The sequence below is a fragment of the Panthera leo genome, chromosome A2 (genome assembly GCF_018350215.1).
Source record: "Panthera leo isolate Ple1 chromosome A2, P.leo_Ple1_pat1.1, whole genome shotgun sequence".
In the NCBI taxonomy this organism is placed as follows: domain Eukaryota; kingdom Metazoa; phylum Chordata; class Mammalia; order Carnivora; family Felidae; genus Panthera; species Panthera leo.
The window spans coordinates 155,588,692-155,660,780 of NC_056680.1; the positions used below are offsets into that span (position 1 = coordinate 155,588,692).

Sequence of the window (72,089 nt, forward strand, 5' to 3'; positions counted from 1 at the left end):
GAGAGGGCTCCAGAGCATCACTGTAGCATTCTGCCTCTGGGTTTTCCCTTGGATCCTGTTCCCCATTCAACCCAGAATCTTTGTCATTCTCCTTCCCTTGAGTCAGATACATCCCAAGTCCTATGGAAGCAAACTTCAAGGAACTGTCCTTTCACAGAACTATTCCTAAGCTCTTTCTGAACTTCCTTGGGTCATGTTCAAAACTGCAAACAATAAAATTCCAGCACTGAAGAGAAACAGTACCTTTTGTGAATACAGTATAATTGCCCAAGCGTGCAAAGGTTTCCACATCAATGCCCTCTGTACCCACTCCCAAGTTCGTTGTAAAACAGTTGTGTCCTGTGAGTTCAGTGAGTGCATTATCCTTCAGAGGACACTTACAAATTCCCCCTGAGAGACCTGGATCTGTTTTGTGAAAATATCCAGGACCATTCTCCAGAGTCATTCATTAATTCCATCTCCCTGTGCTTTCATTGCCCATGTAACATGCCATTTTTATGTCTACATTATTTTACATATCGGCTGCTTCTCTCTGGAATTCACATTTCCCCTCCTCAGACTGTGAAGTGGCTCTTCATACTTCAAAGCTCAACTCAGATAATACCATGTTTGAGAATACTTTCAATTTAACCAAGGAAAATCAGGCACCCCCTCCCTGTATTTCCAGGGTGCTTTGCATATCTTAGTAACTAACTACATAGTTTTGTTTTCCCACACAAAATTCTGAGCTCCTTAAGTTAGGTCCCATTTCTTACATGCCTTTGTATCTCCTATGCCTAGGACACAGATGTTCAATAAATGCTAGCTGTCTTTGGGAACAAGGTTTGCAGATGAATTTGGAATATGAGTAGACACTGTAACACTGAGGGAGGGGAGGGTAGGTGATGGGCATTGAAGAGGGCATCTTTTGGGATGAGCACTGGGTGTTGTATGGAAACTAATTTGACAATAAATTTCATATAATAATTAAAAGAAAGAAGTAAACAACACATAAGAAGAACTTATCCCACTGCACTCTATCCAGTTAGCAGTCTATCCTAGTGCCACAACCAGTTCCAAGACCCACTTAACAACAGGGACCAGAGGAAGCAATGTGGACAGCGGGTGAGAGGTCTAGAAATAGTTCAATGGCTGGACATAAGGTTTCATCTTAAAACTGAGACCGCTATAGCAAAGACAGGGGCTGCCTCGCAGCTGGGAGTGCGCCATGCCTAGACTTGGCTCCAGCAGGTCTCCTTGCTGACCTGCGAAGTGTCCCACAGCGGGGAGGCCTGCAGTGAGAGGAGGTGTGCCTGGATGGCCCACACACTGCCTTGCAATTCCAAGAGGCAATGATTTAGTCACATCGTGACTCTAAACCTGGGGAGACTTGCATACACCCACTTTGCCCTAGAACTGGTGTCCTTAGATTCCTTCCAGCAAGATGGAAAAGTCTGTTATCAGTATTTCTTGGCTTAAGTCTAACCAGGCTTATGTCTTATCTGATATTGTGCACACTGAGAGTCCCTGTCACATTAAGACAAATGTATGGAACCAAAACATCTCTAGGTCAAGGCCACACAGAATTCTAACAGCAAATCACAGGCTGGACCATTGGCCTAAGTTTCTCAAGAAATTTAAAGTCATGGGGCACTTGGGTGGCTCAGTTGGTTAAGCATCCTTCTCTTGATTTCGGCGCAGGTCATGATCACACAGTTCAGTTCATGACGTTGAGCCACGCCACAGGCTCTGCACTGACAGCACGGGGCCTGCTTGGGATTCTCTCTCTCCCTCTCCTTCTTTCCCTCCCTCACGCACATGAGTTCGAGCTTGAGCTCTTTCAAAGAAGAAGGAGAAAGAGGAGGAGGAAGTGGAGGAGGAGGACGAAGAGGAAGAATAAAAGGAGAAGAAGTAGTTTAAAGTCAGACCAGAATAAAAGTCTCAGGGCTTAAATCCTGGTTACCATCTCCAGAAATAGGCCCTGGGATAAAAGTCCTGAAGGGAGGATGGCTCCGGTAATCGCAAGCACATGCCCCCTTCCAGTGCCTTTCACAGTATTGCCACCAAGACAAGGACTTTCGTACACAATTTCCTGATTGAAACTTCCACCAACAGATTGTCTAGATCAGTGCTCCTCAAATATTAGGGTGCATATAAATCATCCAGGGGGTCTGTTAAAATGCAGATCTGTGGGGTGCCTGGGTGGCTCAGTCAGTTGAGCATCTGATTCTTGGTCAGGTCTGACTCTCAGCTCAGGTCATGATCTCACAACTCGTGAGTTTAAGCTCCACATCAGGCTCTGTGCTGACAGTGCAGAACCTGCTTGAGATTCTCTCTCCCTCTCTCTACCCCTCCCCCCCCAAAATAAATAAATAAATAAACTTTAAAAAAATGCAGATTCTGTTTCAGCAGGTCTAGAGTGGGGCCCGAGGTTCAGCATTCTGTATTAAGGGAGAGGACAGTGCTGTTCCAAGCATCACACAGGTAATTTTGTTGGGAATGTCATTGATGAAGTTTTGGGGTGATGGGGGTTTCGTAGGGACTGGAGTCAAAGGCCAAGAAAGAATTCTTGGAGATGTCTTTGGTGCAAAAAGGTGATTTTATTAAAGCATGGGGACAGGACCCATGGGCAGGAAGAGCTGCACTGGGGTCATGATGGGTAACTCACTATATACTCTCAGGTTGGGAAGGCGTCAGGGATAGAGTATGTCTCTAAGGAATTTTGGAAGCAAGGTCTCCAGGACCTTGAGAGGCTAGCTGTTGCTAGGGAAATGCCATTTATTACCATTTAATACAACCTCGGTCATGAGACCCTTCAGATATATATCAGGGGGCCATAAGCTTGGAGTGTGATTGCCAGCATATATCTTGGGACAGTTGAGATAAAGGAAACTGACTTACAGGATCCTTGATGTTGGGATAATGTTAAGCTAAGGTTCTCTTTTCCCCCCAGCAAAGTGTCATCCTTGAGGCAGCTGAGCTCCTACAGGGAGGTCACTCTGCCGGTTTCAAGGACTTGTCAATGGGCTATAGGCAGTAAGGGAATTTAATTTTTCATTTGTCTTAGTTTCCGGCATTACCACAGCAAGCATTTAAACCCCTTTCCTTTGTTCCTTTGTTCTTGGGTAGCCAGGAGTGTCTGAGGAATATCACAAATATTCTACCTGAGGGGGTGGGGGGCAGGGTGCTAGCCTGTATTTTGCCCTCAGCTTGCCCCAAGCTCCCTCATCATCATGACTGTGTGATGCTGTATGAGGGGGTGATTACTGTGGAGCCCCAAGGCAAGCTATACCCTCCCAATCTGACCAGTCAGATATCTCACTGCTAAGATCACACCATGAAAAAGAGGCAATAGATGGCTGTAGACTGTTGATTATTTTTAATTTTTTAAGGGAATGTGCAGAAATGAGAGAGTAGCAGCAGGAAGGAATCTCTCAGGAGGCAAATCTGAGCGGATTTGTGTGCTGATTACTTTAGGAGGAAAAGCTGAAGGAAAGTGTTTGCATATCAGAAGGAGATAATTGCTTCCCATTTAGTTCTTAAGTTTTTTCACCAAGTTTGCAAAGAGAGTAAGCAATTAGTCCCTTGAGAGGTGGAGGAGAGAAAGTTCTAAGGATGAAAAACTGTTTTCCCTGCTGCCCTTTACCACAGAATCAAAAGTATCTGCCCCCTTTTGGAGAGACCCACAAATGGTAATTTGTCCTATGGTAGTTAAAAAAAGAGCTTAATTGGATGTCAAGCTCCCCAGTAATAACCAGAGACTCATGCCTCTGGGTGGGGGCCCCCAGACGTGTTCCCCTCCACCACCCCTTTCTCCACAGCTGTGGCTCTACAGCGTGGCCCCTCTGTGGGCCTATCCATGCTACACATTAGGACTACGACCTCTCCTATAGGTATCCTGTGGGCATGATGACGTTTTGGGGTGGTAGTGGGGTTCGGAGTTGATGGCCAAGAAAGAATTCTTGAGATGTCTTTGGTGCAAAAAGGTGATTTTATTAAAGCACGGAGACAGGGCCCGTGGGCAGAAAGAGCTGCACTGGGGTCGTGAAGAGTGACTGGTTACATACTATGGATTTGGGGAGGTAAAGGCAAATGAGAAGTTTCCAAGGAGATTTGCATATGTTAAAGAAGACTCACAGGATGCTGGAGGCCAAGCTATGGTCAAGCTAAAATTGTTTTCCCTCTAGCAAAGCATTAACATTAAGACAGTGGGAGTTCCTGGAAGAATGTTTTCCTCTGCCTGCCTCAAGTATTTGTCAATGGGCTGTAGGTTATAAGGAAATCTAATTTTTCCTTCTTGCCTTTGTTCCCCATATCACTATGGAGGGGTGACGGTTGGGGTTCCAGGAAACTGAGTCCACAGGTTTCTGCAGATTAGGCTATTGATAAGATTGCCTTTTTCTTGTCATTTAATAAGATATTTGTAAACAGATGGAGACCCATGTCCTCTATGATGTGATCTCTACCAGTTAACCATATGTTTTCTTTCCTTTCCTTTGCTCATAGGCAGCCAGGAGTGCCTGAGGAATATCACACATATCCCACCTACACCTGGTGTGTGTATGTGTGTGTGCGCGCGTGCGCACGCGTCCGCACGCATACGCACACTCTAGCTTGTACTTTGCCTGCAGCCTGCATTATGCTCCCTCATCAGGCAGAACTAGCTTCAGAAGTAGGAAGAAGTTTGCATCTACTCTTTGTCCTGTTCTGCAAATCCCAGCCCAAGTACAGATTCACCCTGATACGAGAAATCAGACACTAGAGCTACTCCCACTCCCACATCTCCCCCGACTTCCTAAACCATTCCCAAACTGCCAGGGAAAGCCTTCCCCCGCCTTGCCCTACCCCCCTGTTATTCATAACCCCAATACCACCCCATTTCTTCCCTCTCAACTGGCTTGCACTATCTTTGCTTTACCACCAGGGCCCTGGTGACCTCCTGTCCGGGCTGCTTCCGGGAAAGCCAAACACAGAGGGCCCTCGCTCTGGGACATGGACCTAAGATTCTGTCAGAGAAGACAGTTGCTAATGCATGTGAAGGAGAAAGCTGCCAGCGTGGGAGCAATGGTCCAGCTTCCCTTTCTTTCTTGAGTGCATAAAAAGGATAAAGTCTAGGCCTGGAGCCCTCAGGACCTCTCTGTGGAAGGTGCTGAGAAAGTGGCCCCTAGAGAGTCATTTCTATTTAAAAACAAGGGATTTTGAGGGGCTGGACAGAAGTGGGCCTCCTGGGTATAAGTAGTGCTTCTGCTTCAGGAATAATCCCCAAAGAAACGGTCCTAACGAGAGGCATGGAGTTTCTTCTCTTTGGGGGATGCCAGGCCACTCTGCTCTTCTCAGAGAAACTCCCATTTTCAGAACCCTATCCTACACTCTGAAGCCAGTTCATGAGAAAGAAATACACCCCCCAAAGAATTTGCAGACAAAGAAATGTAAAGGAATGTAAACAAAACCATACAGCCAGACTGGGAAGGAGAGATTTTAATAGCACATTTTTATAATAATAGCCACATCTACAGAGTTTTTACTATGTACCAGACCCAGGACTGAGGGTTTTATTTGGATACTCTCTTTTAGTTGACATTATCATACTGTTTTCACTCCACAGCTCCCTCAAAATCATCTCCTCCTTGTTTATCTCAGGCTCACATATACTTGCCTTGGAATCATTCAGATGATGTAAGCTCATTAGTTCTCTGTAGTGAGTGAGTGGGGGATAAAGGGAGCAGGAGAGATGAAGAAGGAGACTGAGGAGCTCCAGCATGGGTGCCCAGGTGCCCACCTGCAGTGGAGGATCCTTACTCCTGTGATTTGACAGGTGTTCTCTGGCCTTCTCATCCACAGGCTGCTGGGTCTCTGAGGAGGAGACTTTTGGTCATATCTCCAATGACCTCCTTGACCTTCTCATTCCGGAAGGTGAAGATGAGGGGATTCAGGAAAGGGGTCACCACTGCAGTCATCAGAGCCACCACTTTGTTGAAGTGTGTGGAGTGGCCCTTGCCTGGCCTCACATAGATGAAGATGGCACTACCATAGCCCAGAACCACCACAGTGAGGTGGGAGGCACAGGTGGAGAAGGCTTTCTGGTGCCTAGAGAAAGAGGGGATGTGTAGCACTGCAGCCACAATGAGGATGTAGGACACTATGAACAGCAGCATGGTGGCCAGCATGAAGAGCAAGGACAGGAAGAAATCCATGCACTCAACGTGGCAGGCGTCAGAGCAGGAAAGCTTGAGAAGTGGGGCAGAGTCACAAAAGTGGTGGTCGATGACATTAGGGCCACAGAACCAGAGCCGTGTTTTCTGCAGGATCAGGGAGATGATGGAGACAAAGCCAACCACCCAGCAGACTGCCGCCAGCTTCGTACACACTGGACCATTCATGATGGTTGGGTAGTGTTGAGGGTGGCAGATGGCCATATAGTGATCAAAGGCCATGACTGTGAGAATCAGAAAGTTAGTGGAACCCAAGGAGAAGTAAAAGAGAGACTGGATCAGGCATTCAGCCAGGGAAATGGTCTTCTGAGGGACAGCAGGTCTGCCAGCATCCTAGGAACCACAGTGGAGGTGACCAGCATCTCCATAAGGGAGAAGTTACAGAGGAAGAAGTACATGGGTGAGTGGAGGCAGGAGTCAAGTCATGTGAGGGTAATAATGGCCAGGTTCTCCAGCACTGTCAGCACACACATCAAAAGGATGAATGCAAACAGTAGGACCTGGAACTCATGGAGGTGTGACAATCCCAGCAGTAAAAATCCCCTAACCACACAGAAGTTACTCATCGCACTTGATGCCAGTTCTCTGTACTACCTATGAGAAGCCAGGAAATCTTAGTGGGAAGTCACCATCAACACCTGTCTTGACTATGCTCTCTGATGGCTGGCCTGGCCCCTCAAGCATACTAACCAGCATGCATGGTTAATCTCAGAGTCCAGAAGATATATTCCCAAAGGGCAAGAACTAACAAGTTCTGATTAACCTGTCCAGGAGTTGGACAGGTGTTATCAAACTCCTACACTCTTTTTCTATTGTATTCCATCAGTCATCATTCCATTCAACACATTTGTTAAACTCCAACTCTGTGTAAGAATTTTGGTGGGTCTTGTAAACACTCCCTAACTACCATATTTAACAGCAACATGCAGAAGAATGAAACTAGACCACTTTCTTACACCATACACAAAAATAACTCAAAATGGATGAAAGACCTGAATGTGAGACAGGAAACCATCAAAACCCTGGAGGAGAAAGCGGGAAAAAAAACCTCTCTGACCTCATCCGCAGCAATTTCTCACTTGACACATCTCCAAAGGCAAGGGAATTAAAAGCTAAAATGAACTATTGGGACCTCGTGAAGATAAAAAGCTTCTGCACTGCAAAGGAAACAATCAACAAAACTAAAAGGCAACCAATGGAATGGGAAAAGATATTTGCAAATGACATATCAGACAAAGGGCCAGTATCAAAAATCTATAAAGAACTCACCAAACTCCACACCCGAAAAACAAATAATCCAGTGAAGAAATGGGCAGAAGACATGAATAGACACTTCTCTAAAGAAGACATCCAGATGGCAAACAGGCACATGAAAAGATGTTCAACATCACTCCTCACCAGGGAAATACAAATCAAAACCACACTAAGATATCACGCCAGTCAGAGTGGCTAAAATGAACAAATCAGGAGACTATAGATGCTAGAGAGGATGTGGAGAAACGGGAACCCTCTTGCACTGTTGGTGGGAATGCAAACTGGTGCAGCCGCTCTGGAAAACAGTGTGGAGGTTCCTCAAAAAATTAACAATAGATCTACCCCATGACCCAGCAAAAGCACTGCTAGGAATTTACCCAAGGGATACAGGAGTACTGATGCATAGGGGCACTTGTGCCCCAATGTTTAGAGCAGCACTTTCAACAATAGCCAAATTATGGAAAGAGCCTACATGTCCATCAACTGATGAATGGATAAAGAAGTTGTGGTTTATATATACAATGGAATACTACTTGGCAATGAGAAAGAATGAAATATGGCTTTTTGTAGAAACGTGGATGGAACTGGAGAGTGTTATGCTAAGTGAAATAAGTCATATAGAGAAAGGCAGATACCATATGTTTTCACTCTTATGTGGATCTTGAGAAACTTAACAGAAGACCAAGGGGGAGGGGAACGGGGAAAAAAAATTACAGAGAGGGAAGGAGGCAAACCATAAGAGACTCTTAAAAACTGAGAATAACCTGAGGGTTGATGGAGAGCTGGGAGGGAGGGGAAAGTGGGTAATGGGCATTGAGGGGGGCACCTGTTGGGAAGAGCACTGGGTGTTATATAGAAACCAATTTGACAATAAATTTCATATAAAAGAAACCCAAAAAACAAAAAATAAAATAAAATAATTTATCAATTTAAAAAAAACTACCATATTTAATGGTCATTTCCTTGTAATAATACTTGCTGTGAGTGAAGTTCTTTCCATGTGCTTGGAACTGTGCTAGGAACCTTATATTTGACTTCTTTTCATCTTTTGTGCTCAATCTCATCTTTCTTGTGGTCTCTGTGACATTTCAGGCTATGAATAACCCATTTTTGAAACTACTTCCACCCTTGACTACAAGGACTGCCCACTCCAAGTGCTCTTTGTGTTCTTCTCTCAACTATTTCCTCCTTCAGAAATCTCTCTTCTTCCTTAACTATAACAATCTAGAAAATATAAATGAATCTCAAATCAGCATTCTTATTCTCAACCCACATCTCTGATTGTCTGCTAACTACCACAATATACTCACCATGTATAAAAATACACACATAATCCTCCCCTTCCCCAAAGCCCAGATCATGTTCATCATTCCGCAATCCCCCAGTCATCCAGGCTTGTCATCTGGAAGGGATCTCTGGTTTTCCCTACCTTCTTCTAACCCACTTGAACTGCCATCCTTAGAAATATTTTTTTAGGGGCGCCTGGGTGGCGCAGTCGGTTAAGCGTCCGACTTCAGCCAGGTCACGATCTCCCGGTCTGTGAGTTCGAGCCCCGCGTCAGGCTCTGGGCTGATGGCTCGGAGCCTGGAGCCTGTTTCCGATTCTGTGTCTCCCTCTCTCTCTGCCCCTCCCCCGTTCATGCTCTGTCTCTCTCTGTCCCAAAAATAAATAAAAAACGTTGAAAAAAAAAATTAAAAAAAAAAAAAAAGAAATATTTTTTTAATCTGCACTCCCCCTTTCTTTTTCCCGTAGCCCCCAAGTTCAAGAACTTGTTTCCTCTTAATCACTGCAACAGCATTCTTAATGGATTCCCCTTTTTTTAATGTTTATTTATGTATTGTGAGAGAGACCGCACGCACAGGTTGGGGAGGGACAGAGAGGGAGAGAGAGAATCCCAAGCAGGCTTTGCACTGTCAGCACAGAGACCAACACAGGACTCACTCTCATGAACTGTGAGATCATGACCAGAGCCAAAATCAAGAGTCAGACACAACTGATGTGAGCCACCCAGGCGCCCCATGACTTTCTCATTTATAGATTTCTCTGTATCTGATCTACCCACATACTACTGTTATATTTATGTTTCTAAGGTATTATGTCCACAGGCTCTTTTTGTAACAATCTAAGGCAATGTGATTTCATTTATACATTACTCTCAAGATCAATTAATCAAACTAGTTAGCCATCTACCTTGTATCCATACAGTAAAAGGCTAGAAGGATGTATTTTAAATCACTAATGGGCGATCTTGGGTGTGGATTATAGACAGTTCAATGTGTATCTATATCTATACCAATCTTTATCTTGTTTGTTTTCCAAATTCTTTTCCTTTAGATGCATATTACTTCAGTGATCAGAAGAAACTTTTTTAAAACCAACAACAACATCTATTCCTTCTCTTGTCTGCTAAATCAGGCACATACTCCCCCTGGCTATCCTAGCCTTACACAGCTCTACCCACCTACCCTTCCAACCTCACCCTTACCTCTTTCTTGCCACACACTTCACGCTATCACCAGACTGGACCACTGGCTATTCTCCAAATGTTAACTCCAACCTGCTTTTACAAACTCTTCCTTATTGTTCTCTATGCTTGGAATACCCTGTCCTGCCATTATTGCCTGACAAATTCTTGTGTTAGTTAAAGAATGAAGTCCCCTTCAGGGACTGTCTCAAATATCCCTCCTTTATGAAGTTTCATCCCCCATTCAGATGTGAACTCACTCTTCCTGGAATTCCCACCTGTGGAAGTTAGCCTGTCTCCCTTGCATTATAGTTATTCTTGTGCCAGCCTTCTTTCAAACACCTGTTTCTCAGTGGCAGCGCTCTCTTGTCATCTTCATAGTCCTCCCAATACCCGGCAACATGTCTTACACAATGTATGTTCTTAGTACATCTTAGCTAAACAAATCAATGAGTACCTCTATCGAGTTTTCATTCCAAATCCTGAGAAGAAAAGTTTGACAAATGGAAATGCATGTTCTTTAATGATCACTCGTGCGTGTGCATTGTGGGCTTTAACAGACAAGCAATGAGGCAATCATGACCTGCCAATTTCTTATCAGAAAAAGGAAAATGTGACCAGGTGTGTTTCAGAATCCACTCCCAGAGGGTCTAGGCAGCACCCTGTGACCAAATACTGTACAATACTATTTCTCCAGCAAAATACATAAATATTCACACCTAACAGAAGAGATAGAGGCTACAAAGAGCCTCAAGTTGGTAAGTTCAGATCAATGATCAGGAAAAACTCTTTTAAACACCACCAACAACACCTACTCCTTCTCTTATCTTCTAAGGCAAGCATATACACAAAATTAGAAAGAACTTTCAGTTGTCAAAGCATTTTGATACAGAATTGTGGACATGGAGTGGTGAATGGGGAGACCCCACTCACTGAGTGCCACCATGCACTGGTTTCTGTGCTGCGACCAAGCTGTGAGATGGTGACTATCTCCGCATCACAGGTGATAAAAACTGAGGCTCAGGATGTTTAAGGACCTCAATCCCAAGTCATGCAGTTAATAAATGTACATCTGGGATTTGAATCCAGGGTTTTCTGACTCAAGTACCTATTTGTTTAATCACAATGTCAAATACACAGAATCTACAAAATTTATGAACACAGTGCCCTATCAATTTCTGGACACAGAATCCAAAGCCTATTACTTACATTTGCAAATGGAAAAAGTATTTAGTAAATGGTAAATTAAGCAATATATTAAAGAGTAAGTTCCCATGATCAGCTGTTGACTAGCAGTGATGAGTAGGAGACAGGGAGGGTGTCCTTTCCCCGCAGAAAGGATCGAACGTGATCTCTAATGCTACCACAGGACCAGTCAGAGGTTCAGCCCTCAATACTCCATCTCTCATTGAGAGACAGGGGGCTTGGGCCCCCAGGAGGCTGCTTCTCCACAACCTTCCTGATTGTGATCTCTCCCTACGCACTCCCATATTGACATGGCTCATACTCTGCAGGTGTTATAAATGCCTGAGCAAGAATGAGAAATTCAACCCATGGGCCTATTATGGTTTATTCACCATCACTGCCACCTGAAGGGCAACATATTTCTTACCTGACAGGTGTCTGTGACAAAGCATCCTGCAGTTCCACAGTCTAAAACATTTGAAGTCCTGCAATCAGGGATGAAAACGTTGATTCAGAGGTGACTCTGAAGTCAGGAACACTCCGTTCAGTGCAGTGTCCTTCACAAACAGGCCTCCAGCACAGCCCCCATTACTACACCCTCCTCCAAACCCCTCTTGCCTTCCTCCCACCAACCCCTCTCCAGCCTACTGGACATTTCACCTCAGACTTTTCCCTTCCTATTCAAGACCTTGCCTCCCCGCTCAGCTTGGATAACTTGGTACCCTCCCCTTTGTCCATGATGGACTACCATCTTCCTCATGTTGCTTCCAGACTCTGAGCCACCATTCCCCCCCAAGTCCAACTCAGCCATCTGGCCCACAGCTCAGGACATGCCCCCCGGAGCATGTTTTAGGACCTGATGTACTTATTGAATAATGTTACATCTCAAGTTCTTATTTGTCAAAACTGATTGTTTAACACAGGCAAAACTGACATAAGCAAGGTTCAACTTGAACATAGAACTAGCTTTCCTCTGCATCAGTGTCTGCTGCAAGCAGATTTTCCTCAGTGCAGCTTCTGCGATACCCCTTGGAGCATCCCGCTCCCTCCCTTGCTACAGAATACATCTTTTCTCAGGCCCAGGGGTCCCACATCCTCCTGGTTTCTCCAATCAGAAGACAATGCAGTGTCCCATCAAAGCAGGCCAATGGCAGCTTTAACCTTCACAAAGTAGGCTGGCGAAGGCTTTTGTTGGCTATGCAGCACATGCTTTCGTCTAGGCCACACATTACCTGTACTCGAACGTCTGGACTCCCTGGTATGTTCTCAGTTTCCCTCACACATTTCTGGTAAAGATTCTCTCAGGTAAGAGATCCTGTTCATCCCTATCCAAATTCTTTGTGCTGTAGATTTTGCTGTTCAGATTTCTGTTACAGTGTCACCTAGTAGAGAGCTCACCTGTCTGTGTATATTAACCCCCCAGAGACATGGCACCTGTTTGAAATCCCCCCTGCCTTGTTATGCATCTTACTGTCTCTCCACATCAACCCTCTCAATTCTTCTGACTGAATTATTCTTATGCTTTTTGACTTTTTAAATATTTGTTTGTTTGTTTGTTTGTTTGTTTGTTTTTGAGGGAGGGCGAGAGAGAGGCAGGGAGAGAGGGAGACAAGAGAATCCCAAGCAAGTGCCACACTGTCAGCACAGAGACTGACATGGGGCTTGAACTCATGAACCATGAGATTATGACCTGAGCTGAAATCAAGAGTGGGATGCTTAATCGACTGAGCCACCCAGGTGCCCCATGCTTTTTGACTTTTGAAACAACTTTCTCACCCTGGAAATAACTCTTTCTTTAACAACTTGGAATTCAGAGCGGTTAGCATACCATCACCATGATTATTTGTACCAGTGGTTTTGGTCACCAGTGTCATGGGACATGCCGAGCTTCTGGAGGGAATGAAAGAGCAGGGGTGAGGAATGGGACAGAGGGGCAAGCAGAGAAAGTCACTGAATATCACCTTATGGTTCACAGGCTTTTGCAAGGGCAGGTGACAGAGGGAGGACACAGAGTAAACAGCACACTGGGGCCAGCAGACTGGATGGCAACAAGAATTAAAGCCTCAAAAAGAAGACAGAGATGCATCAAGAAGGAACCTAGACAGAGCTTCCCTTGAACCCGGGTCTCTTAGGGTGGGGCAGAAGGAGTGGGGCTGGAAGAAGACCCCTAGGTCTTCCCCAAGAGAGAGAACAGAATGAGGCCAAGGCAGGGAGTGGGGTCCTGTCATGGGATTCATTGCTGCACTGAAATCAGCAATAGCCCAGTGTGCAAGAGGACACAGGAAACTCAAATCATTCATTCATGCACTCATTCAGTCAGAAAAATATGATTGACTGTGTCAGATACTGTTGGTGTTCAAGGGATATGGTGGTGAACAAAATAGTTCCAGGCCTTACAGCCAAGTTGAAAAAAACAGACAATAAATAAGTTTTAAATGACAACCCGTGACAAATGCTGTGATGGCAATGAAAGGAGCATGAAAGAGGCTGAGGGGAAGGTAGGGGACTTACCAGTGGTAGGTCTCATCCTGCCACCCAGGTCCAGACGCAAGATTCAGCAGTGGTGGGTGGCACACAGGGGACAACAAGGCAAGTGAAATGGGTTGAATGGAGCCAAGAGGTCCTCCTCAAACTCTCTATAGGCACAGTTTCCAAACCTAGGATCTCTGGGGCAGTCTGCAGTAAATGAAGATAACACAACACCAGGACGGAAACACTCCACCTTACCTGGGACCCTTTCTCCATATCCCCTTCCTCCTGCTCTTTAGGCACTACTGGTGTTAGATCTGAAACCAAAAGGCACTGGGAAAGGTGGAAGCCTCCAGCCCTTCTCACACACGCTGATGGTGTGCTCCTACAGGGTTGAATAGGAGCACGATAGTGGTTCCCAAGGAGCAGCTGTCTCCACTGGACACTTGGGCACATCCCAGCATTATACTCAGTTTGGGAAACGTGAGCTCAAGGAAAAAGGCAGACTACTGTGAGTCCACAGGGGCCTCCTGGGGAACCCTGACTATTCTCTCTCACTCTCTCCTGTCTCCTGTGGGCATAGAGCTCAGTGTGCCCCAATAGTCCTAGGATCTGGGCTCTGCAGGGGGGGTGGGGTGAGGAGAAGAGAGAGTGAGGACAAGGAGCTGGGCACCAGATGTTTTAGACACAGACAGTAGAGGAGCAAAAACAGTGGGCTAAGAGATCTCCCTGTCTCTGGTCACCCTGGAGGGAAAAACAGGGTCCAAAACAGAGAAATCCTGAAGTAGTAAAAACATTTCTTTTAAAAAATAGGAATCACCAGGACCTGAGCATCAAGATATTGAGTGGGGTTCACTCTCATGCTTAAGAATAATCTTCAGAGCATCTTCTCTCAGGGCCTCAGTTTGCCCACATATAACAGGGGACTCAAAATCTAAACGTACATTCCTGAGCGGGAGGGGGACCCACCAATGAAGGAATCATGGCCATGGTCACTAGAGAAAGATATTAACTGAAACCAAAATGAAACACTGAGGACCTGTTTACAGTTATGAAATAGTAATTATACATATGCACGTACACATAGTATTTGTAATTTTGTATATTACATAAATTTATGAAGAAATGAAAAACTATGGCAAAGAAACACTAATAGAGTTATGATTCCATTGTCATGAATACCAAAGCCAAAGGTATTTTATATCTCTTTATCAGCAAGACCAGCTTCCCTGGCTTTTCCACTCAGCCAAGGACATGCATCACTTCCAGTGCCTAAGGAATCAGGAAATTACATAGTCCTTCTTCCTTGTCCCTTGTTCTCTCTCATATAGCAATAATACCTTTACCACGTTCTTCCCACAGGCATTGTCTCATTTGATTCTTTAAACAACCCTGTGAATAGCTGTTTCTGAGGTTTTCATTTCTCTGCTGATGGTACAGAGGAAGCCCTTACTCTAGGACACACACCTACTTCGTGGTACCTGGGTTTGAACCCCAAACTGCAAAGAACAGATGATCTTTGATTTGTGTACTTTAGACTTTTGTAGTACACGACCTTGTGCACATTCTATGCTGGCATACCTAATTCACCTTTCACACTGCTGAATTCATATATCTGCTCATCTATGAACATTTCAAGTATCACATATGGCATCCCCTGCCACCTAAATATTCAGTTTTGTCTGTGCTATTATTTAAGTATTTTGCTGAAAAATAATAAAAAGTGAAAATTGAAAATGAAAAGTAATGATGCCTGTGTTTTTTTTAAGTATAAGTCTCAGGGGCACCTGGGTGCCTCTGTCAGTTGAGTGTCTGACTCTTGATTTCAGCTCAGGTCATGATCTCACTGTTCATGGGATAAAGCCCCACATCAGTTTCCACGTTGGTAGCATGGAGCCTGCTTGGATTCTCTTTCTCTCCCTCTCGTTCTGCCCTCCCCACTCATATTCACACTCTCTCTTTCTCTCTGAAAATAAATAAACTTAAAAAAAAAAGCGTAAGTCTCATAAATGTAATCAAACAAAACAAAGTTGGTTATCATTAGGTATGGTAAGAATGGGGCATCTTTTAGCCTCAATCCACAGTTCACTGAACCTAAGTTGGTTGATTGTATGCTCAAATGAGAAAAAAGAACAAAATTAAATAATATTTTTTGAAATCTTGGGATACATTATCTGAACAGGGATAAATCAGCTAGAAATAGCTTGAGAGCAGAGAGTATCTCTTGGGTGGATTCATCAATAGAGGTAGAAAGGGAGAAAGATGTCACACTAAAGATGTGCTGAGATGAACATAGGAAAAGCCAAAACCGTGAGTTTTATTGGAGATATATACTGTTGGGGGGTGGGAGGGGTATGCCTGGGTGCCTCAGTCAGTTAAGCATCTGACTCTTGATTTAGGTTCAGGTCATGATCCCAGGATTGTGGGATCAGGCCCTGTGTGGAGCTCTGCACTGAGTTTGGAGGCTGCTTAAGAGTCCTTCTCTCCCTCTGCCCCTCTCCACTCCCACCCTCTCGTGCGCATGCTCTAAAAAAATAAATAAAATAAAATCATACTGTATGTGTATATGTTTTTAAATCTGGAATCAAAGGACATACTAAGTAAAAAAAGGACCTCCTAGAACCTTGGTAAAGAGTAGCCAGGTGCTTTTCTTCCTTTAATAAAGAGTTATCAAATGTCAACCATGTACCAGGTGCTATTTTAGGTACCCAACATAGAGCAGTGAACAAGACAAATTCTTCCCTGCATGGAGCTAACAATATAATGAAGGTCACAGGTAATAAGTAACCAAATATATAATAAATTTAAAGTAATGATAAGAGGTGAAAAGAAAATAAAACCAAATAAGGGGAAAGAGTGATGTAGGTTGTCAGGGAGAAGATAACTCAACAGAGAGCTGAATGAGGGATAGTGTCAGTCTTGGGAAGATGGCAGATGAGAGTGATTGGAATCACAAAAGCTTTAACCACTGAACTCTGAGGCAAGTCTAATTGGATTCAATGGCTAAGCTAAGCTTACTCTTTGTCCCCAGATCTCTTCTTCTGTCATCAGAGCAGTTTATTAACTTCTATTATTTGAATTAACTGCTATGAAGATGGAGCCCAACAATAATAAACACTGTGGCCCAGGTTGCAGCTTTTGAAAAGAATGTCCCACATACTTCTTACCTTCCCAGGGGTTAGAAATCAGGAGCATAACTAAGGAGAAGCAGGAGAGTACACTTCCCCGAACCACACAACAAAAGGGGAATCTAATAACATTTTTTTAATTTTTTTTTAATGTTTATTTATTTTTGAGACAGAGAGAGACAGAGCGTGAATGGGGGTAGGGTCAGAGAGAGAGGGAGACACAGAATCGGAAGCAGGCTCCAGGCTCCGAGCTGTCAGCACAGAGCCCGACATGGGGCTCGAACTCGTGAACCACGAGATCATGACCTAGGCCGAAGTTGGACACTTAACCGACTGAGCCACCCAGGCGCCCCTCTAATAACATTTTTAAGAAGGAAATGTGTAGACATGATGCTGTTAAGGCCATGATGTTAAGAGGACATACAGTGCAGGAAGCGAAGGCAAGATCACGATATATGCCCATGGGAAGGCTTCTCTATGCTTGCTACACCCCAACCAAAGACTGTAGACCACCCTCAACCCCACCCTAAGAATTGGGGATAACCACTGAGAAGTCATTTATGGATGTCCTCCTCCATTTCATCAGAAGAACAGAGTAGGTTTTCTTTTTTTTTTTTTTCTTTTTTTTTTTTTTTTTTAAGTAAACTCTACACCCAACATGAAGCCTGAACTGATGACCCTGAGAACAAGAGGCACATACCCTACCCACTAAGCCAGTCAGGTGTTCTCCAGTGTAGCTTTTCAATCCTGGTATTTAACAGCTACTAGAGACTTAACATTTTCTCTTTCTCCAACTTTTCTCAAATTCTTCCTTGTTGATACAGTTCTCTTATTCCAGATCTCTTTGGACTTTCTTGGCAGAATCAAAGAGGAACTTCCAATTTTTCCATTATTAAGTTTTACATATATCCAGAAGATACAGAACGGTTGCACCTAGATATCACCTTCTATACACATACAATGACATGGCTTTGGAGTGCAGGTAATAATACACTCACTGATTTTTCACTAGGAATCCTACTTTGGGGTGTACTGTCGATAATCAGAATTCCCTGCCAGGCTTCCCATGCTCCTTGCCTTTTCTTCTTCATTCTCCATCCTCTTTTCCTTTTCCTATTTTGTTTCTCTTCTCTCGGTCCCCTCTTCATCCTTTTTGCTCTTTTAACTCCCCATCACCTGATATAGATCTTCCCATCCAAAGATCTGTTTTACAGAATATGTTCCCCATTTATCTGTAAGGCAAATATCCCAAGCTTGGTGAACTTCTATTTGCATAGTGAATTTACACAAGAATTTTTTGGGAAAAAATATACAGTACATCTATCTCAAAGACTGATCCCAGGATAAAGTCCTATGTACAAGTCTCTAAGCTCTGAAAGAAAGGATATGAAGGTAGAATTTAAAGGAAATATGACAGGGGTGCCTGACTGGCTCAGTCAGAGGAGCATGAGACTCTTGATCTTGGGGATTGTGAATTGGGGGCCCACTTTGGGGGTAGAGATTACTTAAATAAATAATTTTTAAAAAATAAAGGAGGTATGACAGTCATGTTTCTGTGAGATATCTGTTGCTCTCTTTTTCTAGACTTCTCATCCTTTTCCCCAATCTGTGGGGAAAGTAAGTTTATTTTGTGATGGAGTTGCAAATACCTGGTTAAGTTCATGTTAAATATGGTGACAGGCACAACCAACAAAACTTTAATGTTCAAATGATAAAGTGTAGCAAAAATGGAGAAGGGTTTTGAATTTCCAAATCACTTATAAGCAGTTTTATAACATATTTGTATTTCGAAGCTGTCAGTGATCCTTCTGAGACCAAGGGAATAGTGGTAGAGACAGATTGAGGTAAGGTGGAGACACTGGGGGCTTGGAGACTGTTTTTAAAGGAACTAGATTTAGAAAGTCATCACAAAGAACACCGAAAGAGCTGAGTGAAGTGGATGTACTGTGCTAATCATCCTGTAAGAAAAACACCAAACACGGAATGATAGAAGAAATGGAGAAAACCCACCAGAGAGATTCTGGTGTGTGGTGACTCAGATAGGGTACTTGGCAACAGAACATAAATAACTGCTCAGAGTGCCCAGAATCTGATGAGACACTGCTCAAAAGTCTGAGGAAACATCTCAGGGCAGAGCTCATGGATGTATTTGCAACTCTGGCGGGAAACACTTTTTTTCTCATTGATTTGGGAGGAGGTGACGGCTGGGCAAAGAGTGAAAGCAATAGAGAGAATACATGAACAGGTAAAGCAACTCTTCTGAGTGTGAGGGTGAGATGTCCTAACCAGAAAAATGAATGACCCCAGAGCTGCTAAAGGGAGAATGAAATCGGGAGAGTCCACCAGGGACTGTCTACCTCTGCAAGCTTGTACTTAGTAAACAGGAGGCACCTGTAATTTATCCCACCTGTATGTAAACTCTTCCTATATTTTCCTTCTGCTGTTTTCCCTGTGAGCAGATTCTGAGTTTGTTGCACTTCCTGGGGGTTGGTAGATGGTTGGATAACCTGTAGAGAAGAGAAATGGAGAATTGCAGGACATTGTTTTAGGAAAAGAAAATCACCCTTCTGATGTCTTTCCCCTTTCTATTGTATAGGCAATAGAAAATATCCCAAGCCAATAGGGTGAAAAATCTGCCTGGAAGAGAATCTTGGATTTAGGGCTATTTGGGTATGGTTTGGTCAATCTCTGGCCTCCTTTGAGGGGAATACTTGGTAGTCAGGTGAACGTCATGGTAATGCTACCTCAGGAACTTCAGAGAACCGGGAATGGTGGAGATAGGCGCATGAATGGGTGCAGTTTTTATGCTCTGATTCTCATGGTGCTAATTACTCTACATTCTGGAGGATTTAGAGCCTAAAGAAGTAGCTGGAAGTAATGATCTTCTCTGAGATGGAACATACCTTTCTATATTCCCCCCTTTTGAAATAACAGTCTTGCCCAATGACCACTCTTCCATCTGTGCATCTGTGTGTACACACACACACACACACACACACACACACACTCACACACACACGATACTAACTTCCCCTTTGGACCCTAAATCTTTCACCTACAATGGTTGGTTTGACCCCAAGTAACACAGCAGCATCACCATCTCAAAACTGATTTAGGTTCCATATTAGCCCCCGATCAAATTCACAAACCTCACAGTGGCAGAAGCTCTGTTATACCTGCCTCTTTAACACCCCCTGATTCAACAACATCCGTCATCCGTGCTCCCATTCCACACACCAGCAGAATCTTTCTTGTTACTCAAGCAAATTATTTACCCTTTGTATCATGACAGCCTCTCTCTCCTTGGACCTGCTACTTAGTCATTTGCTCCCCCCAGGAATGGTGCACCCCGTCTTCCCACACCTCACATCCGACCACACATAAAACAACTCACCAGTCTCTCTCCATTATCATGAAATCCTAACTGCTAATATCACTTCATTTTGATCTTCCATTTAGCATTTAGGACTTAGATTCCACATGAATCAAGCCCACTTTATTTTTTTTAAGGAGTTCATTTTTTTTTTCAGTGTTTCAGAAACTATTTATTAGATTATCTTGATTGCACGATGTGATCCGATAAGTTTGTTTTATCATCCACTTGGATTTCCTTTTTGCATTAGCTTCCATGACAGTAATTCTCAACTGATGTAACAATTATTGTTAAGACATTAGGACTATTGAAGTTTGATGTTAAAATAGAATCAAATTATGAAGGCAAATAGGCAAGACTTCTAATTCCCTTTCATTGTAAAGAACTTGATGTGTTTTGAAGATAAAAAGCTTAACCATCCAAATTGATCTACATACAAATTTTCCTCTTCTTTCCTCTGTTTCTCTCCCACCATTTGAAATATTGTCTTTGTTGAGGCCTACACATCATTCTTGCCTGATATAACTCTTGATAGGAATACAGACCACTCTCATAGTCTCCATGAATACAAAAGTTAGGCAACTTAGGATCTGTACAAACCAAGTACTGATTATGAACTCTGAGGGCTGAAATGGTCTGAAATATGGAACTTTGTACTATTAGGTATTTATCCAAAGGATACAAAAATGCTGATTCAAAGGAGCACATGCACCCCAATGTTTATAGCAGCACTATCAACAATAGCCAAATGATGGAAAAAGCCCAAATGTCCATTGGCTGATGAATGGATAAAGAAGATGTGGTATATTTATATGATGGAATACTACTCGGTATGAAAAAGAATAAAATCTTGCCATTTGCAACAACATGGATGGAACTAGAGTCTATTACGCTAAGTGAAATAAGTCAGAGAAAGACAGATATAATATGATTTCACTCGTGGAATTTGAGAAACACAACACATGAACATAGGGGAAAGGAAGGAAAAATAAAATAAAAACAGAGATGGAGGCAAACCACAGGAGTTCTTTTTTTGTTTGCTTATTTAATTTATTTATTTTGAGAAAGAGAGAGACAGAGATCATGTGCAAGCAGGGGAGGGGCAGAGAGAAAAGGAAGAGAGAGAGAATCCCAAGCAGGCGTCACTCTCTCAGCATAGAGCCCAACACAGGGCTCAATCCCATGAACTGTGAGGTCATGACCTGAGCCAAAGTCAAGAGTTGGATGCTTAAACGACTGAGTCACCCAGGTGCCCAAGTCAAACTCACTTTAATATAGACTGGGAAGAAAAAAGAAAATACAACTAGAAGGAAATTATAAATCGATGAGAATTAACAAAGGAGTTGGTATGCTGTTGTTCTTAGATATCCAACATTACCCTGTAATGAGAATAAAGTGCTCATTAAACATTTACTCATCCTAAGCAATCCATAGAACCTCCTAAAGAGGCAGACCTCGGCAGCTCTGCACTCTGCTCTCAGGGATCGGCCCCTGGTACCATTTCTAAAGGAGTGAAGCATCATTATCACCATATATTATAGCCTTGCAGCAAAATTGCTGTAGCACCCTTTCCCAAAAGGGTGCTAAACACTTATCACAGCAAAATTCTGTGTGTCTGACTGTAGCTTCCTAGCAAATAATTGAACATTATGTAGGAAATACACTTAGAAATAAATGGGAAGTTCAGGAATTGAAGGCAATAGCAGCTTTAGTTCAGGATATTTAGGTTCAAACCATACATAAAAGTACAAGCTATGGATAAGAAGACCATGATTGTGAGCAAAATTCACAAATGTCTTATAAATATAAAGGGCCCGTTGATACTCTACCTCCCTAACACATCCACGCTCCTCATGTAGGAGTGGAAATAAAAAATTATCTGACAGTTACCTTTCCAGCCACCTATTTTCTCCTTGCACAGAGGAGCTATGTGTGAACCATTGCCTCCCACCTGCCTACCTCCTCTCTCACCACTTATAGAATTTAGGCATTTTTTGTCACACTCACATGTGAGTCTTTTACCCCAAGCTTCTGAGTTCTTTTTTTTTTTTTTTTTAATATATGAAATTTACTGTCAAATTGGTTTCCATACAACACCCAGTGCTCATCCCAAAAGGTGCCCTCCTCAATACCCATCACCCACCCTGCCCTCCCTCCCACCCTGCCCTCCCTCCCACCCCCCATCAACCCTCAGTTTGTTCTCAGTTTTTAACAGTCTCTTATGCTTTGGCTCTCTCCCACTCTAACCTCTTTTTTTTTTTTTTTTCCTTCCCCTCCCCCATGGGTTTCTGTTATGTTTCTCAAGATCCACATAAGAGTGAAACCATATGGTATCTGTCTTTCTCTGTATGGCTTATTTCACTTAGCATCACACTCTCCAGTTCCATCCATGTTGCTACAAAAGGCCATATTTCATTTTTTCTCATTGCCACGTAGTATTCCATTGTGTATATAAACCACAATTTCTTTATCCATTCATCAGTTGATGGACATTTAGGCTCTTTCCATAATTTGGCTATTGTTGAGAGTGCCGCTATAAACATTGGGGTACAGGTGTCCCTATGCATCAGTACTCCTGTATCCCTTGGATAAATTCCTAGCAGTGCTATTGCTGGGTCATAGGGTAGGTCTATTTTTAATTTTCTGAGGAACCTCCACACTGCTTTCCAGAGCGGCTGCACCAATTTGCATTCCCACCAACAGTGCAAGAGGGTTCCCGTTTCTCCACATCCTCTCCAGCATCTATAGTCTCCTGATTTCTTCATTTTGGCCACTCTGACTGGCGTGAGGTGGTATCTGAGTGTGGTTTTGATTTGTATTTCCCTGATAAGGAGCGACGTTGAACATCTTTTCATGTGCCTGTTGGCCATCCGGATGTCTTCTTTAGAGAAGTGTCTATTCATGTTTTCTGCCCATTTCTTCACTGGGTTATTTGTTTTTCGGGTGTGGAGTTTGATGAGCTCTTTATAGATTTTGGATACTAGCCCTTTGTCCGATGTGTCATTTGCAAATATCTTTTCCCATTCCGTTGGTTGCCTTTTAGTTTTGTTGGTTGTTTCCTTTGCTGTGCAGAAGCTTTTTATCTTCATAAGGTCCCAGTAATTCACTTTTGCTTTTAATTCCCTTGCCTTTGGGGATGTGCCGAGTAAGAGATTGCTACGGCTGAGGTCAGAGAGGTCTTTTCCTGCTTTCTCCTCTAAGGTTTTGATGGTTTCCTGTCTCACATTCAGGTCCTTTATCCATTTTGAGTTTATTTTTGTGAATGGTGTGAGAAAGTGGTCTAGTTTCAACCTTCTGCATGTTGCTGTCCAGTTCTCCCAGCACCATTTGTTAAAGAGACTGTCTTTTTTCCATTGGATGTTCTTTCCTGCTTTGTCAAAGATGAGTTGGCCATACGTTTGTGGGTCTAGTTCTGGGGTTTCTATTCTATTCCATTGGTCTATGTGTCTGTTTTTATGCCAATACCATGCTGTCTTGATGATGACAGCTTTGTAGTAGAGGCTAAAGTCTGGGATTGTGATGCCTCCTGCTTTGGTCTTCTTCTTCAAAATTACTTTGGCTATTCGGGGCCTTTTGTGGTTCCATATGAATTTTAGGATTGCTTGTTCTAGTTTCGAGAAGAATGCTGGTGCAATTTTGATTGGGATTGCATTGAATGTGTAGATAGCTTTGGGTAGTATTGACATTTTGACAATATTCTTCCAATCCATGAGCAGGGAATGTCTTTCCATTTCTTTATATCTTCTTCAATTACCTGCATAAGCTTTCTATAGTTTTCAGCATACAGATCTTTTACATCTTTGGTTAGATTTATTCCTAGGTATTTTATGCTTCTTGGTGCAATTGTGAATGGGATCAGTTTCTTCATTTGTCTTTCTGTTGCTTCATTGTTAGTGTATAAGAATGCAACTGATTTCTGCACATTGATTTTGTATCCTGCAACTTTGCTGAATTCATGTATCAGTTCTAGCAGACTTTTGGTGGAGTCTATCGGATTTTCCATGTATAATATCATGTCATCTGCAAAAAGCGAAAGCTTGACTTCATCTTTGCCAATTTTGATGCCTTTGATTTCCTTTTGTTGTCTGATTGCTGATGCTAGAACTTCCAGCACTATATTAAACAACAGCGGTGACAGTGGGCATCCCTGTCGTGTTCCTGATCTCAGGGAAAAAGCTCTCAGTTTTTCCCCGTTGAGGATGATGTTAGCTGTGGGCTTTTCATAAATGGCCTTTATGATCTTTAAGTATGTTCCTTCTATCCCGACTTTCTCAAGGGTTTTTATTAAGAAAGGGTGCTGGATTTTGTCAAAGGCCTTTTCTGCATCGATTGACAGGATCATATGGTTCTTCTCTTTTTTTTTGTTAATGTGATGTATCACGTTGATCGATTTGCGAATGTTGAACCAGCCCTGCATCCCAGGAATGAATCCCACTTGATCATGGTGAATAATTCTTTTTATATGCTGTTGAATTCGATTTGCTAGTATCTTATTAAGAATTTTTGCATCCATATTCATCAGGGATATTGGCCTGTAGTTCTCTTTTTTTACTGGGTCTCTGTCTGGTTTAGGAATCAAAGTAATACTGGCTTCATAGAATGAGTCTGGAAGTTTTCCTTCCCTTTCTATTTCTTGGAATAGCTTGAGAAGGATAGGTATTATCTCTGCTTTAAATGTCTGGTAGAACTCCCCTGGGAAGCCATCTGGTCCTGGACTCTTATTTGTTGGGAGATTTTTGATAACCGATTCAATTTCTTCGCTGGTTATGGGTCTGTTCAAGCTTTCTATTTCCTCCTGATTGAGTTTTGGAAGAGTGTGGGTGTTTAGAAATTTGTCCATTTCTTCCAGGTTGTCCAATTTGCTGGCATATAATTTTTCATAGTATTCCCTGATAATTGTTTGTATCTCTGAGGGATTGGTTGTAATCATTCCATTTTCATTCATGATTTTATCTATTTGGGTCATCTCCCTTTTCTTTTTGAGAAGCCTGGCTAGAGGTTTGTCAATTTTGTTTATTTTTTCAAAAAACCAACTCTTGGTTTCGTTGATCTGCTCTACAGTTTTTTTAGATTCTATATTGTTTATTTCTGCTCTGATCTTTATTATTTCTCTTCTTCTGCTGGGTTTAGGCTGCCTTTGCTGTTCTGCTTCTATTTCCTTTAGGTGTGCTGTTAGATTTTGTATTTGGGATTTTTCTTGTTTCTGGAGATAGGCCTGGATTGCAATGTATTTTCCTCTCAGGACTGCCTTCGCTGCATCCCAAAGCGTTTGGATTGTTGTATTTTCATTTTCGTTTGTTTCCATATATATTTTAATTTCTTCTCTAATTGCCTGGTTGACCCACTCATTCGTTAGTAGGGTGTTCTTTAACCTCCATGCTTTTGGAGGTTTTCCAGACTTTTTCCTGTGGTTGATTTCAAGCTTCATAGCATTGTGGTCTGAAAGTATGCATGGTATAATTTCAATTCTTGTAAACTTATGAAGGGCTGTTTTGTGACCCAGTATATGATCTATCTTGGAGAATGTTCCATGTGCACTCGAGAAGAAAGTATATTCTGTTGCTTTGGGATGCAGAGTTCTAAATATATCTGTCAAGTCCATCTGATCCAATGTATCATTCAGGGCCCTTGTTTCTTTATTGACTGTGTGCCTAGATGATCTATCCATTTCTGTAAGTGGGGTGTTAAAGTCCCCTGCAATGACCACATTCTTATCAATAAGGTTGCTTATGTTTATGAGTAATTGTTTTATATATCTGGGGGCTCGGGTATTTGGCGCATAGACATTTATAATAGTTAGCTCTTCCTGGTGGATAGACCCTGTGATTATTATATACTGCCCTTCTTCATCTCTTGTTACAGCCTTTAATTTAAAGTCTAGTTTGTCTGCTATAAGTATGGCTACTCCAGCTTTCTTTTGGCTTCCAGGAGCATGATAAATAGTTCTCCATCCCCTCACTCTCAATCTAAAGGTGTCCTCAGATCTAAAATGAGTCTCTTGTAGACAGCAAATAGATGGGTCTTGTTTTTTTATCCATTCTGATACCCTATGTCTTTTAGTTGGCGCATTTAATCCATTTACATTCAGTGTTATTATAGAAAGATATGGGTTTAGAGTCATTGTGATGTCTGTATGTTTTATGCTTGTAGTGATGTCTCTGGTACTTTGTCTCACAGGATCCCCCTTAGGATCTCTTGTAGGGCTGGTTTCGTGGTGACAAATTCCTTCAGTTTTTGTTTGTTTGGGAAGACCTTTATCTCTCCTTCTATTCTAAATGACAGACTTGCTGGATAAAGGATTCTCGGCTGCATATTTTTTCTGTTTAGCACACTGTAGATATCGTGCCAAGCCTTTCTGGCCTGCCAAGTTTCAAAGGAGAGATCAGTCACGAGTCTTATAGGTCTCCCTTTATATGTGAGGGCACGTTTATCCCTTGCTGCTTTCAGAATTTTCTCTTTATCCTTGTATTTTGCCAGTTTCACTATGATATGTCGTGCAGAAGATCGATTCAAGTTACGTCTGAAGGGAGTTCTCTGTGCCTCTTGGATTTCAATGCCTTTTTCCTTCCCCAGTTCAGGGAAGTTCTCAGCTATAATTTGTTCAAGTACCCCTTCAGCACCCTTCCCTCTCTCTTCCTCCTCTGGGATACCAATTATGCGTATATTATTTTTTTTTTAGTGTATCACTTAGTTCTCTAATTTTCCCCTCATACTCCTGGATTTTTTTATCTCTCTTTCTTTCAGCTTCCTCTTTCTCCATAACTTTATCTTCTAGTTCACCTATTCTCTCCTCTGCCTCTTCAAGCCGAGCCATCGTGGTTTCCATTTTGTTTTGCATTTCGTTTAAAGCGTTTTTCAACTCCTCGTGACTGTTCCTTAGTCCCTCGATCTTTGTGGCAAGAGATTCTCTGCTGTCCTGTATACTGTTTTCAAGCCCAGCGATTAATTTTATGACTATTATTCTAAATTCACTTTCTGTTATATTATTTAAATCCTTTTTGATCAGTTCATTAGCTGTTGTTATTTCCTGGAGATTCTTCTGAGGGGAATTCTTCCGTTTGGTCATTTTGGAGAGTCCCTGGCGTGGTGAGGACCTGCAGGGCACTTCCCCTGTGCTGTGGTGTATAACTGGAGTTAGTGGGCGGGGCCGCAGTCCGACCCGATGTCTGCCCCCAGCCCACTGCTGGGGCCACAGTCAGACTGGTGTGTGCCTTCTCTTCCCCTCTCCTAGGGGCGGGATTCACTGTGGGGTGGCGTGGCCCGTCTGGGCTACTTGCACACTGCCAGGCGTGTGTTGCTGGGGATCTGGCGTATTAGCTGGGGTGGGTAGGCAAGGTGCACGGGGGATGGAGGGGCAGGCTTAGCTCGCTTCTCCTTAGGTGATCCGCTTCAGGAGGAGCCCTGTGGCAGCGGGAGGGAGTCAGATCCGCTGCCGGAGGTTTGGCTCCGCAGAAGCACAGAGTTGGGTGTTTGCGCGGAGCGAGCAAGTTCCCTGGCAGGAACTGGTTCCCTTTGGGATTTTGGCTGGGGGATGGGCGGGGGAGATGGCGCTGGCGCCTTTGTTCCCCGCCAAGCTGAGCTCTGCCATCCGGGGGCTCAGCAGCTCTCCCTCCCTTTGTCCTCCAGCCTTCCCGCTTTCCGAGCAGAGCTGTTAACTTATGACCTCCCAGACGCTAAGTCGCGCTTGCTGTCGGAACACAGTCCGTCCGGCCCCTCCGCTTTTGCCAGCCAGACTCGGGGGCTCTGCATGGCCGGCGAGCCGCCCCCCACCCCGGCTCCCTCCCGCCAGTCCGTGGAGCGCGCACCGCCTCGCCGCCCTTCCTACCCTCTTCCGTGGGCCTCTAGTCTGCGCTTGACTCTGGAGACTCCCTTCTGCTAATCCTCTGGCGGTTTTCTGGGTTCTTTAGGCAGGTGTAGGTGGAATCTAAGTGATCGGCAGGACGCGCTGTGAGCCCCGCGTCCTCCTACGCCGCCATCTTCCGGAACCTCCCCAAGCTTCTGAGTTCTGATAGCACTTCTCTTCTCTATCCCCTTTCTATTTGTCTAAAACCACCGAAGTCAAGACCAAGATGTCTACGACTAATGGTAGTTAACATGTTAACAAGAAAAAAGAAAATTTCTTTTAGAAATAATTTGTGCTTTTTCTGATTACCAGAAGATAGAAGTAAATATGATGTTATACATCTTCCCAAAGAAAATGACAGTTACCGTTTTGGAAAATCATTGGTTTAAAAAAAAAATTTTTTTTTAATGTTTATTTATTTTTGAGAGAGAGAGAGAGAGAGAGAGACAGCATGAGCAGGGGAGGGTTAGAGAGAGGGAGACACAGAATCTGAAGCAGACTCCAGGCTCTGAGATGTCAGCACAGATCCCGACAAGGGGCTCGAACCCACAGACTGTGAGATCATGACCTGAGCCAAAGTTCGATGTTTAATCGACTGAGACACCCAGGTGCCTGCCCCAGGTGTTGATTCCAATTAGAAATGACAAAGAACCTGAGGACTTATCCCCTAGCCCCTTGGACATGTGCAGAAGATGCCTGCAGAGAACCAGGAAATTTCCCATCTCTGCCCTCATTCTCTATTTATTAATCTACTCTTTTCAAAGCATCAGCTTTCAACATGGAAAACTTTTTTCCTAGATTCAATGATTATTCTTCAGTTTTGTTTAATTACAAATGTCATATTAAAAATAGGGGCGCCTGGGTGGGTCAGTTAAGCATCCAACTTCAGCTCATGTCATGATCTCACGGTTTGTGAGTTCAAGCCCCGCATCGGGCTCTGCACTGACAACTCAGAGTGTGGTGCCTGCTTCAGATTCTGTGTTTCCCTCTCTTTCTGCTCCTCCCCCACTAATGCTCTGTCTCTCTGTCTCTCAAAAATAAATAACCATTAAAAAAAACTTTTAAATAGAATATGCTTTCAGTTCAGTTCTAGGTTCACTTAGCAGCTGAGACAGTATGGGGAACTTCACCCCATTCTTCTCTAGGGAGGTGTGGTCTAAATTTTAAAAACACAATTTGTGCTGCCTGTTTATTATTGCTCATCCTTTGATAATTTATTATACATTCCTTTGCCATTTTAACTAGCCAGAGCAAAAACCATTTAAGGTTGGACTTAGGTAAGCAACTCAGAAGATTATAGTGTAAAGAAGTGAAACTGAGGGGCGCCAGGATAGCTCAGTCAGTTAAGCTGTCAACTCTTTATTTCAGCTCAGGTCATGATCTCATGGTTCATGAGTTTGAGCCCCACATTGGGCTCTGTGCTCACAGCACGGAATCTGCTTCAGATCCTCTGTCTCCCTCTTTCTTCTCCTCCCCCCCCAAAATAAATAAACGTTAAAAAAAAGAGCTGAAATCAAAACTACCACAGCCCCTACAGTTCACAGATTATATTCCTCATCAACTCCCTCATCTTTCTTGCTTGCAGTATCTAAATAAATGTATGCTTCTGTAGGGGCCACACCCTCAAGCTTCAGCCTTCCTCATAAACCCCTCTGTCCTTCTGCCCCACAGGTACCTGTTTAGAATAATAAATTGGGGGTTCAAAAAAAAAGGTAGAAGAGGACAGGATCCGAATGGCCAGCTAACTGGCAGCAGGATTAGAATGGTAAATTATACAGACTTGAATCTATAAGTTGAATATCCACCTTTCTGAATACGTAATGACAACAGAGGAAGCAAGTCATTGGAGGGGAGTTTAGGTAGAAGCAAACAGAGTTGCGATCAAGAGAGGCCAAGATGTTTAATGGATTATCGACGCAGACATAGAAGTTACCTGGAATGATGGACGACATAAGCGAGGGTGAAAGAGATAATTCTCAGCTGGACGCCAAAGTCTTCAATGAGTGAAGGAGATTTTTCAGGAGAGTGATCGGTTACAGGGAAAAGGAGTAGTAGAGCAGGAGATAATCAGTGATATCAGCCCCAAAATAGCAGAGATAACTGAGGTCTAAAAGACTTCATTCAGACATCATCTTTTCCAAAAAGCCTACCTGGACTCTTCTCCCATCAATTGTTATTAGGTGAATACTGGAGTATTTCTATGGCACTCTGCAAATTTCTATGGTATCACATACTAAGTGTATCTATTAGTTTACATGTCTTTTAGACTATGAGCTTTACTGGTGCCTGATGGCACAGAAGGGGCCAACTATAAATTTGTTAAACTGAACTCTTCTGTAATATTCAACTGCCTCCATCCAGGGTGATTTATTTGGATTATTTTCTCATCATCCTAGACTATTCCAAATGTTCAAACAAAGCAGAATTAATAGAGATGTTGGATTTAGCATTATAGGCTGCTTATCACTGTATATGTTAAAAAGAAAGCATGAATGTTGAAGTCAGATAGCCTTAAGCGAGTTCAAATTCTGACTTTACAATTTATTACTTTGAACTTCTACTCCTTATTTTGTACAATTGAAGGCAATAAATATTCACAAAGACGTTGTATAAGTTAAAAGTAATATGCACTGGGGTGCCCGGGTGGCTCAGTCAGTTAAGCATCTGACTCTTCGTTTCAGCTTAGGTCATTATCTCGCAGTTCATTGGTTCAAGCCCCGTGTCGAATCCCATGGGATTCTCTCTCTCCCTCTGTCTCTGCCTCTCACCTGCATGCTTTCTCTCTCTCTCTCTTTCTCAAAATAAAATAAACATTAAAAAAGCGATATGCACTGTAATATGTATACAATTGCCTAACAAGATGCATATTAGAATTCTCTGTCTCTCTGTCTCTCTCACACACACACCTTCTTTCTCTCTCACATACATACACATGCACACACTCTTCTCCCACCCTTGAATTTGGGCATGATAATATGACTAGCTTTGGCCAGTCACATATGAATAGAAATGTCATGAGTCAATTGTAGCAGAAGCATTTGAGAGACTCCATGTCTGCTCTTCTCCACATTGACTACGGAGGCATGTAACTGGATGGAGACGCACATTAAAGGTGCCTAAAATGTTGAGCCACGGCCAGAGAGAAGATAGCTGCCCTGGGCTTACAGTGAACTTTACACAGGTGAGAAACTTTTGGTATGTTTGCCCACTTGCATTTTTATGATGTTTGTTATTACAGCATCACCTAGATTATATATCTCACGTATCTTCATACTTAGCCTTCTCAGAAAGAAGATATACCTTTCTAAGCAGATAATTCTGTGTTACTACTTCAGGACAAATACCAGAGGACAGCTATCAGAAGCATCTGCTGTTGATGGACATGGTGTTAACTGTATCTCTAAATATACTCTTATTTTTTCAAACCCTCCAGAGATGCTAATAGAAACAGAAAAAAAAAAAAAACAGATATGAGACACACAGCTAAGGCAGTGTTGAGAGGAAAAATTTTATAACATTAAAAATGAATATGTTAGGTAAGAGGAAAAGTCTTAAATCAAAAATCTAAGCTCCCAATTCAAGAACACAGAAAAGAAAAAAAGTAAAATAAACTGAAAGCAAAAGAAGGAAGAAAATAATAACCTAAGAACAGAAATTGATAAAATTGAAAGCAGAAAAACAACAGGAAAAAAAACCAATGAAACAAAGGTCTAGTTCTTTGAAAAACATCAGTAAAACTGGCAGACTTCTAACAATACAGATAAGAGAGAGAAAAAGAGAAGATATAAACTACCAACATTAGGAATGAAAGAAGAGATATTACTATAGACACTGAACACATAAAAGGATAATAAGAAAGTACTAGGAACAACTCTGCACGCATAAATTTGACAGCTTATACAAAAGAAACCACTTCCTCAAAAGACACAAACTAGCACAAGCCATCCCATACAAAAAGGTAATTTGAATACCCCATTACTATCAAGAAAGGTAAAGTCATAATTTTAAAACTCTCTAAAAAGAAATCTTCAGGCCAAGATACTTTAACTGGATAATTCTACCAAATATTTAGAGAAGAATTAATGTCAGTTCTACATAACCTCTTCCTTTCTATCTGGAAAGGGAATTTGTCTTAATGCATTCTATGAAGCTAATATTACCCTAATACCACAACCAGATAAAGATAATGCAAAAAAGGAAACTACAAACAAATATGTCTTTGAATATACACACAGAAATCCTTAACAAATATTAACAAACAATTCAGCAATATGTAAAAAGAATTATCACCATAACCAAGTGAGGATTATTCCAGTGATACCAAGCAGATTCAGTATTCAAAAATCAATGTAACCCATCACAAGCAAAAGATGAAAAATCACATTGTCATACCAAACAGTGTAGAAAAAAACATCTGACCAATTCAACATTCATTTATAATTTTAAAAAAACTCTCAGAAAAATAGAAATAGAATAAAACTACCCCAACTTGATAAAGAGAAGCCACAGAAAAATCCTACAGCTAACATTATATTTACTGGTGAAAGTCTGAATGCTTTGTCCCTAAGGTTGGGAACAAGGCAAGGATGTCTGCTCTCATCATCACTTATTCAACATTAGAAGTTATAAACCAATATAAAAAGGCAATAAGTCATGTATATCAGGAAGGAATCAATGAAATTGTGCATGTATAATTTCTTTAAAAAGTAAAATATATAGGTATAAATCTAACAAGATATTTACAGGACTTGTATGCTGAAAACTACACAACACTGATGAAAATAATCAAAAAGATCTAAACAAACAGAAAGACATGCCGTATTCGTGGTGGAAAATCTCAACACAGCAAAGATGTCAAATTTCCAGCAACTCTTTTCTCTTTTTATAGACATCAACAATATTATTCTAAAATTTACATGGGAAAGCAAAGGAATTAGAATAGCTCAAACAATTTTGGATGGACCTACCCAATTTCAGCTCAAACAATGGATCTACCCAATTTCAAGACTTATTAGATACTATAGAAATCAACACTACGTAGTATTAAAAAAAAAAAAAAAAGCCTATGTGATATTGGCATTGTGGTAGACACACAGATCAGTAAAACAGAACCCAGAACCCAGAAATAAATCCATGCAAATATGCCCACCTGATGTTTTACAAAGATACAAAGTGATTTCATGAAGAAAAGAGAGCTTTTTCAAGTATCTGGTGTTGGAGCAAGCAATTGGACAGCCACAAACAAACAAACACAAGTAACCATGACTTAAGTCTCACACCTTATACAAAAATTCATTCAAAATGGATCATAGACTTAAATGTAAAACATGAAACTATTAAATATATTTTTAAAAAGCGGAGGAGATAATCTTTAAGAGCTAGGGCTAGGCAAAAAGAGCCCTTAAACTTGACACTAAATCAAAATCCATAAAAGGAAAAGTTGATAAGCTGATAAATTGGATTTGACCAAAATGTAAAATTTTTACTTTGTAAGACTCTATTAAGAGGATGAAAAGTCAAGATAGGGACAAAGAGAAAATATTTGCAAACTACATATCCGAAAAGGCTATTCTCCAGAATATATAAAGTACTAGCAAATCTCAACATTAAAACCATAAACAGTCCTGTTAGAAAATAGGCAAAAGGCATAAAGAGGCGTTCAATCAAAAAAGGATATAAAGATGGCAAAAAAAAAAAAAAAAAAAAAAAAAGCACATGAAAAGATTTTCAACAAAATTAGCTATTGGAAAAATAGAACCACAATGGGATATAAAATCTCATAGATTTACCTATCAGAATGTCTAAAGTTAAAATAGTAACAACACTAAATACCGGTGAAGATGTGGAGAAAATGCATCACTCATACATTGCTGGTGGGAAGGTAAAATGATGAAGCCACTCGGAAAACAGTTTAGCAGTTTCTTTAAAAAGGAAACATGCAACTACCATGGGGCTCAGCAGTTACACTCCTAGGTATTATCCTAGTGAAATGAAGAGATATTCACACAAAGGCCTGTACACAAATGTTTACAGTAACTGTATTTAAAGTAGCTAAAAATTGGAAACCCAGATGTCTTTCAGAGTCAACTGTTAAACAAATGGTAATCTATCAACACTGTGGAAGACTACTCAGCAATTAAAAAAAAAAATCTACCAATACACACAACATGCATGAATCTCCAGAGAATTATGTCGAATGCAAAAAAAAAAAAAAAAAAAAGCTAATCCCCAAATCCCCAAAGGTTATATGCTACATGATTCTTCCACTTTTATAACGTTTTTGAAATGATAAAAAACTACAGAAATGGAGAACAGATTAGGGTTTGCCAGGGGTTTAAGGAAGGGGTGGAGGAGGATGGAAGTAGGTATGACTAAACAAAAGCAACATGAGGGATCTTGTGGGGATAGAAATGTTCTGTATCTTAACTGTCTAAGTCAATATCCTGGTTGAACTTTAATGTGAACATCAATTTGAATTTCATACAATGCCCATGGAATTCCAGGTATAGTCATAAGAAACCCATAATTGGCTAGGTAGATATGCAAAATATAGTTCCATCTTGACTTCAGGTGCCATGTGTTTACACAACTGCTAATGGAAATGTTCCCTATCCTAACTATGAATGTCAATATTCTAGTTGTGATATGTACTAGTTTCTTTAAGATGTTACCATTGGAAGAAACTGGGTTAAGGGTACATGGAATCTTTCTGCACTATTTTATACAAATTCACGTAAATCTACTGCTATCTCAAAATAAAAATGTTTTTAAGAAAAAATAAAAGCATCTGCATACAAATCATCATTATGTGTTTTCCAAGAACACATGCAGAAAATAGACACTGAGGAGATCAGAGGGACTGCTTGCTGGTAGGGAAGGTGAGGAGAATGGGAGTGAGCCATGGGAATAAAGGACATATTTTGCTAATAGCAGAAAAAGCTTAAATTCTTTTTTAATGCTCTCGGTTCACATTTGTCTGACCAGCCAGTGATGGATTGTAGCACAGAGTCCATTACTCCTTATTGAATGCATCCAAAGTCATAGATCAGGGGTCGCACACAAAAAATCCTTCTATAATATGAGGTTTATAGGATGTCCATGGAGCTCCATATATAGCCACAGGCCTCATGTAATTGGCTCAGGAAGGTAGGCAAAATATGGTTCCCTTTTGATTGCAGGTGTTAAGTATTTACACAACAGCAGATGAAATTCAAATCAAGGCGTCACTATAACAACAGTTAAGTTTGCATCTCAAAATCCTATCTTGGGGGCAGCTAGGCTAAATGGCTCATTGTAATTATTTGGATAATTCATTTGTACAGGCATAGTACCATTAAATAACAAAATACGTTCAGTTTATAAACTAATCTTATTCTTATGTCTTAGTTCTCTTAAATTTTCTGTGAAGGCTTGATGTTTAAAGACCGAAGGGGAGAATTTCCTGCTAAGGGTTTTTAGTAGATATTTTATTTTATTTTATTTTATTTTATTTTATTTTATTTTATTTTATTTATTAGATATTTTACATAAGAATTTACTGGACAAATTCCTTGGAAGTTTACAATCTAGAATTCTAGAAAGATTTTTATGTATACTAACCCTTTTCTGAGTATATGAGGAAGCAGAAAGTTCCACAAACTCAGGCCCATCTGATCTTTAAGAGTGTATTCAATTAATTCAAGCTTCTATTCACAACTGCTATGTGCCAAAAACTGCATTAGACACTGATGAAAAATGTAAGTCACATACAACCTCTAGCCTCAAAGAGCTCAAAATCTAGTAGAGGAGACAAGGAAGTAGAAAATGATAACTCAGCATGGAAAGGAATAAATAAAGGTATGAGCAAAATCTCATTTAAGGAAGCAGAGTATGCATTGTAGTGTGTTCTTGGAGGCCAAGTAGGAATGACATCCAAACTGTTCTTGAGAAAGGATTAGGTGTTTGAGTGACAGAGAGAAAAAGGAAGTGCATTCAAGACAGGTATACGCCAGGCTTGAAGACTTAAGAGGAAACCGCATCCTTCTCACTTAAAATTCTAAATCAGAGTTCTACTTACGGTTCTCCCAGATTGCACTGCAACTGTCTCAGCAAGCTAAGGAGTCAAGGCATCCGTGGGGACTGGCCATCCTCCCCTGCTTGTGTCCCCTGTGTCGTCCTTCTGTTTCTCCAGCTGCTCTTTCATTCTCTTCCCTCTCCTGACCAACCTCCTCCAAGTCTGTCCTACCTGACAAATCTGTGACCATAATGATCCCACGCCCCAACGTACCCTGAACTTTCTGGTCAGGCATCCACCACAGCTTTTGTGTCCCCCTTCAAGTCCCTGAGAGAGAATATCTAATCAGCCTAGCTGATTAGTTTTTAGACATGTCTACTGAACATTGTAAAAGTGTCACATGGTGTGCAGTTAACCCCGCATCTCACATGGACAAAGGAAACAGTCTCCCTTGTGATTCCTCTTTCAATGTCAGGTGCCTGGTTGAATATTCTGGTTTCATGTTTCTGAACTGAGGGGTTCCAGAATTTAGGTATTCTGCAACCTTGGCTGCATATTACAACCACTTCTAAGACATATTTTAAAATTCTGATGCCAAGAACCCGTCCCCAGAAATTCCAATATAATTGATTGGGTGAGGCTTCCCAGGTGATTTTATTGTGCACACACATCAAAAACCATGAAGACTTCTCCCAGGATCGTGTCTGGGGAGTGGTTAATATTCTGCCATCTTCGTAAATGGGAGAGAAAGCGAGCCTTGCAGAGGTACCCATTCTACTCCCAGTTTGCTCAGCAGCTGGAGATTGGAAGACAGTCTGCAACAATGTTCAAGGCCTGAGCAGGAAATCTTCCTTCTGGGACTCAATGATACCATCTCTGCTTCTTTCCTGAAGGCATAATGGCTGCCCTCAGACCTCTGGTGAAGCCCAAGATCATTAAAAAGAGGACAAAGAAGTTCATCTGGCACCAGTCAGACCAGTATGTCAAAATTAAGTGCAACTGGCAGAAACACAGAAGCACTGATGATAGGATGCGCAGAAGATTCAAGGGCCAGATCCTGATGCCCAACATGGGTTATGGGAGCAACAAGAAAACAAAGCACATGCTGCCCAGTGGCTCTCAGAAGTTTCTAGTCCACAAGTCAAGGAGCTTGAGGTGCTGCTGATGTGCAACGAATCTTACCGTGAAGAGATTGCTTACAATGTCTCCTCCAAGAACCGTAAAGCCATAGTGGAACGAGAAGCTCAGCTGGCTATCAGAGTCACGAATCCCAATGCCAGGCTGCACAGCAAAGAAAATGAATAGACAGACAGCTTATGTGCACATCACATTTGTTTTAATAAAACCATAAAACTACAAAAAACAAACAAACAAAAAACCATGAAGACTTGCTCTTAGTGCACTGTTGGGAGAATTGATGAGTGGCTTCCTGAGCCTATGACTAATGGCATCCTTCCAGCTTTTGTCATCAGCATCAGCTACTTGCACAGATGCTCTCTGACAACACTCAGCTAATCCTCCATATTTTAGGCCTATATTGCCAAAAACAGACGGTATTGGCTCAAAGGAAGGAAGTAGTTTATTCCCACATACCTATATCTCTCCTTTCAGAATTGCAGAATTCCAGAATGAGAATATACATAATAGGGAATGAGCTCATGGAGAAAGTAAGACAGTGTATAATAAGCTACATTCTCACTGGAATCCCTGGGTTCTATGAACGGGTGGTGACATTGGTATATCGTGTATGCAGTGATCCTGATGCAGCTGACTTTAACAAATAGTACCCTTCTTCTACAACACCGCACCTCCAAGTGTATTCCCCTTTTTTTTGTTCAGAGTCAGTTCCTCCAATGTTCAGTGAGGGGACACCTCCTATCTCGCTTTGTCCCAGCCCCTAAAATGGTCATAACATTAAAGATACAGGTAGTTAAAAAAAAAAAAAAAAAAAACAGATACAGGTAGTCATTTCTCCATCTAAATCATCTGCCTGTTTGGAATATACTATAAGGGTATGTTTCTTGGGGTACATCCCTCAGCAGTTTAGAAAAACAGTTCCTTCTTCAATAGCTGGTGCAGTGACTCAGTCCTGCCCGGCCTAGTCCTTGACCAGCAGTCACAAGGTTAATTTTCTGTCCCAAAGATTCATGTCTCCTGAATCATCCAAAAACAACACTGTAGAATGAGCCCAATGTCGTAAGTGATGTAGCCCAAGGCTTTCTGGCCTATGCCAGCAGTTAGATATTTACCCCAGGCTTGGACTTCCAAGGTTATAATAGGAAAATAAGGCAAAGCAGTGTACACACAGTTCTGGGAATGTACGTGTTTGGCACCCATATACTGGAGCTCACAGACCCACAGAAAGACACTGACTTATATTGGAAATACCAACACAGAGACACATGTGCAAAGTAATTCCAGACAGACCGTGGTCACCAGCGCTTGGCTAACGTGAGGTCACACGCACATGTAACTTGCACATCATTCCCCTTCTGATACCTATGACTCATTATCAATACCTGCAGATATTTACATCCAAGGAGAATATGGTGAGCAGCTAAAACTACCTACTTCCCCTCCTTTCTCATCTCCTTAGATATCACCCTATACCTCCAGGGATATGATGCCTTTGCCAGTGGAAAAGGAAGTGTACTTCCTTAAGGAGATGAGCTAGCCAATCTCACTGCTCTTCTCCATACCAAGTGGAAGAGGGGGAGCCCAAATGTAAATCCACACAGTGAAGGCAGGAAGCAAGGCTTAGACATTTTGATGACGAGAGTTTTTTCTCAAATTCTCATCCCTGCCACTACAGAAACAGCGGTCACTACGGAGGGCTGAGAACACTAGTTCAACACACCTTTCTCCCTTTCACCCTTCTCTTCATATTGCTCTGTTTGCCAAAGGTCATTTCATCCAACCCACTGCTTCTGAGAACTGGCAACTGCTACAATAATTACAGGCAAGCTGCCCTATCCTCTCCTTTCACCCCTCTCCAAGGTGTCCCAGAGATCAAGGAAGTTTACCTGAGCAGGCATCAGTCACATGTCTATGCCTGCAGGCTAGAGCTGGGACACAGCCAAAGTAATTCCAGGAATTGGACTTGGACAATATCCTAAGATAACCTCTCTTTTTCTCCAGAGCCTGGGTGAATTGTGTAGTTTGGGACAGGCTGCCTGAAGTTAGGACTCACTCTGTGTCTCCTACTTTCCACCTTCTACAACTGGTTGCCTACAGTTTACCTGAGGTCCAGGCTGGAGTGGAGAGAATCAGTTCTCAGAATTCAGCACGACTCTTCACAGGTGGCCCGACCAGTGCTGAGTGTAAGAAATTATGATTCAGGTCTCAAATTGTGATGATTCAGGTCTCAAAGTTTTCAATGTTAGAGCTCCTTTTGTTCTCTCAGATTTTCCAATCACAGTCATCTATTTCATAAAGAATTTTGAGTTCTACTCTGTGCCAGAAACTGGAGATAGAAAGGAGAATATAGCACAGAACTTGACCTCCAGGATCTCAAAGTATAATGTAATGTGCATCTCTGAGCTCGTATTCTAATAAGTGGAGTGAGGTGGGTGGGGAATGGGCTAAATGGGCGATGGGTATTAAGGAGGGGACTTGTGTTGAACACTGTGAGTTGTATGTTAAGTGATGAATCACTAAATTCTACTCCTGAAACAATATTACACTATATGTTAACTAACTAGAATTTAAATGAAAATTTGAAGAAAAAAAAAGAGGAGAAGCGTCTTATAACAAAGCGATCCCTCTCTTTTTGCTATGGTGTATTTGTTGTTGTTTGTTTTTGTTTCACTGATTTATTTCACAGAGAGAAGAAAGCAAACAAGTGGGTCAATTTTGCCATCTTGAGCTGAAAGTCTCCAATAGCAAAGATTCTAATGGAGATTTAAAGGACAGTATCTCAAAGAAAGAGAGCACTCTGGAGTGGATTACTTTAGTATTTGCTTGGCCCTGTTCCCAGTGTAATAGAGTCCCCTTAAATTATCCCAAGACCTGAAGGACATGCTAATCTAGAAGCTGATGATCTGGAAGAAGAGAAATATGGGTAGTCACCATCCTGACTTGTCAAGAACTGAGAGGTTTCCAAGCTTAAAAGATTTTCAGTGCTAAAATGGAAAGTTCTAGGCAAACCAGGGTACGTTGGTCTCACCCAAAGTGGTGGGATGAAGAAAGTGGGCAGAAATGCCGTAGGTCTCATCTTGATTATTTCCTTAAGTTCTCTGAAAATGTGTCCAGGGCTGGGAAGCAGAAATTTATAGGTAAAGTGAGTACAAGCCAGATGGACGAAGCTCCTAGTTTGGGGGGGGGGGGGGGGGGGGGGGGCGGGGAGCAGTGCAGGATGCAGAGGGAGGAGGACGGTATCAGCAACCATTTGCCAATAGAAACAGAGCTCCAAGACTTAACCAGGGAAAGTATCTGGCGTCCAGTCTTTGCAGATACCACAAAGCAGAAGAGAGGATTAAGAGTGAGAGGGCAGGACTTGGATAAGGACAGTGCCAGGCTGGCAAAAGAGAAGTCAGCAACCATTGTTTCATGTGAGTGAAGTGGTTGATATGGCAAGCAAGTGAAGACAGGTCAATTAAATTGACCTCTGATACAAGGACATTATTTAGGCTATAAAACCAGGAAGAACAGCCCATCTCCTGTCCTGGCAATGTAGTCATGACATGTGCCATTGGGCAGATCCTGTTGACTTTTCCTATAGAAGCAGACTCTGTCGCAAAGGGTACCTGGAAAGGTTAAGAGGATGTGCTGGGAAGCCCTGTCAAGTGGCCTTAAGAGACTCACAAACCACTCTTCCTCCTTTCCATCCCTTCAGAAAACCCAGCGGGCAATGCTTACTCATTCTCCTGTACTTAACTGAGCTACCAGGTTAGATATTAGTCCTGAATTCCTGGAGCAGACGTTGGCCACAAAGATTAAACCATAATTTTAAATTGTGAGGGGCAGCACAGTACAATGAGAAGGGGATGGCTTTTGCAAGTCAAGACACCTAGACATTGATTTAGTCTGGTCACTTACTACCTCTGTCAAATTAACTTGTAACATTGGTTTAATAGTAGGTATTACATAAGGGGTTTTGTGAGACAGAGACATAACTGTATGAAAATACCAAGCACATGCCAATACATGAGAAAGGGAACCTCCCTTCTTCCCACACAGAGTGACCCAGCTCCCTGTGTGTGTGTGTGTGTGTATGAATGCATGTGTGATTGTGTATATGTGTGGCTGTGTGACTGTGTATGTGACTGTGTGTGTGTATATGACTGTGTGTATGACTATGTGTGGCACTGTGTGTGTGTGTGTGTGTGTGTGTGTGTGTGTGTGTTCATGTGACCCTCTGGCTTAGAATCGTAACCAGCGGATAGAAGTCCTCTCTTCTTTCTCATCCTTCCTCGGGAGCTATACTTTAACTGCATGCTGTAGCTCTCATTCCAAAGCCAGAAAGTTTTGACTTCTCCATTTTTTCACAGACTTCCAGCTCAAAAACACACCAGTGGCTTCCATATCATTGTAAAAAGGGCCCTGGAACTTATTTTTTTCTAATTTTGGAGGGACATGAAGCTATCTCTACCTCTGAGATATTCTGCTCCAAAACCCTCTCTCTACCAGGATTGGGTAACTGAGTCAGAAATGATCCCCTCCCCTAATCCCAGAGATAGTTCCTGTGACAAAAACAAACCACAGTGTTTCCTCCAACTGCTCCCAGCTGTGTCTCAATTCTCACTTCTGTCCCCTATCGTCACTTTGCTCCATACACAATGAGCTCATCAGGGACCATGAAAGACCCCAAAGAAAGATGCCCACAGTAGAGGACTAGCATGTGTCTGGAAATGTTTGAAGAATTCTTTAAGAATATAAGCTTCCAGCATAAATCTATGAAAGGGAGGGAACTCTGAGGCCTTCCAAAAAGGAGGAGTCTAGAATTAGAGAACTTTTTAAACAAAATTTTTTTAATATTTATTTTTGAGACAGAGAGAGACAGAGCATGAACGGGAGAGGGTCAGAGAGAGAGGGAGACACAGAATCTGAAACAGGCTCCAGGCTCTGAGCTGTCAGCACAGAGCCCGACGCGGGGCTCGAACTCATGGACCGCGAGAACATGACCTGAGCCGAAGTTGGACGCTTAACCGACTGAGCCACCCAGGGGCCCCTAGAATTAGAGAACTTTATTTTTCCACTTCCTCTTACTTCTCCTGGTCCTCTGGGCTCTTTGTTGCTGAGCAAAGGGAAATGGATAAGACATGATACAGAACTATCTGCTTTATGGGTTTCTAGAGTGTTAAACCTTTGTTCCCAAGTTACTGACCCAAGATACCTAAAAAGAGTGAGAATCTAGACAGGAAGAGGGATGAAGAGGTGGTCATTTCATGACCACCAAAGGTGGCAAGCCAGTCACTTGAACAAGATTAATGGAAGGTTCTATTCTCCTGGGCTGGACTGGCTGGAAAGGCAGGAAACTTCAGGCTTTCCTGATTCTTCCACATTTGTACAGGACCACCTCTCTTAGACTTCAGTTCCTTGTCACTGCTGTCCTCCTTTGGTGTGAATAAATGAGGGGAAGACTGCCTCCCAGCCAAGAGCTGAGCTGCAGGGTGTACAGAGTTTTCAGCAAACACCACCCGGACGTGCTAAAAAGCTGCCAGGTTACATGGAAATTTTAAGATTTACACATTCTTTCTCCCGAACTGAGAAAATTGCTTCCAAGTTTTCAAGAAATTGAAATTCTGAAAGGAATTTATTCACTCATTTGTTCTTTTGACAAATATTTATTGATCACCTATTTGAGAGTTACTGTTCTATGCCTTCTGGATAAAGCAGAAAATGGGAGATAGGAATTCTTTGCCCCTTGAGACTTACATCCTCTTGGAGAGACAAGCAAATCATAAAGAAATATATAGTAAAATGCTGGATTATAAGTGCCATGGTGAAAAATGGAGCAAGCCAGAGGGATAAAAAGAGTCTGAGGGTAATCATTGGAACAAGGTGATGATGGAAGAGCTCCCTGGAAAGGACACATCTGAACAGAGGAGGCTACCATTCAAGTACATTACAGTAGAGGTTACCAAGCAGGAACTGCAGGTACAACTCCTGAGGCAGGAGTTTGCTCGGTGTTTTCAAAGACGAGAAGGCCAAGGCAAATGAAACAGAATAGGGAGAAAGACAATGATAGAAACTGAAATCAGAAAATTTTGTCATAACCAGATCTCTTAGGGCTCCCTAGACCATGAGTGGGGAGGGGCAGTGAAATTTATTCCACAGATAATGGAAAGCCATCAGGAAGGGTTTTGTTTTGTTTTTGGAGGCGGGAGTATAAAATCTGCTTTGTTTTTAAAGGATCGCATGCTGCCTGCTATCTGTAGCATAGGTTATATAAGGGTACAGGTGGAAACAAGGAGAACAGTTAGGAAATGTGGCAGTGGTCCAGGTGACAGGTGCTTGGGATCTGACTAAGGGATTGGAATTAGGGATGGGAAATGAGATAGCATTATAAATACTTTTTATGGTAAAACCACAGGATTTGCTGGGAGATTGGATGTGGGTTGCAAGAGAAAGAACATTATCATTGATGACTCCAAAGTTTTGACCTAAGCATCTGGGTACTTGGAGATGCCATTTGCTAAAATGTGTGGAAGGCTGTGGGAGGAGTGTTTTGGGAATGCAGAGAATCAAAAGTTTTGACCCGGATGTGTGAAATCTGTGATGCTTTATGACATCCAGTGAACTGTTATGCAGGCTATTAAATGAACATATCTGGAATTCAGGGGGAAAGGTCAGGGCTGGAGATACAATTTGGGAGTCATTACCACATAAAAACCATTAGGATAGAAGATCTTAGCAAGTGAGGGTCATCCAAGATTGAAAGCTTAAGGACGAGGAGGACCTGCAAAGGAGATGCAATTATCATACTCAAGCAAAGAATAAAAGTCAGAACACAATTCATGGCATAATGTAATGTAATGGGGAAAAGATGGTGTTTGTTGTTTGAATTAATCACTCTCAATGTGGGTAAGAATGTAGGGTAACTGGCAATGCAATACATTCATTGTTCTAGGAGGTGTCATTTTGGAAAAAGTACTTTGGAACTGGAACTTCTTAACCTAGTAATTCCACAACCAGGAATAATGACTTACTTATTCTTTTATCATCTACAATTTATTGAGACTTTTTCACTCTGATCACTGCTCTAGACACTGAGAATATGGCAGTGAAATAAATACACACACACACACACACACACACACACACACACACAAACTATATCCACCCTCATGGTTCTTATATTCAAGTCAGGGAATTATTACAGTATTCCTTGAAAGAGTTACAATTGAAGATAACTAAATATTTAAATAAGGGGTGGGGTGCCTGGCTGGTTCAGATGGCTAAGGGTACGGCTTCAGCTCAGGTCATGATCTCCCAGTTCATTAGTTCAAACCCCGAATTAGGCTCCGCACTGACAGTGTGAAGTCTGCTTGGGATTTTCTGTCTCTCTCTCTACCCCTACCCAACTCATGCCCTCTCTCTCTCTCACACACACACAAAATAAAGAAACTTAAAAACTTTTTTAAATGTTTAAGTAAGGGATTGGTTAAGTAAATAATTTCTGTTCTTATATATTAGGTAGCCTTTAAAATATGAAGAAGATGGGCCACCTGGGTGGCTCAGTCGGTTAGGCATCTGACTCTTGATCTTGACTCAGGTCATGATCTCATGGTTTGTGAGTTTGAGCCCCACATCGAGTTCTGCACTGACAGTGCGGAGCCTGCTTGGGATTCTGTCTCTCCTTCTCTCTGCCCCTCCCCCACTAGTGCTCTCTCTCTCTCTCTCAAAATAAAAATAAACAAACTTTAAAATAAATAAAAGGGCGCCTGGGTGGCTCAGTTGGTTGAGCGACTGACTTCAGCTCAGGTCATGATCTCATAGATTGTGAGTTTGAGCCCCGCGTCAGGCTCTGTGCTGACAGCTCGGAGCCTGGAGCCTGCTTCGGATTCTGTGTCTCCCCCTTTCTCTTCCCCTTACCCTGCTCACGCTCTGTGTCTCTCTGTGTCTCAATAATAAATAAATGTTTAAAAAAATTAAAAATAATTAAATACAATTAATTAATGCAGAAGAAATCCAATTATAGTGGCAAATATTTCTAAACTACTGCACAGCAAACAGTGGTAATATGAACAAGATATACAGTATGGATTCATTTATAAATCATATGTCATGTGTATATGGGCACATGCACATGAGCACACATGTGCCAAGACAATTCAATGAAATACTGGTTTGTGAGTTTTTATTGTTGCTTTTGCTGCTATAGGAAGAACTACGAGATATCATTCCCTCCGCATTCTTATATATGTTGGTGTGCTGAGTCTGAGGCCACAAATTATGTTATCTCTTAGGGATTCGACAGATCAGGGCATAAGAGTAAGTGTATAGACCCAAAGGAGGCTGGTATACTGGGGGAGCTACATAATAGGAATCTAAGTTCATCACCAAAAAGGAAGATTAGCTAGGAAGAAAAGTCTAGTAGCTAGGATGTATTTCCAGATATATTTGATTTAGAGAGATTAAAAAAAAATTTTTCCCTCACATATATATGTATATAGATATACATGCATATGTATATGTATATATATGAAAATCATAAATTTATAAAATTTACAGAATTATAAATTTATAATTATATTTTGGTCAATAAAGAATGAGAACGAAAAATAGAGTTGAAAGCTGAACTAGAATGAGAACAGTGGTCAAATTATGATGATTTTCGTTTTCTTTTGTTTGGCTACATTTTTTTCTACAATAAGCATTTATAATTTTGCAATGAATTTCAAGTACAGCGAGACCCCAGAAGGAAGAGGGATCACTTTGGCTAAGACCATCAGGAAAGATTCTCTGGAGAAGATGATATCTGTGCATCAGAGCCCTGTGGGTGGAAATGGGGGTGGGTGTAGAATCCTGGGCAGGCAAACATTCACAAATGCAGCAGGTCACAGGGATGTGTTCAGAATATTACAAAAATTTGCCATTCTGTATATGGCACATGCACAGCCTACTCCTCACTTCCCAGGTAGTTGTCTGAGGATGAGGTCTATGTGTGGGATAGTGGAGGAAAGTGTGTAAAAATGCTTCCCTCGTGGGGCACCTGGGTGGCTCAGTCAGTTAAGCGTCCAACTTCAGCTCAGGTCACAATCTCGCGGTCTGCGAATTCGAGCCCCGCATCAGGCTCTGAGCTGATGGCTCAGAGCCTGGAGCCTGCTTCTGATTCTGTGCCTCCCTCTCTCTCTGCCCCTCCCCCGTTCATGCTCTGTCTCTCTCTCTCTCTGTCTCAAAAAGAAATAAACGTTAAAAAAAATTTTTAAAAAAATGCTTCCCTCGTTACCCTCCCTACATCTCTCAGCGTCTTGTTTCAATAGTTTCCTCCAAGATCATCAAAATAATGCAATAATAATGTTCAACTATCTCCTTAACAAACAGTATACTTATTTGAAATATAAGTAAAATCATTTAAATTTTAAAATGCCAAAGCCCTGCCTACCCAGAGATTTTGATTTGGGATTTCTAAGATGGACCCATTATTTTTGTTTTTGTTTTTTACCTGTTCAAGCAGTTCTTATTTACATGGGGGTGTGAGAAACCATGGTCTACTAAATTCTAAAGCTCCAAGCTCATTAGGGCTTCAGCTGAAATTCATTACTAAAAATTCTTGAGGAGGAGGAGCCAAGAAGGCAAAACACCATGGAAGTTTTTTGTGTCTCACGTCCATGAAATACAGCCAGACCAACACTAAACCATCATGCACACCTAGAAAACTGATCTGAGAATTAACACAACAATCTGCACAATCTGAACCACAGAATTCAGCAGGTACGTGGTGCAGAGAGGAGAACTGGGGGAGAGAGAAGCTGCAGAGGGCAGGAAGCTGCCTTTGAATGCAGAGAGAGATGGGGGCTACAGAATACGGGAAAAGCACCTCCACCAAAGCAGCTAGAGAGAAAATGGAAAAGTGGAAACAGCCACAGGGGCTGAACTAAAAGGCAGAAAGGAGAAAAGAGAAAGGAGAGGGTTTAAATTCCACTAGGACTATAAACAGGGGGAGCACAGAGTCTAAAAATCCACAGCTCAATACCTAATGGTGCTCTGGTGAGAAGGGCGAATCCCCAGGAGCAGAGTGGAGTCTGGGTTCTTCAGGCCACACAGGGAGAGGTGGTTCCCCTGCTGGGAGGACACCTGGTAGAGGCTGCGTGGTCCCCCAAAGGCAAGACCCTAGTGGACTCGGGAGAACAACCACATTCGTGGGTGCTGGAACAAGGTCATTAAGGGTGAAGCCTGGTGCCAGGTGTGTGCTGTGATTTTCCATAATCCCTAAGGCACTGCTGCTACACTATCTCATAAACTTTTTCTGGGGCAGGCTGGCACCCAGCCGCAGTCTCTGGGCATCAGCAGTAGCACAGACCTGCAAACATTCCTGGGTGTGGCTAGCACCCGGCCATAGCTCACTGAGACCCTCCACAGGGGGGGCGGAATGGGTCAAAGCTGCAGTCCCTCAGAAGTAAGGGGTCGGGAAAAACAGCCACATCTGAGACAAAACTCAGGAGAGAGGTGCTGCTTGGGGCTTGGCCACGGACTGTATAGAAGTGGGGAGTGGACGGAAGCCAAAGACAAAGGATGGGTGCGCGATTGCTGATTGGGGAGAATAGAGTTCTGATACTAGAGACTGGGTAGCTGGGAGACGCCATTTTCACCGCTGCCGGGCATACACACACCTACAAGCGCCACAACAATCCACCCCAGCAAGTATTAGCACCATCTAGTGGAGAATGGAGCCATTACACTAAGCCCTGCCCAACTGGGCCAACCTCCCTCTTCAGGAACACAAGTCTCTCCGCCTGCTGAGTTTATGGACTATAAAGCGCTTCATACTTTGACTTCTAGGGGAAAACAAAGTTACTTCAGTTATTTCAGTCATATTTCAGTCTGTTCGCTGGTCCTTCTATTCAATTTTCTTTCTTTCCTTCTTTTTCTTTTTTCTCTTTTTTGTTTCTTTTTCTTGACTACAGAGAGAGAAAAATTCATTTTTATTAAAAATATTTTTCTTTAACATTTTTTCTACTATTTTTTACTTTTGTGTAAAATTTTCAAATTCTATATTACCTCCATCATTTCAGTGTATTCATTTTTTCAAATTTTCAAACGATTTCCTTTTTTTCTTTCCCTTTTTTTCTCTAATCTATCAAGCCCCTTTCAACACCCAGACCAAAACACACCTAGGGTCTAGCATCATTTATTCGATTTTTTGCGTGTGTGTGTGTTTTTAATTTTTTAATTTTAATGTTTTTAATTTTAATTTTGTTTACCTCATTAATTCCTTTTCTCCCTTCAAAATGACAAAACAAAGGAATTCATCCCAAAAGAAAGAGTAGGAAGAAACGACAGCCAGGGACTTAACCAACACAGATACAAGCAAGAGGTCTGAACCAGAATTTAGAATCCCGATAACAAGAATACTAGCTGGAGTCAAAAATAGATTAGAATCCCTTTCTGCAGAGATAAAAGAAGTAAAAGCTAGTCAGAATGAAATAAAAAAATGTTATAACTGAGCTGCAATTTCGAATGGATGCCATGGCAGCAAGGATGGATGAGGCAGAACAGAGAATCAGCAATATAGAGGACAAACTTAAGAAGAATAATGAAGCAGAAAAAAAGATGGAGATTAAGGCAAAAGAGCACGATTTTAGAATTAGAGAAATCAATGACTCATTAAAAAGGAACAACATCAAAATCATAGGAGTCCCAGAAAAGGAAGAGAGAGAAATAGGGGTAGAAGGGTTATGTAAGCAAATCATAGCAGAAAACTTTCCTAACCTGGGGAAAGATACAGACCTCAAAATTCAGGAATCACAGAGGACTCCCATTAGATTCAACAAAAACTGACCATCAACAAGACATATCATAGTCAAATTCACAAAATACTCAGGTGAGGAGAGAATCATGAAAGCAGCAAGGGAAAAAAAGTCCTTCACCTACAAGGGAAGACAGATCAGGTTTGCAAGAGACCTATCCACAGAAACTTAGCAGGCCAGAAAGAAGTGGCAAGATATATTCAATGTGCTGAATCAGAAAAATATGCAGCCAAGAATTTTTTTTATCCAGCAAAGCTGCCATTCAAAATAGAAGGAGAGATAATAAGTTTCCCAGACAAACAAAAATTAAAGAAATTTATGACCACTAAACCAGCCCTGCAAGAAATATTAAGGGGGACTCTCTGAGGGGAGAAAAGATTAAATAAATAAATAAATAAATAAATAAATAAATAAATAAATACCAAAAGCAGCAAAGACAAAAAGGACCAGAGAACACCACTAGAAACTCCAACTCTACAAGCAACATAATGGCAATAAATTCATATCTTTCAGTATTCACTGTAAATGTCAATGGACTAAATGCTCCAATCAAAAGACATAGGGTAACAGAATGGATAAGAAAACAAGATCCATCTATATGCTGTTTACAAGAGACCCACTTTAGACTTAAAGACACCTTCAGATTGAAAGTAAGGGGATGGAAGGGCACCTGGGTGGCTCAGTTGGTTAAGCGTATGACTTCAGCTCAGGTCACGATCTCGCGGTCCGTGAGTTCGAGCCCCACGTTGGGCTCTGGGCTGATGGGTCAGAGCCTGGAGCCTGCTTCTGATTCTGTGTCTCCCTCTCTCTCTGCCCCTCCCCCGTTCATGCTCTGTCTCTCTCTGTCTCAAAAATAAATAAACTTAACAAAAAAATTAAAAAAAAAAAAAGAAAGTAAAGGGATGGAGAACCATCTATCATGCTAATGGTCAACAAAAGAAAGCTGGAGTAGCCATACTTATGTCAGACAATCTAGACTTTAAAATAAAGACTGTATCAAGAGATGCAGAAGGGCATTATATCATAATCAAAGGGTGTATCCACCAAGAAGACCTAACAATTGTAAACATTTATGCACCAAATGTGATAACACCCAAATATATAAATCAATTAATCACAAACATAAAGAAACTCATTGATAGTAATACCATAATAGTAGGAGACTTCAACACCCCACTCACAGCAATGGACAGATCATCTAATCAAAAAATCAACAAGGAAACAATGGCTTTGAATGACACACTGGACCAGATGGACTTAACAGATATATTCAGAACATTTCATCCTAAAGCAGCAGAATATACATTCTTCTCCAGTGCACAAGGAACGTTCTCCAGAACAGACCACATACTGTGAAACAAATCAGCCCTCAACAAGTACAAAATGATCGAGATCATACCATGCATATTTTCAGACCACAACACTATGAAACTCGAAATCAACCACAAGAAAAAATTTGGAAAGGTAACAAACACTTGGAGACTAAAGAACATCCTACCAAAGAATGAATGGGCTAACCAAGAAGTTAAAGAGGAAACTAAAAAGTTCATGAAAGCCAATGAAAATGATAACACCACAACCCAAAACCTCTGGGACACAGCAAAGGCGGTCATAAGAGGAAAGTATATAGCAATCCAGGCCTTCCTAAAGAAGGAAGAAAGATCTCAGATACCCAACTTAACCTTACACCTTGAAAAGCTGGAAAAAGAACAGCAAATAAAACCCAAAAACAGAAGAAGACAGGAAATAATAAAGATTAGAACAGAAATTAATACTATCAAAACCAAAAAACAAAAAAACAAAAAAAACCCAGTAGAACAGATCAATGAAACCAGAAGCTAGTTCTTTGAAAGAATCAACAAAATTGATAAACCACTAGCCAGTTTTATCAAAAAGAAAAAGGAAAGGACCCAAATGAATAAAATCAAGAATGAAAGAGAAGAGATCACAACCAACACAGCAGAAATAAAAACAATAATAAGAGAGTATTATGAGCAATTATATGCCAATAAAATGGGCAACCTGGAAGAAATGGAAAAATTCCTAGAAACATATACACTACCAAAACTGAAACAGGAAGAAATATAAAATTTGAACAGACCCATAACCAGTAAAGAAATCAAATTAGTAATCAAAAATCTCCCAAAAAACAAGAGTCCAGGGCCAGATGGCTTTCCAGGGGAATTCTACCAAATATTTAAGGAAGAGTTAATACCTCTTCTCTTAAAGCTGTTTCAAAAAAAGGAAAGGAAAGGAAAACTTCCAAACTCTGTCTTTGAAGCCAACATTACCTTGATTCCAAAACTAGACAGAGACCCCACTAAAAAGGAGAACTATAGACCACTTTCCCTGATGAACATGGATGCAAAAATCCTCAACGAGATATTATCCAACTGGATCCAGCAATATATTTAAAAAATTATTCACAACGGGGGCACCTGGGTGGGTCAGTCGGTTGAATGTCCGACTTCAGCTCAGGTCATGATCTCACAGTTTGTAGCTTTGAGCCCCACATCAGGATCTGTGCTGACAACTCAGAGCCTGGAGCCTGCTTCAGGTTTGGTGTCTCCCTCTCTCTCTGCTTCTACCCTACTCATTCTCTGTCTCTCTCTTCCCTCAAAAATAAATAAACGTTAAAAAAAATTTATAAAAAAATTTATTCACCACAACCAAGTGGGATTTACACCTGGGATGCAGGGCTGGTTCAATATCCACAAAACAACCAATGTGATTCATCACATCAATAAAAGAAAGGACAAGAACCATATGATCCTCTCAATAGATGCAGAGAAAGCATTTGACAAAATAAAGCACCCTTTCTTGATAAAATCCCTCAAGAAAGTAGGGTAGAAGGAGCATACCTCAAGATCATAAAAGCCAGATACAAAAGACACAATGCTAATATCATCCTCCATGGGGAAAAACTGAGAGCTTTCCCCCTAAGGTCAGGAACAAGACAAGGATGTCCACTCTCGCCACTGTTATTCAACATAGTATTAGAAGTCTTAGCCTCTGCAACCAGACAACACAAAGAAACAAAAGGCATCCAAATCAGCCAGGAGGAGGTCAAATTTTCACTCTTCACAAATGACATGATACTCTATATGGAAAACCCAAAAGATTCCACCAAAAAAACCCACCAGAACTGATTCATGAATTCAGCAGTCACAGGATATAAAATCAATGCACATAAATCGGCTGCATTCCTATACACCAACAATGAAGCAACAGAAAGAGAAATCAAGGAATCGATCCCATTTAAAACTGCACCAAAAACTATAAAATACCTAGGAATAAATCTAACCAAAGAGGTGAAAAATTTATACACTGAAAACTATAGAAATATTATGAAAGAAATTGAAGAAGACACAAAGAAATGGAAAAAGATTCCATGCTCCTGGATAGGAAGAAAAAATATTGTTAAAATGTCGATACTACCCAAAGCAATCTACATATTCAACACGATCCCTATCAAAATAACACCAGCATTCTTCACACAGCTAGAACAAATAATCCTAAAATTTGTATGGAGCCAGAAAAGACCCCAAATAGCCAAAGCAATCTTGAGAAAGAAAACCAAAGCAGGAGCATCATAATCCCGGACTTTAAGTTATACTACAAAGCTGTAATCATTAAGACAGTATGGTACTGGCACAAAAACAGACACTCAGATCAATGGAACAGAATAGAGAACCCAGAAATGTACCCACAAACGTATGGCCAACTAATCTTTGACAAAGCAGGAAAGAATACCCAATGGAATAAAGACAGTCTCTTCAGCAAGTGGTGCTGGGAAAACTGGACAGCGACATGCAGAAGAATGAACCTGGACCACTTTCTTACACCATACACAAAAATAAACTCAAAATGGATGAAAGACCTCAATGTAAGACAGGAAGTCATCAAAATCCTTGAGGAGAAAGCAGGCAAAAACTTCTTTGATCTTGCCCGCAGCAACTTCTTACTCAACATGTCTCCAGAGGCAAGGGAAACAAAAGCAAAAATGAACTATTTCGACCTCATCAAAATAAAAAGCGTCTGCACAGCGAAGGAAACAATCAGCAAAGATAAAAGGCAACAGACAGAATGGGAGAAGATTTTTGCAAATGAAATATCAGATAAAGGTTAGTATCCAAAATCTATAAAGAACTTATCAAACTCAACACCCAAAAAACAAATCATCCAGTGAAGAAATGGGCAAAAGACATGAAAAGACACTTCTCCAAAGAAGACATCCAGATGGCCAACCGACACATGAAAAAATGCTCAACATCACTCATCATTAGGGAAATACAAATCAAAACCACAATGAGATACCACCTCACACCTGTCAGAATGGTTAACATTAACAACTCAGGAACAACAGATGTTGGTGAGGATGCGGAGAAAGAGGATCTCTTTTGCATTGCTGGTGGGGATGCAAGCTGGTACAGCCACTCTGGAAAACAGTATGGAGGTTCCTCAAAAAACTAAAAATAGAACTACCCTATGACCCAGCAATTGCACTACTAGGTTTTTATCCAAGGGATATAGGTATGCTGTTTCAAAGGGACACATGCACCCCAATGTTTATAGCAGCACTATCAACAATAGCTAAAGTATGGAAAGAGCCCAGATGTCCATCGATGGATGAATGGATAAAGAAGATGTGGTATATATATACAATGGAGTATTACTCAGCAATCATAAAGAATGAAATCTTGGCATTTGCAACTAAATGGATGAAACTAGAGGGTCTTGTGCTAAGCGAAATTAGTCAGTCAGAGAAAGACAAATACAATACGACTTCATTCATATAAGGACTTTAAGACACAGACCAGACGAACATAAGGGAAGGGAAGCAAAAATAATATAAAAACAGGGAGGAGGACAAAACATAAGAGACTCTTAAATATGAAGAACAAACAGAGTTACTGGAGGGGTTGTGGGAGGGGGGATGGGCTAAATGGGTAATGGGCATTAAGGAATCTACTCCTGAAATCATTGTTGCACTATATGCTAACTAATTTGGATGTAAATTAAAAAAATAAAATTATTTTTAAAAAACCCTTGAAAACCCACTTCAGTGCAGGGTTACCATATCTTTAGGCTTGTTTTCAACCATCTTCCTGGATATCTCTTTAGCATTCAGGTTTCACTCAAACTGTTGATCCCCAAGAATTTAGCCTTTAACCAATGAATTTTATGATCTCTATACCATTGATGGCATCTCAGAATTTCCTACAGGGCTTTATAAAAATACCACATTCCTATGTCATTTCATGAAACTTCTAAATCAAAACTGTTGGGTCCAGAGTCCAGCAATCTGTTTTATTTTTATAGCTACACCAGAGATTTGGATACAGCCTGCCTAACACTGGCCTACTGGCCTACACTGGCCTACATAGAGGTCACCAGCTTCTCCTTTGGTCTACAAAGTCTCTGCCAGACTTAGGTTCTTCTGGGCCTGAGCCATTCAGACTTCTTCCTTCCTGCTATGACCTAGTTATACCTTAAACCTCTGCTCCAGGCTCCCCCACCTAGGTACTCTCCAGGTTCCCATCCCCATGGATAATGTAGGTCTGAGGTTTTCATTCATTCATGAACAGATACCTTTGTATAACTCAATGTGAGGAATAGTTTTCTCAACCTTGGGCACTAAAATCTCTGCTAACTGGCTGATTAAAAATGTGGCTATATAAGAACATCTTTGTAACATCAACATTGGAGTACCATACGTGATGGAGGTGATGAAAAAAATAATAATTTGAGAGGAATTTGAACACTGCCAAAAGATATGTGTAAGTATAATGGCCCAGAGAGGGGGAAATGTTAGCCAGTCAAAAAATATGGCATCCTGGGCAAGGAGCAGCACAGGGCTTATGTTAAACCCTTCTGACTCTTGCATCACTAACCCAACAGCAATAGCACATGAATGGGAGCTGTTGTTACTCCAAGGGAAGGTCAAGAAGATTTAAAATCATCCTGAACCAAAATATAACACGTGGCAGTTTAAATTCCTTCTTAATAATTGAAGAGTGAACAGGTGTAACATAGTCTGTGGAGTGCGAAGGTACCCTATTCTCACACAGTACCAGACATAGAATCCTGAAAGGTCATTGCCACACTCAGGAAAATGTAAATCCTTGAAGCAAACCAGTGCCTTGACTTAGTCAATAGCCGGGTGGAATGTTTTAGTCTGTGTGAGTCAGGTGCGTTGAGAACAACAGCTTACACTCTTTTAAAAAATCTGCAAGAAGAAATCTTGCTGAGTCTAGTAAAATATTCATAGAAGCACAAATTTCTACTGACAAATAAGCAGATACTCCTGATTTCATTACCAAGGGACTTCTCCTCATTATTCAGGCCTACAAACTCCTTCCCACTTCGGATCCTGTAACACCAGCCACTACTAAATATTTGACCAGGGGCGCCTGGGTGACTCAGTTGGTTAAGCATCTGACTCTTGATTTCCATTCAGGTCATGATTTCACGTTCTGTGAGATCAAGCCCCGAGTCGGGCCCCGCACTGACAGTGCAGAGCCTGCTTGGGATTCTCTGTCTCCCTCTCTCTCTCTCCCTGCCCCCCATTCCATTCATGTGCTCTCTCTCAAAATAAAAAAATAAACTTAAAGAAATAAAGATTTGGCCAAACATCCAAATTTGAGAAAGGCTCCAAAAAACCGTTTACTATAGTAACTATTCTGGTTCCAACTTCAGATAAATTCCCCCAGTATATTTTCTTCATGAAAATTAAGCTACATCCATGTGATGAAAGTACATGCTTCAGTTGAAAATAGTAATAAATGCCATTTTTGAGCACTTAACATGAAAGGCAAAGAAATTAGTACAGAATCACACTGCTTGCTAGAGGCACAGCTAGGCTTTACACTCAAGTCTACCTGATGTTAAGACCTGTGTTTGCGACTACTCTGCTACTTTGCCTACTTCCAAATGAGGAATAATTTATAATTACATGGAAAATAATTACATAGGTATTTCACATTGGGTGTATATAAACAGGAAATAAGCTTGTGAAAATGGCCTCATTATCGTTAGTCCTTAGGTAAATACAAATAAAAACTACAATGAGATTCAGTTACACACATTCCAGAATAACTAACAACAACAACAGCAACAACAAAAACAGACAAAATAGAGTTGTGGGTGAGGATGCAGAGTGACTGGACTTCATACATACCGCTGGCTGGATGAATATCGGAAGATTTTTTTGGCACTAGCTAAAGATGAACAACTGGTACCCTATAAACACTGGATGCCTCATGACCAGTCAGTTCCATTCCCACTTGCAGTCAATTCTGCAATAACACTCATTTTGAAAATTTGAATTTGTTTCAGTTTGATTGATTTATTAGGGAACAATTTGCACGTTGTTCCCCAATGGGTGGCTCAGTCGGTTGAGTGTCCGACTCTTGATTTTGGCTCAGGTCATGATCTCATGGTTCATGGGATTGAGCTCAGTGTGGGGATCTGCACTAACAGCACAGAGCCTGCTTGGGATTCTCTCTCTCCCTCTCTCTCTGCCCCTCCCCTGCTCACACACACACTCTCTCTCTCTCTCTCTCTCTCTCTCAAAATAAGTAAATAAACATAAAAAAAAAAGAAACACAAGATGGAATAATAGAACCTGTACCCAGCTGAAACAATCCACAAAGTAATACCCAAAATACACTCAAACATCCACCAGGTACCTCAGTCCACTGGGTGTGTTATCCTACAAAGTTGTATTTTATTATCTGTTTGTAACTACAACCTTTTCTGTATAAACAAACACACACTCAACATCCCAAATATATCTCAGTGTCCTGGTTCAAAATGCCAAGGACTACAAACAAAAAAAGACACTACTATTTATATGTGAGGACCTTAAAAGAAATCACCAAATCCTGTATAAGTGGCTCCTTTTAGTGCTCTTAGTTGCTGGTTTAGTGATTTCAAACATCACTATAATTTCCAAAGCCTTCAGCCCTTGGGGGAAACCACAAGTGCAGATGAAAAAGCCACAAAAAAAGTTTCCAGCCATGATCCTAAAGTTAATTGAGGAGGAAAGCAACACACTGAAATAACAATTGCAATTTTGATGAAAACCTTGAAAGACCCACAATCCAAAGGCAAAAACAAAACAAAACAAAACATGCCCAAGTATTTAAAGGTTGTGGAAGATCAGAGGCCAATATCAAAGCAAGGAAAGTCACACCTACTCATATCTGGTGTTACAACCTTTCACCTGATTTCAGATAATCCTCTGCCCACCATTTCACAATAACCCACAAGCTACTACCTTCCACGATGAAATGTCATGTCTTCTTCAAGGTAAAGTATCATATTCATTAGTGTTTGTGTAATTATCTGACATGTAATATTACACTATTTTTTAAACATTAGGTCCTTCTTTTTATTTTTTGTATCACTGACAATATTTTTTAGTATTATGTGCTCTTTCAAGCACACACATAACTTCATAGAAGCTAGAGGGCGAATTATGTACCATACATTAGCTTCCAATTGCTGCTGTAACAAATTATCATAAATTTAGTGGCTTAAAACAACACAAATGGATTATCTTACAGGTCCAGAGCTCATAAGTCCTAAATCAAGGTGTCAGCAGGTCTCTGTTCCTTCTGGAAGCCCTAGGGAAGAATCTGTTTCCTTTTCCAGATTTTAGAAGCCACCTATATCTCTTGGCTTGCAGCCTCTTCCTTGTATCTCTCTGACTTCTGCTTCTGTCATAATATCTCTTCTCACTCTAACTCTCCTGACTCTCTCTTTCTCTTATAAGAATTTTTATAATTACAATGGGCCAAACCCAGGTAACCCAGGATAATCTCCCCATCTCAAGACCCTTAATTTAAAGATATCTAGAGAGTCCTTTTTGCCATATAAAGTAACATAGAGGCTCCAGGGATTAGAACACAGACTATCTGAGGTGCCATTATTCTGTCTACTACTCAGAATATATCCTCCAAACTTAATATAAATAAGCTAAAATCAATAATTTTAAAAATCCTATATTTTTATCTTGATTATTGTGATAGTATATCACAGGTATATGCATATATCCAAAACTCATCAAATTGTGTGTTTTAAATATGTGAAGTTTTTTTATAGATGAAACATACCTCACTAGAGCAGTTAGAAAAATCTTATATTTGGAAAATAAGGCCTATTTCTTTTTTTAATTTTTTTTTAATGTTTATTTATTTTTGAGAGAGACAGACAGAGTGTGAGCAGGGGAGGGGCAGAGAGAGAGAGGGAAACACAGAATCTAAAGCAGGCTCCAGGCTCTGAGCTGTCAGCACAGAGCCCGATGTGGGGCTCGAACTCACAAATCATGAGATCATGAGATCGTGACGTGGGCTGAAGTTGTTTGCTTAACTGACTGAGCCACCCAGGTGTTCCCAGACTACTTGATTTTTAACCCCAGCTCTGCCAGTTACTAACTTTGCAACCTTGAGCAATTTACTTTCTCTCTCTAGGCCTCAAATTCTTCATCCATAAAATGAGGATAATACTTAAGTTATATGATCTTTTTAAGCAATAGATGAATTAATATGTTAACCACTTAGCAGAGAATCTGACTTATAGTAAGCACTGTATAAATATTTGCTCTCATTGTTGTTTTTGCTATTTGAAGAAGCTGTATACAATAATCCTAGGGTATGTGATTCTCAAGGCAGTAGGAGACAAAAGGAGCAGAGCTCTACTTCTGCATCTTGTATAGCAGAAGGGAGGGTCGTATGTCAAAAGTACTCAGTGTACAAAAAGTGTTGAGAATGGGGAAACACCATGGTGTTGAATACAGTACACTGACAAGAGAGACAGGAGAAATCTCTAGTAGCTACCTTTAAGAGGAAAATGTGAGGATCAAGGAAGACACTAAGAAATGTGTCTGTGGACTATAATGTGTAAAACTTCTCCATACCCCCAAACTATAATTATAGTAAAGAACTTTTATATTATTCAAAACTTCTGAATCAAATTTGTATTTTTTTCATTTTTAGGTGTGTTTGCTTGGATGCTTTTTTTTTTAATGTTTATTTATTTTTTAGAGAGAGAGAGAGAGAGAGCAGGGAAGGGGCAGGTAGAGAAGGAAAAAGAGAATCCCAAGCAGGCTCTGTGCTGACAGCACAGAGCCTGACGCAGAGCTTGAAGCCACAAACCATGAGATCATGACTTGAGCCGAAATCAAGAGTCAGACGCTTAATTGACTGAGCCACCCAGGTGCTCTGGATGCTTTTTAAAATCTATGGGAAGACAGAAATAGGTCTCATGACTGCCTGCTCCATTTAGGTTAACCCTATAACATACTTAGTTGTCCTCAATAAACAGAAACTAATATTAGAATTCTGATCACAGCCTATTAAATTTGTTATTTTGACTGCCTCCCCCATTATATTCTGTCTCATTCATTTCTGTATGCCCATCACCTTAAGCCTCTCTGTAAAGGTAGGTGCTTAATCAATATTTGTAGAATACATCAACTGAAGGAACTAGGTAGATGATGGGTAGAGAGATGAATTCATAAAAGAAAGGATGAATGCTAAGATTGTTACATCAACTTTATGGGAAAACACCCTAGAATGGTCAGCCATAGAAGATAAATGTGTACTTAGAGTAGGCCTTGTACTTACCTACTTTGGGACTCTATTAGTATTTGGGCATGCCTCATTGTGGCCTTGTCCTCACTGGTAGGCAATGGAGTAGTTAAAAGCTCAGGTTCTAGAGCCAGACTGCCTGCATTCAAATTCTGGTTTGTCCACATGTACCATAAAGTTAGTGATGTGAAGTCTTAGGGCCCCTTACTTACAACCTCTTCCAAAGCCCTGTGTATGTAGTTCATATTTGAGAATTTGCATTCTATTTCTGAAACAGGCTCCCAATATTGTAAAACAAAACTTTCAGATTCTACAAAACGTGGATCCAACATTGGCTCCACCACTTACTGGCTCTGTGACTTGGGCTCAATATATTTATTTGCTATGTGCCTCCATTTCTCCATTTGTAAAATGGAATAAGCTGGCATCTACTTCATAGCATTGTTTTGAAAATTGAATTAATACATGTGAAATGTTTAGCACAGTGTCAGGCACATAGTACACGTTCACTATGTATTGGCTTCTTTAAGTCCCTTTTGTGGTCATTCCTTATCTCCCTCTTGTGTGAGCCCTGTCAGACCTAGGATCACCTTTCTCTTCACAAATTTAGCCTGTGGCAAGTTTCTCTTTAATCCTTAATCCCTTCCCCTTGCTCCCGTACATTCTCTTTTATGAGCTTCTTGAATTGTTTACAATCTGATTTTATCAATCTCTATTTGTTTTTTGAAACCTACTGGACCTGTTCATTACTTAGAGGACACGACAATTTCAGCTTCATTTTTCTCCCCCTGGGAGCCATCTGCTAGATCAGTTTCCTGAACAACAGCATGGAGAAGATGATATTATTCTCAAGCTTTTATCATAAATAACATTCTAAACACTTCCCTGCATACCATCTATAGAACTGCAACAATTACTTACATTCTATCTTCCCTCAGAAAACTTGGTCTTTCCAGATATATTAAACCCCATGAATACTGACGCCTCTTTGTCAACTGGGGAGACACATGGATTTTTGCTGGTGGACTTGCTTCATTCCTAAAACCAAGTTAAAACCAAGGTTTGCCTGATACTGTTCATCTCCATCCAGATCTTTGATGCAATGTGGGTAGGCATTGAAGAAACTATGTTACAGCAATCTATTGGCTTATTGGCCCCCAAATAATATCAGTTTCTAGAATAAATATCTATTGCTGATTTAGTCAAAATTACTTAACCAATATCTGCATACATTTACATCAAGCTAAAATACCCTGGAGTCCTATATTTGGACATACATGATGGAGTGAAAGATAAAATGTGGTCATTCCTACTAACCCTTAAGGCAGATTCACCATGTTCCATTATTCTGTGGATATCATTTTCCACAATACCCTTGACCAATGTGACCATCACTTTAAAAAATAATGATTTTTAAACTAATATATACTTAAATATCATCATGAAGTGCCTCTCCAAATTATGTTCAATAGACAATAATCTGTCTTATACCCCAGGATATTACCACCTAGTGAAGTGACACCAAAGAATGTTGAAGCCCAGCAAAAATGACATTAAGAATTCAGTACAACTTGCCTAGATGCCATATCTTCTCTACTCCACATTTGTCCTTCCCATCTGAAATGCCTGCTATATTGTGGGTTTAGAACCTGATTTCACCCCAAAGTTTCAAATACACTTGCAACCAATATGGGTTCCAACCCTTTCAACATTTATTGCCCTTTCCCAAACACCAGCTGTATTAGGATTCTCAAATAGAACCAATAGAGTATGTGTGTGTGTGTGTGTGTGTGTGTGTGTTACAGTCTCTGAAATTAAGGACTCAACAATCACACACATCTTCATGTCACCCAGTTATATGGCCTTAATTCCCCATCATCCAGAGCAGCCCACCTCTAGTTTTCTCCTCTCTTATGATTGGTGGTAACCCCTAGGAGAATCCTAATCACCCTAGCAGCCCTACAAAATTTTTTGAAGAACATCTCCTCTTGAACTTACCATAAGGGGATAGCAAAAGTTTCCTACAGCTGTGATCTGAAACCTGCTACCCACAGCTGGGCTCTGCCTCTAGAGACTAGGGGAGCAGACTGTAGCTAAAGCTACATACAGCACGCATATGATTATGAGGGAAAAGAAAACATTTGCATAAGAGGGAAGAGCTTTTGAGGTCTTTTGAGGTCCTGGACACTCTGTGAAATTCTGACATACCAAGTAAACGAGGAAGGATAATCTCTTTTCTCAGACACTAACACTGTAGACGAATGTTGACTTTTTCCATAGGAAAACAAACTTCAGCTCAACAAGGAAAGATCATGAGTGGGAAGGGTATTTGGGTAGTTGACCACAGGGATCCGCTTGGCAGCTCTCTCACTTGCTTGATCTGCATATAAGGAGGATGCTGGGCACCTGGGACTGTGTTCTCTAAGACGTCACATTCTGTCTCCTCCACCATGCACTTTCTCCAGCTCCTGTTCAGAGCCAGCTCTGCTGCCCTGCTCCTGGTTCTCTGTCTGCAGCTGGGGACCAACAAAGCTCAGGAAAACACGTGAGCCAAGCCTTTCTCTTCCTCACAAAAATCCTTTCAGGGAAGGATCTTATCTTAGCCTGAAAATCTCTATATCCTTTCCTGAAAACTTTTCAACTTTCCAGAACTCTGGTCCCAGAGACTCTCCTAAACCCCATTTCAAGTTCCACTTCTCTCCTCTTAGGAAGTCTCATAAACTATACTCATATTTCCACTGGGTTCTTCTAGGTTGTTCATGGAAATAAGTCTCCCAGTGTGCATATAGGCTATAAGTAACAATCAGTCTTGCTCTAGGGCTCTCATCCACATCCTGTCCATAGTCTACACCTTTGTCAGATTTCTGGTCAGTAAGCTTTACATTCTCACACCTTGCCTCCTAGAACAGCAGGTTTAGCAAGTCTGTGAGTTCTAGCGATAGCTTTAAGCAATGTTGGTAGGACTCACTAAAGGATCAGAGGCTCTGATCACTGATCCTTGACCCCATGGTCCAAGGTTGAGCCAGCCAAACAGCTTAGACATTCTTCCTATTCTGAAGCTCAAAGACAAAAGCAAGTACACACTCACCCACCACCTACACTAGGACCTGGGAACACAGGCTCAGAAGCCAAATTATTGAGGGTACATATTTGAAGGAAGCAGGAAAATTGGGGGAAATGAAGTAGGAAATGGAGCCAGGGTCTGGGAGAAGCAGGGACACTCAGCAAATCTAGGGGGTTTTCTCAACAAGAACAGGGTTTTGAATGCTGGGTTTTGGGACTGTGATTCTGATGGTACCCTCTGTGGCACAACCAGATGTCCTGTCCTGGAGTAAAACATTCAGAGTTTTGACAAGTTGGTAGAATGGAGCCCAATGTCCTAAGAAATTTTGAATGGGGACAGGTTCAGACACAGATATCACCCCATGTAGCCCTTTAGGGGGCAGCAAGTTGGTGAAATAAGCTGCACTAATTAGGGTGATCAGAATCCCTGTCTGCCCAGAAATTTCTCAGTGTTAGCACTAAAAGGCTGTCATCCCAGGAAGCTCCTCACTCCTGGGCAAGCTGATCTGATCACTCACTCTAGCTAAGCTGGTCATCTTATCACTCCTAAATTCATTTACAAATGAGAGGAATTTTGGAGGAATTTTGGAATTCCTGTACACTGAGCACTAGAGCAACTGGCACAAGAAATGCAATATCTCCAAAATATGAGATGATTTACCATAGGAAAATGGGACTGTGAAGCATTGTAGCCAAAACCGTAAATTCCCTCCTGTCCCACCAATACCAAGGAGTTCAGCCAGGAGTTTCTGGGAGAAAGAAAGTAACTCTCCTAGTCTTGAACCCAGGTCTCCCTGATGAAGAAATCCTTGACTTCTCTCTGCTTCCATTTCCTTTTCCCATCAGATTGTGATATGTGGCTTAAAAGTAGGGTGGCATATAAAGGCCTCAAACATGGCCATATGTCCAAATTCTCTGCAGTGCTAAAGAAATACAAATACCTAGGCCCCACCAGGAATCAAAGAAGGATGATCTCAAGGATGACTCTAAAAATTCCTCCAGTGCATTGAGATGTTTTTGGTTTAACACGATTCTGTCTACATGGAATTTTCTAGTAATGATGACTTGAGCCTCCCCCACCCCACATTAGTGGACAGTCAACAGAACCCGAAGGATTTTATTAAGAAATAACATGTAATATTATACTTTTATTCCTTTTTTTTAAATTCATTTTTTGTCAGTGGAAAGAAAGACAATGCTCAATTTTAAATAAAGCATCAAAGCTGCTATATTAAACAAAACAAAGTCTTGTAGAAAACAACCAAAGCAAACAAGGATCAAAAATTTCCAGGGGTTCTTCATTATTGCACTATATGCTAAGTAACTTGGATGTAAATTAAAAAATAAAAATTAAAAAAAGTCCAGGGGTTCTGACGCTCAGCAATTGATTCAGCTCTCATTATCCCCTTTGCTTTACACCTTCCCTGTTGCTTACGCTCTGCTCATTGTGTGCTCCTCTCGTGCACGGGACAGATCTCTGATCTCTACCCTCCTTCCCTGTTCCCCAAAGCGGTCGAAAAGTGATAAAAATGGAGGTACAGATGCCCCGCAGAGCAAACGCAAGTGAAGAAATCACTGTGAAGATGAATGTTAAAACAGAATTGCTAGAATGTATGGTGGTAAGTAGAGGCCTGGAGTAGGGGGTAAACTCAAGACAAATCTGACTCCTTAGTTATGAATACAATTAGATTAATCTCTCCCTTTAATATCATGCATTATACTTAATAATATGATGAACTGCAATCCTCATGCTCCCAATTCTCATATATACTTGATCCTCAGAACAATCATCAGACCTCGGGGCAGATTACTATTCTCATTTTACAGATAAAGGAATCCGATCCTGAGGTGTAGGAAGGAAGAGAAGGAAAGAAGGAATGGGTAGTGAAGAAAAACACAGCTAAGAGGGAGAAGAGAGGAAAAGCTTATGAGCTGGGAGAGAAGTGGTAAGAGTTCCTCCAAGGTCCGGAAGATGGTTGTTTAAGAGGAGAGGTGGGGATAGGGGGTTCTCACAAGGAAAACTGCAACCCCATCCAGTGCATTGAGGCAGGTGGGCAGAAGAGATATGTTGCACAGAACACAAGGGATAAGATTTGCTCCTTGGCAGTGAACTCTGAGCAAAAGCTGCGTTGACCCCCCTCCCTCTGCCCTTTTGCTCTATCGTCAGAAGTTCACTCCTGTTCCAGCCTCCTCTCCCCAACAAGGAGCCCACGCTGTCTTCTCCCCTTTCTCCAATTCGCAGTTGTGGGAGGGAGGTCCAATCCCTTTATTACATCAGAGGTTTTCAAATGGAAATGAGCATAAGTCTCACCTGTGCCTTATCACCAGCTGCTCTGGGCCACAAGGAGAAGGGACCCATGCAGGTTTAGGGCTTCTCCCCAGGGAAGAGTGTGTCCTTCTCTTCCCTACCAGCAGTCTCCTCTCGTGTTGTCCCCCACACGCAATCTGCCCCTTGTTAGCTACCTCTGTTCTATGGCCAAAACCCAGGCGTTTCTCCCCTGCCTCCTTCTAGAAGTACACTCTCTCAGGCAGCGCATACATGAGTTTCCTAACTCAAATTAGATTTAAGTACAATGATTAAAAAGAAAACAGAATTGGAAGTATGAGAATTGTTATTCCTTAAAATATATTCTAGAAATGGCCCCATATCTGTAAGAGAAAGATTTCTGATCACTGAGCAAAGAACAAAATGGCTGCTTTGTCAAATTTGTCTGTTCACAGTCCAAGAATGTGAATACTGCATGTTAGCTGGGGGTGGGAGGGAGGCCACATCATAATTTCTCAATTTTGTGTTTTGTTTATCATAACGACTGATGACAAAAAGAATGAGAATGTGTGCATAAAGGTCTTGTGATAATGGTAGTTCCTGGTAATGATAGATAATGAAAGTCGGTTTCCACCCCTGAAAAAGTGATAGGTGTAAAAAAATGTGCTTAATCAACAAAATCACACGTGAAATAATTTTGTGCTACTGTGATTCATAGGACTATGTTTTAAGAACAATGCTAATACATACAGAGAAAGACAGATACCATATGTTTTCACTCTTATGTGGATCCTGAGAAACTTAACAGAAGACCATGGGGGAGAGGGAGGGGGAAAAACGTTACAGAGAGGGAAGGAGACAAACATTAAGAGACTCTTAAAAACTGAGAATAAACTGAGGAGTGGGGGGAGGGGAAAGTGGGTGATGGGCATTGAGGAGGGCACCTGTTGGGATGAGCATTGGGTGTTGTATGGAAACCAATTTGACAATAAATTTCATATTAAAAAAATAATAAATAAAATAATAAAAGAACAATTTTTTAAAATAATTTTTAATGTTTATTCATTTTTCAGAGAGAGAGAGTGCAAGTGGGGGAAGGACAGAGAGAGAGGGAGACCCAGAATCCAAAGCAGGCTCCAGGCTCTGGGCTGTCACCACAGAGCCTCACACAGGGCTCGAACTCAGGAACCAAGAGATCATGACCTGAGCCAAAGTCGGATGCTCAACCAACTGAGCCACCTAGGCAATCTTTTTAAAACCTACCCAAGTACAAGGAATCTCATAGAATACATTGCAAATTAGAAAGAATTTTGTTAGTTCTGGTCAACCAATTTTTATTTGTAGCTTCCAATATAAAAAAATGTCTGGCTACAGAAACATCTTCAGATTTTTTTTAATTTAGGAAAATATAATTTTTATGTGTGAAGATTCTAATACCTAATCTTCATTTTCTAACAATTATAATGTTTTGCAAGTAAATTTTTGATCAAGTGAGGTATTAGGATCACAAATTTAAAATTAAAATAGATTATACCCTCAATCATGAATATAAAGATTGTATAATCTTTTAAGGTTGAAGAGAACTTGTAGCAAACCATAGTGCTTTGCTTAAACATTTGTGGTATGGGAGTGCCTGGGTGGCTCAGTCAGTTAAGTGTCGGACTTCAGCTCAGGTCATGATCTCATCATGGGTTTGAGCCTCACGTGGGGCTCTGTGCTGACAGCTCAGAGCCTGGAGCCTGCTTCGGATTCTGTCTCCCTCTCTGCCCCTCCCCACTCACACTGCCCCCCTCTCTCTCTCACTCTCTCTCTCTCTGTCTGTCTTTCTCTCTCTCAAAAACTGAATAAACATAAAAAAAAATTAAACATTTGTGGCATGGACCATTTTGTTGATCTCTTGAAGTCTAGGGAATGCTTATGAGGAAATTACTTTTAAATGTGTGAATAGGGGCACTTGGTTTGGCTCAGTCAGTTGAGCATCTGATTATAGACATTAGCTCAGGTTGCAGTCCTGGGGTCGTGGAATTGAGCCCTGTATGGGGCTCCATGCTGAGTGTGGAGCCTGCTTGGGATTATTTCTCTCTCTCCTCTTGCCCCTCTCCCTGGCTGGTGCGCTTGCTCTCTCTCTCTCTCTCTCTCTCTCTCTCTCTCTCAAAAAAAATAATAAATAAATAAATGTGTAAATAAAATGCATTGGACTACACAGGAAAACTACCATATTGAAAAACAAGTGATAATGATTATTAAAAATAAACTTTTGACACGGTACTGTTTATATTACTTTATTGACATATTAGCTAAAAAGGCAATACATTTAAAATATAGACAAGTTAAAATTTATCTTATAAAGATGATCTACATAACGGTTCTTGTTGCTCAGCCTGAATAAGTAGCTCCAACTGTACATTGGTTTTGACAAGTGAATTCCAGTGGCCTCTGACTTTTTGTTTTGAATATTCAAGTGTTGAAAATTCTGACTCATTAGGATAAACTGTTGTAAATGTCATCAGATATAAACCCCCAGCAAGAGTTTGTTTCTTGAAAGAAATGCCAGGATCTCCAAAATATTCTGAGTAAAATTCCAATGGGGAGAAAGCTGGAGTTCACCATTTAGAGCTGACAAGCTATTTTAGTGCACAGTTTCCAGTTACCTGGGCAAGCTTCAGGAGATGGGCAGATGGCCCCAGCCATGACCATGCAACCCCGTGATATAATGTCCCTGTGTTCAAGGTAGTGATGGATTCAGATAATAGTTTGAGATATATAAACCTGTAAAATGGTATGAACACATCTGTTTCCCTTCGTGATAAAATCACACACACTGCAAATGCCACTAAGGATCATTGATGACATAGTGGGACGAAATGTTCAATTTCAGTGAGAGGTTAATAAAATAAAGATACAATTTCTTTCCATCTGAGTTCACAGACTCAGTGAATTCTATCCACAGACCCCCTGGGTCCATGGACTCCAGGGTAACACCCCTTGCTGAACACTAACCAGACAAAAGCTTCCTGACGCTGCTGAAACTTATATATCAAGTTGCAAAGCCCTCTCAAGTTAAAAAAGGAAAAAGGAAATTTACCTTCAAGATTTCATCCATTTATCTAACAGCCAAGTCTGGTAGGTGACTGTTTTCCTCTCACAACTGAGGAAAGAGAGACTGAGAGATGTCACTCCAATCATCAAAGGTCACAGAGTTGGGAGGAGCATAGTTCCAGGAGCAAGGTCCGGTTTTGGCCTCCACACCCAAGATCCAAGCTGTGGTAGCAGGCCATTCCTGAAAGCCCTAGCCAGGAAACCACAGCAAGCCTGCTCCTCAGATGAAGGCTGCCTCAGAGTGAGTTCTCCTTGCCCTGTCAATTCACTTACCTCTTCCCTTCGGAGCCCAGACCCACAGCACTAAAGCAGGACATGTTGCCAGAAAACCTTCTAACCTAGGCTTTAGCTCCTGAAAATGATAGACAAAAGAGGACTCCCCAGTGCTTCTGGTCTACATCTGTCCCTGCTCTTTGTGCATGAAAGATGTTCTCCTCCTCCTCCTCCTCCTCTTCTGCCTCCTCCTTTTCCTCTTTCATGCTCTCTTGTCTTTCTTTCCCTTTCCCACTCCCCAGACTAACACTGGGTCCTCTCTGCCCACTTCTTCCTCCCCAGATTACATCTTACCTCAGAAGCAACATTACAATCCAAGGTCCTTTTAACTATCGTTTCACCACCTGCCTCTGTAAGAATGCTCCAAGAAATTTCTACTGGGACTTTCACATCAATGGTAAGTATAGGGTGGGGCACCTGGGTGGCTCAGTCACTTGAGTGTCCGACTTGGGCTCAGGTCAGGATCTCACTGTTTGTGGGTTCAAGCCCCGCATCAGGCTCTGTGCTGACAGCTCAGAGCCTGGACCCTGCTTTGGATTCTGTGTCTCCGTCTCTCTCTGTTCCTCCCCTACTCATGCTCTGTCTCTCTCTCAAAAATAAATGAACATTAAAATTTTTTAAAAAATAGTAAGCATAGGGGTCATCCAAGTGAAGAACTATCTACTAGGGTAGGGAAATCATAAAGAGAAATGTTACTCCAGATATGAAACAGAATGTCAGGGCAGAAGGGTGGAGGGAAAGGAGGGAAGGAAAAGGGAGAGTGGATGGGGACTATGCCCGGGTCTGAAAGGTGAGGGGTTGTATGAGAAAAGCTAACAAGGGAGATATATTTGCAGATGACTGGGGGGAAACTGGGTCCCAATAGAGAGGTTCCTGAAACTAGTAAAAAAAGCCAGAAAACTGGAGGTTACAGTGTTATCAGAGAAGATCTTTGTCCTTGTCTCTTTCAGAAACTGCAAAGATAGCAGCAGTGGCCCAAATTACTGCACAACTAGATATCTGCCCCAACAATGAGGCAGTGGTGCCCTTGGGACAAAAATATATTTATACCATTGGGACCATAACCGTAGGCTGATCTTGGTGGAAGCCCTTGTCTGCCCCCGAGGATGGTTCCTCTACAGAAATTGGGCTGGAGTATCTGTTGTGGTCTGTAAAATAAACTTCTCATAAGCTTCTCTGTTTTCTGTGTCTTCCCTTCCAAATCTGTCCCAGAGGAGCCTCGGAGCACCCAGAATATCTGGAACTTTGTTCTTTCAAAGAACTGTTACTGAAGAGAGTTTATGGTTTCTCATTGTCCATTGGTATGAAGAGGGAGAGATGAAGAAATAGAGACAGGTCACAGAATCAGAAATTCCCTGGGCTCCCAAATATGATGCCCCTTCCCTGTACCCATGCCCTGTGCTTCCTTACTGTAGGGAAAAACTCAGAAAGCTAGGGAATGCCAAATGTTTGTGGGAAATGAGGGTCAATGGGGCCATTAGGCACAGCTGGTTAACACAGCACCAGGGTAAAAATGTGAATGTGTATGAATGCCTGCCCAGCCAGACAAACATAAACTACTCTTGATCTTTTCTTTCTCATTGATTTTTCCTGATGAAAAAAAAAAGGGGGGGGGGCATTTATCATATCAATAGCCACAGAGCAAGTGTCAGAGACTATGCTCATCTATTCTTGTAAAGATACCACATCTGACAAAGCAGCCGTCAAGGGATTTTTTGTTTGTCTGTTAGACGATTCCAGGGTCCCACCCTCCCAATAGCACATTCCTTCCTGTTTTACCAAAGGGTATGTCTTCAGATCCAGGAGGCATGAAGAGCCCCCAACAAAATCACCCCAATAAGGTCCACACAAAGACACATAGTAACTAAAATGACCAAAGTAGTGATAAACAGAGAAGTTTAAAAGCAGTAAGAAAAAAGAAAAACAGTTACGTACAAGATAAACCCCATCAGGCTATCAGCTGAGTTTTCAGCACCCCGCAGGCAAGAAGGGAGCGCCATGATATATTCAAAGTGCTAAAAGGAAAAAAACCTGTAGCCAAGAATACTCTATCCAGCAAGGCTATCATTCAGAATAGGAAGAGGGCTAAGAATTCCTAGACAAACAAAAGTTAAAGGAATTCATGACCATTAAACCTACGAGAAATGTTAAAGGGGACTTTTTAAGTGGAAAGGAAAGACCATAAGCAAGAATGAGGAAAATAGAAAGAAAAAAAGCAGTGAAATTAAGTATATCTATAAAAATCAGTCAAGGGAATCACAAAATAAAAGGATGTAAAGTATGCCACCATACACCTAAAATGTAAGGAATGACAATTTAGTGTTTTTAGAATGGTTTTACACTTAAACAACCATAAACTTTATAGACTGCTATGTGCATAATATGTTATATATAAACCTAATAGTAACTACAAATCAAAACTTGGTAATAGATATGCCAAAAATAAAGAGAAAGGAATCCAAGAAACTAAAGAAAGCCAGCAAACCATGAGAGAAGACAGCAATAGAAAAGAATAGAGAAGAACTACAAAAACAACCATAAAACAACTAACAAAATGGCAATTAGTATATACCTATCAATAACCACCTTGAATATAAATAGACTAAACACTCCATTTAAACTCCAATCAAAGAACACAGGGAGATACAATGAATAAAAAAGCAAGACCCTTGTATATGCTGCCTACAAGAGACTTATTTCAGATCTAAAGACACATGCACATTGAAAGTGAAGGGATGAAAAAGCATTTATCATGCAAATGGAGGTGGGGCAGATTTCAAGACAAAACATCCATGTTAGGTACATGGTCTCTAGGTAAAAAAATTTTGCTCTTTTCTAACAAAGTTCAGAGGTTCAGACTTATCTTGAGATCAATGTTTTCATTTGTATCTACATAAACTCTCTATCCCAAGTCTCAGAATCTGTTTATTCCTTATGAGGGTCCTGACTTTATCATAGGAATCTTGCTAGTGTTGTAAATCAGTCCTTTTTAAACCTGCCACCATTGCAGTGAAATCGCGAGCCTGATTCTCAGTACAGCTGATTTTCTTTTTTTTTTTTTTTTTAACTAATTTATTGTCAAATTGGCTAACATACAGTGTGTAAAGTGTGCTCTTGGTTTTAGGGGTAGATTCCCATGGTTCATTGCTTACATACAGCACCCAGTGCTCATCCCAACAAGTGCCCTCCTCAATGCCCATCACCCATGTTCCCCTCTCCCCCGCCCCCCCACCATCAACCCTCAGTTTTTGCCTCCCTCCTTCTCTGTAACTATTCTTCCCCTTCCCTTCCCCCATGGTCTTCTGTTAAGTTTCTCAATATTCACATGTGAGTAAAAACATATGATATCTGTCTTTCTCTGACTGACTTATTTGACTCAGCATAATACCTTCCAGTTCCATCCACTTTCCTGCAAATGGCATGATTTCATTCTTTCTTATTGCTAAGTAGTATTCCATTGTATATTTAAACCACATCCTCTTTATCCATTCATCAGTTGATGGACATTTGGCTTTTTCCATAACTTAGCTATTGTTGAAAGTGAGCACAGCTGATTTTCATTAAGTATGCTGAAAATTGCAAAAGAAGAGGATGTCTTTATGCTGCACTAAAGACTTTCTCATGTTGACACCAATCCTGAGTTGGTCATTGACCTGCCTGACCTTGTTGTTTCTTCTGGGTTTTTTTCTAGGCCAAGAGCTCCAGGTATCCAATGCCACAACCCTTATCATTACTCTTATCCACATATTATTCAAACATGACCTACATCCCATCTCAATTTATCAAAAGTTAAAGTCTAAATATTTTTTTAATGTTGATTATTTATTTTTGAGAGAGGGACAGAGTGCAAGTGGGGCAGGGGCAGAGGAAGAGGGAGACACAGAATCCAAAGCAGGCTCCAGGCTCTGAGCTGTCAACACAGGTGCCCAACACGAGGCTTGAACCCACAGACCATGAGATCATGACCTGAGCTGAAGTC

The 72,089-nt window shown here is 41.3% G+C and overlaps 1 protein-coding gene, 1 non-coding gene and 2 pseudogenes across 2 annotated transcripts; 3 read left to right on the forward strand and 1 right to left on the reverse strand.

Annotated features, from left to right (window-relative positions):
• Positions 1 to 5,502: 5,502 nt before the first annotated feature.
• On the reverse strand, positions 5,503 to 6,786 carry LOC122212934 (annotated as a pseudogene).
• Positions 6,787 to 36,586: 29,800 nt separating this feature from the next.
• Positions 36,587 to 36,726, forward strand: LOC122214693. The gene has a single exon (XR_006200067.1). It is a non-coding gene; the product is annotated as a small nucleolar RNA SNORA7 (small nucleolar RNA).
• Positions 36,727 to 36,764: 38 nt separating this feature from the next.
• LOC122212943 lies at positions 36,765 to 37,205 on the forward strand (annotated as a pseudogene).
• Positions 37,206 to 61,859: 24,654 nt separating this feature from the next.
• On the forward strand, positions 61,860 to 69,234 carry LOC122212942 (prolactin induced protein). Its single transcript, XM_042926941.1, has 4 exons — positions 61,860 to 61,954; positions 63,983 to 64,091; positions 68,393 to 68,507; positions 69,061 to 69,234. The coding sequence occupies exons 1-4, from the start codon at positions 61,860 to 61,862 to the stop codon at positions 69,183 to 69,185; spliced, it is 444 nt and encodes a 147-aa protein (XP_042782875.1). The 3' UTR covers positions 69,186 to 69,234.
• Positions 69,235 to 72,089: the final 2,855 nt, after the last annotated feature.

Excerpts from the sequence above, each read along its gene's own strand:
- LOC122212942 (XM_042926941.1), top strand. The coding sequence starts at position 61,860 with ATGCACTTTCTCCAGCTCCTGTTCAGAGCCAGCTCTGCTGCCCTGCTC. Across the intron at positions 64,092-68,392 it reads AATTGCTAGAATGTATGGTG|ATTACATCTTACCTCAGAAG; the intron begins GTAAGTAGAGGC and ends CTTCCTCCCCAG. Across the intron at positions 68,508-69,060 it reads CTGGGACTTTCACATCAATG|AAACTGCAAAGATAGCAGCA; the intron begins GTAAGTATAGGG and ends TGTCTCTTTCAG.